Source organism: Triticum aestivum, chromosome 7D, assembly GCF_018294505.1.
Source record: "Triticum aestivum cultivar Chinese Spring chromosome 7D, IWGSC CS RefSeq v2.1, whole genome shotgun sequence".
In the NCBI taxonomy this organism is placed as follows: Eukaryota; Viridiplantae; Streptophyta; class Magnoliopsida; order Poales; family Poaceae; genus Triticum; species Triticum aestivum.
Window position 1 is genome coordinate 59,975,325 of NC_057814.1, and position 71,820 is coordinate 60,047,144.

Consider the following 71,820-nt stretch of genomic DNA (forward strand, 5'->3'; position numbering starts at 1 on the left):
AAGGACTAATTTTAACGCACTGGTTGGATCCTTAGGGTAACAGTGAAATGCTTGAGTAAATACTACCTTTTTTTGCCCTGCTGTGATTCAAGGAGAAGAGAAAAGAGGGACTGGCGGAATGGCAGCTAACCCAGGCGAGGAAGGTTCTCCATCCGCAAGGACGGCTCGTGGTTGGTGCTCTGCTCCGCCGCCTCATCGTCCAAGTGGTGGGCTGCGGGGAGGAAGCAACGGCGGGTTAAGGGGGGAAAAGGGATCCGCAATCGATCGATCTATTCAGGAATGTCTGCACCGCTGCTTACTTGCCTCGCCAGAGTGTGAGGGGGAGGCGGGAGGAGGAGGAGCGGCTGCTTCGTCGTCATCTTCTCCTGCTCCGGCCATTGCTTGCCGCTGGAAGATCGCCGGAGCTCCGGCGATGGCCCCTGGAGGCTGGAGCGATTTCTCCGTCATAGGAAAAAACAGAGGAGAAGAGATGCGACGGGAGAGAGACGGCTGTTCTTAGATGGGCTGGGCTCATTCTCCAGCCCAGCTTCATGGGCCGAGACCCACGAGCTCTTTCTGGTGCCTCTGGCCGAGGCAGGCGCTGCAGCGTTGCTTGCGATACATTAGTCCCACCTCGGAAGTTTACGGCGCGCGGAACCGGTTTATAAGGCGGGACGCGGCAGCTCGTACCGCTGCCTCCTTTACCAATAAGGAGGCAAGCATTGATGAAGTCTGACCACTGGGCCAGAGCGTGATTTAACGGCTCAGATTACCTGATCGGTAAATCTGACGGCTATAGAGGATCGTTCCTGCCTGGCTCACACCTGTAGCTTTTGTTTTTACATTTTCCTACAGAATTTCGTTGTATGTCACATACCTCAAAAATTGCTTTTCCGTTCTCTAATGCAAACCCTTTTCTTCTTACCTACAAAGTCACCTTCAACAAGAATCTGCAGTTCCATTTTCAAACTTTTTAACCACGTAGTCTAATTACAGAAACTCGTTCTGAAGCACCTACAAAACAATATACCACGTCTAGTTTACCCATCACATTGACAGCATTATCTCTTTGCACGACAGGCTCTCAAGAACCCACCCACTGGCTCACAGCACCCACCATCATCAGTATGACTTGTGCATGATACCCGCGTCAGCGCCGATCGACGCCAAACTTTGTTTGAGCATTCACCAACCAAGTTCTTTCCGCAGTTAGCAGTAGCTTCAGCGGCACCTGACGGGGACAAACAACAACCTTTTGTTTGAGCATTCACTTCAGTCTGGTTGATGAAGTCTGACCACTGGGCCAGAGCGTGAATTTAACGGCTCAGATTACCTGATCGGTAATCTGACGGCTGTAGAGGATCGTTCCTGCCTGGCTCACAACCTGTGCAGGGCGGCCCAGTGGTTGTCTGACAGACAACAAGAAGCTTTTGTTTTTACATTTTCCCTACAGAATTTCGTTGTATGTCACATACCTCAAAAATTGCTTTTCCCGTTCTCTAATGCAAACCCTTTTCTTCTTACCTACAAAGTCACTTCAACAAGAATCTGCAGTTCCATTTTCAAACTTTTTTTAACCACGTAGTCTAATTACAGAAACTCGTTCTGAAGCACCTACAAACAATATACCACGTCTAGTTTACCCATCACATTGACAGCATTATCTCTTTGCACGGACAGGGCTCTCAAGAACCCACCAACTGGCTCACAGCACCCAACCATCAATCAGTATGACTTGTGCATGATACCCGCGTCAGCGCCCGATCGACGCCAAACTTGTTTGAGCATTCCACCAACCAAGTTCTTTCCGCAGTTAGCAGTAGCTTCAGCGGCACCTGACGGGGACAAACAACAACCTCTTGTTTGAGCATTCACTTCAGTCTGGTTGATGAAGTCTGACCACTGGGCCAGAGCGTGATTTAACGGCTCAGATTACCTGCATCGGTAAATCTGACGGCTGTAGAGGGATCGTTCCTGCCTGGCTCACACCTGTGGCAGGGCGGCCCAGTGGTTGTCTGACAGACACAAGAAGCTTTTGTTTTTACATTTTCCTACAGAATTTCGTTGATGTCAATACCTCAAAAATTGCTTTTCCGTTCTCTAATGCAAACCCTTTTCTTCTTACCTACAAAGTCACCTTCAACAAGAATCTGCAGTTCCATTTTCAAACTTTTTTAACCACGTAGTCTAATTACCGAAACTCGTTCTGAAGCACCTACAAACAATATACCACGTCTAGTTTACCCATCACATTGACAGCATTATCTCTTTGCACGACAGGCTCTCAAGAACCCACCCAACTGGCTCACAGCACCACCATCATCAGTATGACTTGTGCATGATACCGAGCGTCAAGCGCCCCGATCGACGCCAAACTTTGTTTGAGCATTCACCAACCAAGTTCTTTCCGCAGTTAGCAGTAGCTTCAGCGGCACCTGACGGGGAACAAACAAACAACCTCTTGTTTGAGCATATCACTTCAGTCTGGTTGATGAAGTCTGACCACTGGGCCAGAGCGTGATTTAAAACGGCTCAGATTACCTGATCGGTAAATCTGACGGCTTGTAGAGGATCGTTCCTGCCTGGCTCACACCTGTGCAGGGCGGCCCAGTGGTTGTCTGACAGACACAAGAAGCTTTTGTTTTTACATTTTCCTACAGAATTTCGTTGTATGTCACATACCTCAAAAATTGCTTTTCCGTTCTCTAATGCAAACCCTTTTCTTCTTACCTACAAAGTCACCTTCAACAAGAATCTGCAGTTCCATTTTCAAACTTTTTTAACCACGTAGTCTAATTACAGAAACTCGTTCTGAAGCACCTACAAACAATATACCACGTCTAGTTTACCCATCACATTGACAGCATTATCTCTTTGCACGACAGGCTCTCAAGAACCCACCCAACTGGCTCACAGCACCCACCATCATCAGTATGACTTGTGCATGATACCGCGTCAGCGCCCGATCGACGCCAAACTTTGTTTGAGCATTCACCAACCAAGTCTTTCCGCAGTTAGCAGTAGCTTCAGCGGCACCTGACGGGGACAAACAACAACTCTTGTTTGAGCATTCACTTCAGTCTGGTTGATGAAGTCTGACCACTGGGCCAGAGCGTGATTTAACGGCTCAGATACCTGATCGGTAAATCTGACGGCTGTAGAGGATCGTTCCTGCCTGGCTCACACCTGTGCAGGGCGGCCCAGTGGTTGTCTTGACAGGACACAAGAAGCTTTTGTTTTTACATTTTCCTACAGAATTTCGTTGTATGTCACATACCTCAAAAATTGCTTTTCCGTTCTCTAATGCAAACCCTTTTCTTCTTACCTACAAAGTCACCTTCAACAAGAATCTGCAGTTCCATTTTCAAACTTTTTAACCACGTAGTCTAATTACAGAAACTCGTTCTGAAGCACCTACAAACAATATACCACGTCTAGTTTACCATCACATTGACAGCATTATCTCTTTGCACGACAGGCTCTCAAGAACCCACCCAACTGGCTCACAGCACCCACCATCATCAGTATGACTTGTGCATGATACCGCGTCAGCGCGCCGATCGACGCCAAACTTTGTTTGAGCATTCACCAACCAAGTTCTTTCCGCAGTTAGCAGTAGCTTCAGCGGCACCTGACGGGGACAAACAACAACCTCTTGTTTGAGCATTCACTTCAGTCTGGTTGATGAAGTCTGACCACTGGGCCAGAGCGTGATTTAACGGCTCAGATTACCTGATCGGTAAATCTGACGGCTGTAGAGGATCGTTCCTGCCTGGCTCACACCTGTGCAGGGCGGCCCAGTGGTTGTCTGACAGACACAAGAAGCTTTTGTTTTTACATTTTCCTACAGAATTTCGTTGTATGTCACATACCTCAAAAATTGCTTTTCCGTTCTCTAATGCAAACCCTTTTCTTCTTACTACAAAGTCACCTTCAACAAGAATCTGCAGTTCCATTTTCAAACTTTTTTAACCACGTAGTCTAATTACAGAAACTCGTTCTGAAGCACCTACAAACAATATACCACGTCTAGTTTACCCATCACATTGACAGCATTATCTCTTTGCACGACAGGCTCTCAAGAACCCACCCAACTGGCTCACAGCACCCACCATCATCAGTATGACTTGTGCATGATACCGCGTCAGCGCCCGATCGACGCCAAACTTTGTTTGAGCATTCACCAACCAAGTTCTTTCCGCAGTTAGCAGTAGCTTCAGCGGCACCTGACGGGGACAAACAACAACCTCTTGTTTGAGGCATTCACTTCAGTCTGGTTGATGAAGTCTGACCACTGGGCCAGAGCGTGATTTAACGGCTCAGATTACCTGATCGGTAAATCTGACGGCTGTAGAGGATCGTTCCTGCCTGGCTCACACCTGTGCAGGGCGGCCCAGTGGTTGTCTGACAGACACAAGAAGCTTTTGTTTTTACATTTTCCTACAGAATTTCGTTGTATGTCACATACCTCAAAAATTGCTTTTCCGTTCTCTAATGCAAACCCTTTTCTTCTTACCTACAAAGTCACCTTCAACAAGAATCTGCAGTTCCATTTTCAAACTTTTTTAACCACGTAGTCTAATTACAGAAACTCGTTCTGAAGCACCTACAAACAATATACCACGTCTAGTTTACCCATCACATTGACAGCATTATCTCTTTGCACGACAGGCTCTCAAGAACCCACCCAACTGGCTCACAGCACCCACCATCATCAGTATGACTTGTGCATGATACCGCGTCAGCGCCCGATCGACGCCAAACTTTGTTTGAGCATTCACCAACCAAGTTCTTTCCGCAGTTAGCAGTAGCTTCAGCGGCACCTGACGGGGACAAACAACAACCTCTTGTTTGAGCATTCACTTCAGTCTGGTTGATGAAGTCTGACCACTGGGCCAGAGCGTGATTTAACGGCTCAGATTACCTGATCGGTAAATCTGACGGCTGTAGAGGATCGTTCCTGCCTGGCTCACACCTGTGCAGGGCGGCCCAGTGGTTGTCTGACAGACACAAGAAGCTTTTGTTTTTACATTTTCCTACAGAATTTCGTTGTATGTCACATACCTCAAAAATTGCTTTTCCGTTCTCTAATGCAAACCCTTTTCTTCTTACCTACAAAGTCACCTTCAACAAGAATCTGCAGTTCCATTTTCAAACTTTTTTAACCACGTAGTCTAATTACAGAAACTCGTTCTGAAGCACCTACAAACAATATACCACGTCTAGTTTACCCATCACATTGACAGCATTATCTCTTTGCACGACAGGCTCTCAAGAACCCACCCAACTGGCTCACAGCACCCACCATCATCAGTATGACTTGTGCATGATACCGCGTCAGCGCCCGATCGACGCCAAACTTTGTTTGAGCATTCACCAACCAAGTTCTTTCCGCAGTTAGCAGTAGCTTCAGCGGCACCTGACGGGGACAAACAACAACCTCTTGTTTGAGCATTCACTTCAGTCTGGTTGATGAAGTCTGACCACTGGGCCAGAGCGTGATTTAACGGCTCAGATTACCTGATCGGTAAATCTGACGGCTGTAGAGGATCGTTCCTGCCTGGCTCACACCTGTGCAGGGCGGCCCAGTGGTTGTCTGACAGACACAAGAAGCTTTTGTTTTTACATTTCCTACAGAATTTCGTTGTATGTCACATACCTCAAAAATTGCTTTTCCGTTCTCTAATGCAAACCCTTTTCTTCTTACCTACAAAGTCACCTTCAACAAGAATCTGCAGTTCCATTTTCAAACTTTTTTAACCACGTAGTCTAATTACAGAAACTCGTTCTGAAGCACCTACAAACAATATACCACGTCTAGTTTACCCATCACATTGACAGCATTATCTCTTTGCACGACAGGCTCTCAAGAACCCACCCAACTGGCTCACAGCACCCACCATCATCAGTATGACTTGTGCATGATACCGCGTCAGCGCCCGATCGACGCCAAACTTTGTTTGAGCATTCACCAACCAAGTTCTTTCCGCAGTTAGCAGTAGCTTCAGCGGCACCTGACGGGGACAAACAACAACCTCTTGTTTGAGCATTCACTTCAGTCTGGTTGATGAAGTCTGACCACTGGGCCAGAGCGTGATTTAACGGCTCAGATTACCTGATCGGTAAATCTGACGGCTGTAGAGGATCGTTCCTGCCTGGCTCACACCTGTGCAGGGCGGCCCAGTGGTTGTCTGACAGACACAAGAAGCTTTTGTTTTTACATTTTCCTACAGAATTTCGTTGTATGTCACATACCTCAAAAATTGCTTTTCCGTTCTCTAATGCAAACCCTTTTCTTCTTACCTACAAAGTCACCTTCAACAAGAATCTGCAGTTCCATTTTCAAACTTTTTTAACCACGTAGTCTAATTACAGAAACTCGTTCTGAAGCACCTACAAACAATATACCACGTCTAGTTTACCCATCACATTGACAGCATTATCTCTTTGCACGACAGGCTCTCAAGAACCCACCCAACTGGCTCACAGCACCCACCATCATCAGTATGACTTGTGCATGATACCGCGTCAGCGCCCGATCGACGCCAAACTTTGTTTGAGCATTCACCAACCAAGTTCTTTCCGCAGTTAGCAGTAGCTTCAGCGGCACCTGACGGGGACAAACAACAACCTCTTGTTTGAGCATTCACTTCAGTCTGGTTGATGAAGTCTGACCACTGGGCCAGAGCGTGATTTAACGGCTCAGATTACCTGATCGGTAAATCTGACGGCTGTAGAGGATCGTTCCTGCCTGGCTCACACCTGTGCAGGGCGGCCCAGTGGTTGTCTGACAGACACAAGAAGCTTTTGTTTTTACATTTTCCTACAGAATTTCGTTGTATGTCACATACCTCAAAAATTGCTTTTCCGTTCTCTAATGCAAACCCTTTTCTTCTTACCTACAAAGTCACCTTCAACAAGAATCTGCAGTTCCATTTTCAAACTTTTTAACCACGTAGTCTAATTACAGAAACTCGTTCTGAAGCACCTACAAACAATATACCACGTCTAGTTTACCCATCACATTGACAGCATTATCTCTTTGCACGACAGGCTCTCAAGAACCCACCCAACTGGCTCACAGCACCCACCATCATCAGTATGACTTGTGCATGATACCGCGTCAGCGCCCGATCGACGCCAAACTTTGTTTGAGCATTCACCAACCAAGTTCTTTCCGCAGTTAGCAGTAGCTTCAGCGGCACCTGACGGGGACAAACAACAACCTCTTGTTTGAGCATTCACTTCAGTCTGGTTGATGAAGTCTGACCACTGGGCCAGAGCGTGATTTAACGGCTCAGATTACCTGATCGGTAAATCTGACGGCTGTAGAGGATCGTTCCTGCCTGGCTCACACCTGTGCAGGGCGGCCCAGTGGTTGTCTGACAGACACAAGAAGCTTTTGTTTTTACATTTTCCTACAGAATTTCGTTGTATGTCACATACCTCAAAAATTGCTTTTCCGTTCTCTAATGCAAACCCTTTTCTTCTTACCTACAAAGTCACCTTCAACAAGAATCTGCAGTTCCATTTTCAAACTTTTTAACCACGTAGTCTAATTACAGAAACTCGTTCTGAAGCACCTACAAACAATATACCACGTCTAGTTTACCCATCACATTGACAGCATTATCTCTTTGCACGACAGGCTCTCAAGAACCCACCCAACTGGCTCACAGCACCCACCATCATCAGTATGACTTGTGCATGATACCGCGTCAGCGCCCGATCGACGCCAAACTTTGTTTGAGCATTCACCAACCAAGTTCTTTCCGCAGTTAGCAGTAGCTTCAGCGGCACCTGACGGGGACAAACAACAACCTCTTGTTTGAGCATTCACTTCAGTCTGGTTGATGAAGTCTGACCACTGGGCCAGAGCGTGATTTAACGGCTCAGATTACCTGATCGGTAAATCTGACGGCTGTAGAGGATCGTTCCTGCCTGGCTCACACCTGTGCAGGGCGGCCCAGTGGTTGTCTGACAGACACAAGAAGCTTTTGTTTTTACATTTTCCTACAGAATTTCGTTGTATGTCACATACCTCAAAAATTGCTTTTCCGTTCTCTAATGCAAACCCTTTTCTTCTTACCTACAAAGTCACCTTCAACAAGAATCTGCAGTTCCATTTTCAAACTTTTTTAACCACGTAGTCTAATTACAGAAACTCGTTCTGAAGCACCTACAAACAATATACCACGTCTAGTTTACCCATCACATTGACAGCATTATCTCTTTGCACGACAGGCTCTCAAGAACCCACCCAACTGGCTCACAGCACCCACCATCATCAGTATGACTTGTGCATGATACCGCGTCAGCGCCCGATCGACGCCAAACTTTGTTTGAGCATTCACCAACCAAGTTCTTTCCGCAGTTAGCAGTAGCTTCAGCGGCACCTAACGGGGACAAACAACAACCTCTTGTTTGAGCATTCACTTCAGTCTGGTTGATGAAGTCTGACCACTGGGCCAGAGCGTGATTTAACGGCTCAGATTACCTGATCGGTAAATCTGACGGCTGTAGAGGATCGTTCCTGCCTGGCTCACACCTGTGCAGGGCGGCCCAGTGGTTGTCTGACAGACACAAGAAGCTTTTGTTTTTACATTTTCCTACAGAATTTCGTTGTATGTCACATACCTCAAAAATTGCTTTTCCGTTCTCTAATGCAAACCCTTTTCTTCTTACCTACAAAGTCACCTTCAACAAGAATCTGCAGTTCCATTTTCAAACTTTTTTAACCACGTAGTCTAATTACAGAAACTCGTTCTGAAGCACCTACAAACAATATACCACGTCTAGTTTACCCATCACATTGACAGCATTATCTCTTTGCACGACAGGCTCTCAAGAACCCACCCAACTGGCTCACAGCACCCACCATCATCAGTATGACTTGTGCATGATACCGCGTCAGCGCCCGATCGACGCCAAACTTTGTTTGAGCATTCACCAACCAAGTTCTTTCCGCAGTTAGCAGTAGCTTCAGCGGCACCTGACGGGGACAAACAACAACCTCTTGTTTGAGCATTCACTTCAGTCTGGTTGATGAAGTCTGACCACTGGGCCAGAGCGTGATTTAACGGCTCAGATTACCTGATCGGTAAATCTGACGGCTGTAGAGGATCGTTCCTGCCTGGCTCACACCTGTGCAGGGCGGCCCAGTGGTTGTCTGACAGACACAAGAAGCTTTTGTTTTTACATTTTCCTACAGAATTTCGTTGTATGTCACATACCTCAAAAATTGCTTTTCCGTTCTCTAATGCAAACCCTTTTCTTCTTACCTACAAAGTCACCTTCAACAAGAATCTGCAGTTCCATTTTCAAACTTTTTTAACCACGTAGTCTAATTACAGAAACTCGTTCTGAAGCACCTACAAACAATATACCACGTCTAGTTTACCCATCACATTGACAGCATTATCTCTTTGCACGACAGGCTCTCAAGAACCCACCCAACTGGCTCACAGCACCCACCATCATCAGTATGACTTGTGCATGATACCGCCGTCAGCGCCCGATCGACGCCAAACTTTGTTTGAGCATTCACCAACCAAGTTCTTTCCGCAGTTAGCAGTAGCTTCAGCGGCACCTGACGGGGACAAACAACAACCTCTTGTTTGAGCATTCACTTCAGTCTGGTTGATGAAGTCTGACCACTGGGCCAGAGCGTGATTTAACGGCTCAGATTACCTGATCGGTAAATCTGACGGCTGTAGAGGATCGTTCCTGCCTGGCTCACACCTGTGCAGGGCGGCCCAGTGGTTGTCTGACAGACACAAGAAGCTTTTGTTTTTACATTTTCCTACAGAATTTCGTTGTATGTCACATACCTCAAAAATTGCTTTTCCGTTCTCTAATGCAAACCCTTTTCTTCTTACCTACAAAGTCACCTTCAACAAGAATCTGCAGTTCCATTTTCAAACTTTTTTAACCACGTAGTCTAATTACAGAAACTCGTTCTGAAGCACCTACAAACAATATACCACGTCTAGTTTACCCATCACATTGACAGCATTATCTCTTTGCACGACAGGCTCTCAAGAACCCACCCAACTGGCTCACAGCACCCACCATCATCAGTATGACTTGTGCATGATACCGCGTCAGCGCCCGATCGACGCCAAACTTTGTTTGAGCATTCACCAACCAAGTTCTTTCCGCAGTTAGCAGTAGCTTCAGCGGCACCTGACGGGGACAAACAACAACCTCTTGTTTGAGCATTCACTTCAGTCTGGTTGATGAAGTCTGACCACTGGGCCAGAGCGTGATTTAACGGCTCAGATTACCTGATCGGTAAATCTGACGGCTGTAGAGGATCGTTCCTGCCTGGCTCACACCTGTGCAGGGCGGCCCAGTGGTTGTCTGACAGACACAAGAAGCTTTTGTTTTTACATTTTCCTACAGAATTTCGTTGTATGTCACATACCTCAAAAATTGCTTTTCCGTTCTCTAATGCAAACCCTTTTCTTCTTACCTACAAAGTCACCTTCAACAAGAATCTGCAGTTCCATTTTCAAACTTTTTTAACCACGTAGTCTAATTACAGAAACTCGTTCTGAAGCACCTACAAACAATATACCACGTCTAGTTTACCCATCACATTGACAGCATTATCTCTTTGCACGACAGGCTCTCAAGAACCCACCCAACTGGCTCACAGCACCCACCATCATCAGTATGACTTGTGCATGATACCGCGTCAGCGCCCGATCGACGCCAAACTTTGTTTGAGCATTCACCAACCAAGTTCTTTCCGCAGTTAGCAGTAGCTTCAGCGGCACCTGACGGGGACAAACAACAACCTCTTGTTTGAGCATTCACTTCAGTCTGGTTGATGAAGTCTGACCACTGGGCCAGAGCGTGATTTAACGGCTCAGATTACCTGATCGGTAAATCTGACGGCTGTAGAGGATCGTTCCTGCCTGGCTCACACCTGTGCAGGGCGGCCCAGTGGTTGTCTGACAGACACAAGAAGCTTTTGTTTTTACATTTTCCTACAGAATTTCGTTGTATGTCACATACCTCAAAAATTGCTTTTCCGTTCTCTAATGCAAACCCTTTTCTTCTTACCTACAAAGTCACCTTCAACAAGAATCTGCAGTTCCATTTTCAAACTTTTTTAACCACGTAGTCTAATTACAGAAACTCGTTCTGAAGCACCTACAAACAATATACCACGTCTAGTTTACCCATCACATTGACAGCATTATCTCTTTGCACGACAGGCTCTCAAGAACCCACCCAACTGGCTCACAGCACCCACCATCATCAGTATGACTTGTGCATGATACCGCGTCAGCGCCCGATCGACGCCAAACTTTGTTTGAGCATTCACCAACCAAGTTCTTTCCGCAGTTAGCAGTAGCTTCAGCGGCACCTGACGGGGACAAACAACAACCTCTTGTTTGAGCATTCACTTCAGTCTGGTTGATGAAGTCTGACCACTGGGCCAGAGCGTGATTTAACGGCTCAGATTACCTGATCGGTAAATCTGACGGCTGTAGAGGATCGTTCCTGCCTGGCTCACACCTGTGCAGGGCGGCCCAGTGGTTGTCTGACAGACACAAGAAGCTTTTGTTTTTACATTTTCCTACAGAATTTCGTTGTATGTCACATACCTCAAAAATTGCTTTTCCGTTCTCTAATGCAAACCCTTTTCTTCTTACCTACAAAGTCACCTTCAACAAGAATCTGCAGTTCCATTTTCAAACTTTTTTAACCACGTAGTCTAATTACAGAAACTCGTTCTGAAGCACCTACAAACAATATACCACGTCTAGTTTACCCATCACATTGACAGCATTATCTCTTTGCACGACAGGCTCTCAAGAACCCACCCAACTGGCTCACAGCACCCACCATCATCAGTATGACTTGTGCATGATACCGCGTCAGCGCCCGATCGACGCCAAACTTTGTTTGAGCATTCACCAACCAAGTTCTTTCCGCAGTTAGCAGTAGCTTCAGCGGCACCTGACGGGGACAAACAACAACCTCTTGTTTGAGCATTCACTTCAGTCTGGTTGATGAAGTCTGACCACTGGGCCAGAGCGTGATTTAACGGCTCAGATTACCTGATCGGTAAATCTGACGGCTGTAGAGGATCGTTCCTGCCTGGCTCACACCTGTGCAGGGCGGCCCAGTGGTTGTCTGACAGACACAAGAAGCTTTTGTTTTTACATTTTCCTACAGAATTTCGTTGTATGTCACATACCTCAAAAATTGCTTTTCCGTTCTCTAATGCAAACCCTTTTCTTCTTACCTACAAAGTCACCTTCAACAAGAATCTGCAGTTCCATTTTCAAACTTTTTTAACCACGTAGTCTAATTACAGAAACTCGTTCTGAAGCACCTACAAACAATATACCACGTCTAGTTTACCCATCACATTGACAGCATTATCTCTTTGCACGACAGGCTCTCAAGAACCCACCCAACTGGCTCACAGCACCCACCATCATCAGTATGACTTGTGCATGATACCGCGTCAGCGCCCGATCGACGCCAAACTTTGTTTGAGCATTCACCAACCAAGTTCTTTCCGCAGTTAGCAGTAGCTTCAGCGGCACCTGACGGGGACAAACAACAACCTCTTGTAACTTGAAAGATACCAAAAAGAAAAAAGAGCCTGCCCAGGCTGCAGTGAGGGTTCCCATGATGTGTGTTTACATCTGTGCTACTTCCAAACCCAGCAGCAAGAGGTTGAATTAACCGACAAGTTGAGCCTGAACCGTTCAAGTTCCAGTTTCAGTTGGCAAATAATCCTACAGTTCGTGGAACAATAAGTTCCTAATATAGGTAGATCATTGCAGGCTCGTAAACGAGAACACATTGGCACAATCAGACGACACACAAACAAATCATAGAAAAACTAATAGGCTCGAGCTAGAGCAAACCATGGGTATCATCTCGGAGGCTGTTTTCGTCTTCCGTATACTCACTACTTCATGTGCAGAACCAACTGCTATGCCGCAGGCCCACACGACGCCATGGAGAGGTACCGTCCATTCCACGACGCCCTCGAGGTGAACGGCGAGGCGCGCTTTGCCGACTCTGTGGTCGCCACCGCTGACGCCGGCTGGCCGGACGCGGGTGGGCTAACTGCACTCCTTGCAGGCCTAGCTAATGGGGTGAGACCCAGTTCTAAAGAACATGATGGTCACTGACGAGTGCCTAAAGGTGTCCACCTCCTACCACCTTGCAGGTCCTGCGCCTCAGTGTCCCGTGAGGGCTTGGGCGCCACGGGGCCTGCCGCCGACGACGACCGCCGTTGTTTTGCTGGTTGAACGACCTCATCATGGCACGAGCAGATCTCCCTGGCACTTGTCGAGGAGAGGCGGTCGACATGGTGAGGTCGTTCAACCGGCAAAAACGCCGGCTCCTCGTCGGGAAGCTCATCGTCATGTTCTTCTTCATCCTCGCCCACGATGTACGGGAAGATATGTCTCTGATCATGGCCTGGGACCTAAAACATGCCAACAATTAGATTAGAGACTAGTAGCATTTTCTCGATCTTACCACTCGTAACTAGAACATCTGCAACAAAGGAACGAAAGAACGATCATTATTGCACAAAGACCAGAGAAACACACTTAGGGACTTACTTGTGCGAGGTTCTCGGAGCCGATCGAGCTCTGCTTCACGAGGAAGGCCCTTGTGTGTGTGTGTGTGTGTGTGTGTGTGTGTGTGTGTGTGTGTGTTGGGGCGGAGAAGAAGTTGTGAGGGACGCGATATAAAGAGGAGGCGAGTGGGAGGGGAATGCGATTCCGACGGCATGGACGGTGTATGCGCCCGTGATCTCCAGCCACTCCTTTCTCCGGTTCCATTCGACGTACGGCGGCAATCAGTGAGCACCGGGAATACTTTCTCATTCTCATCTCCTCCACTCCTTTCACCAGCCACATATGCGTGCGCTCAGGGATCAAAAGCTGAAAGCTAGTCACCACTAAATTTGGTTCTGGTTTCAGATCCTGGGGAAAAAGCAAGCGAGATAAACTGAAAAGAGGAGCAAGAAAGAGTCGCATTGGGTGGTGGGTGGTGGGTGGGGATTTTTTTAGTTGCTACCAAATTCATTGATCAGGGGAAGAATGTTGGTCCAGTTTACGAGGGAAACTTGACCCAAAAACCATACAAACAGCGTCGTTCGGCATACAACACACACATCTTCACGAGCCACGGGTCCTTCTGGCCGGATCCACCTCCAAGACGATGCCCCCAAGAGGAAACACGACGCCAGATAGCGCCGCCATCGTCCGATCTACACTTGATCAAGGGTTTCCCCCTGGAGCACGACAGGAAAGGCAAGGTGGAAGCAGCTACATCGATGCCTCCAACGAGGGAGCGACGCCAGAAAGCGCCGCCATCGACGACTCCGGCCACAACCGGATTTCGCCGGCCGTCTCACCTACACAGCTCGAGCCCAGGATCCAATCAGCCTACACACCAAACCACTACCCCTGCCTCCACGACCAACCGCACCTCCCTGGCAAGCATGACGTGCTTCCAACCTTGCATCTACGTCCCCACTGGACGGAGGATGCAACTCCCACAACGGCGCCATTCTTCTCCCATCAGAAGGATGCAACCAAGCAGGACGCCATTCGTCTCCTCGAGGATGCAACGTCTATGGGCCATTCATCTCCCGACGAAGGATGCAACAACCACAACGACGCCATTCCTCTCCCTCCAGCCACCACCATCTCGTTCTCCCACCCGCAGCAGCATCGAGCTTTCCAAACCACCATCAGGATTCAGGAGGATGCAACACCGAGCAAGGGTGCCATTCATCTCCCACGCTTCTCCCGCACGGTTTATGGTTAGCAGCAACGCCGACCTTGTTGCCGGCCGAGCCGCCTCCTGACCCCCAGCCACCAGGGCGCCAGATCCGGCCAGCTCGCCAGATCCGACCGCACCAAGCCAGGGGCCGTTCTCCAGGTGGGTGGGGATGGATGTAGCTTCAACACCATGTGAAAATCGAGTCTAGTTCAGAGGCCCCCACGGAGAAGCACTGACATTTTGCGTTTCAGTCGCGCAATTTAACGAATCCAGAAGGACCGAAGCAAATTTAAAGGGAGATTAGACAACAGAAACTTGTGAAAATAGTACACTAATATGAGAATTTTCATGGGATGATGGCAGCAATGTAATGGATGCAAGCACAAGCAAGATACTAGCATGGTCCGTAACCGTGCGGCACTGGCACCACACTTTTATCGCTGGATAAATAAATCTCTCAGAGCAGTACAATAGACATTCAGATATACACAACAGGCGGTAAAAGATGATTTTTGAAATCACGTACTGTCAGGATTAGGTGTGCTGCTAATACAAGTAACCAACCGATTCGGATATTTTGCCCTGTTGTGAAATTAACTGCACGAGTAGATGTACGGGTGGGGATTGCAACTGAAAATCAAAGGGAGATGAATGAGGGGAGGGAGTTAGATGGTGGCAAAAACACTCATATAGAGGTCAGATGGATGTGGAGTTTAATTAGTGACATTTAACTCACAGACTTTGCATTGCCTGCCCAGGCTGCAGTGAGGGTTCTCAGGATGTGATCTACATCTCTTCTACTGCCAAACCTAACACCAAAAGGTTGAATGAACCGACAAGTTGAGCCTGAACCGTTCAAGTTCCCATTTCAATTGGCAAAAATTCCTACAGTTCTTGGAACAATAAGTTCCTACCGTAGATAAATCATAAATCAAGCTAAAAAAACACGCATTGGTGCAATCAGAGAATACAAAAACAAATCCTAGAGAAACTATCGGGAGAAGGAGGCTGACTACTGGATCAACTATATGGAAAATCTACAACAGCCACAAGAAAGTATCAAAAGGATGCTGCCTATCAAGAGTGATTACTGGAATATGATCATACCTGCAGATTCGCAAACAGACACAAGTGGACGACAACAGGTGCCTCTCAAGAATGTCAGTGGCATGCCAAGGTCCAATGCTGCCACTTTTTACACTAACCACATAGTAAGTCGTAGAGCAGCAGCAGCTCCACATTCCCCGGTGATGGCAGAGAAGCCTTGGTGGGTTGATGTCGTGTTGTGATGTTGATCTGTTGGATGTGAGAGATCGGTGGATATTGGCGAGGTATTAATGGAGGCAGATGACTGTGATGTGCTTCTGAATCAAACACCTGTGCATAAGAGCTGTCCAGAAATGAATGTCGAGTATTTTTGTGACATGGCTGGATGAGAGGTTTGCAGAAGTAGTTAGGGGGAGACAACCTTTTAATAACAGATGATCAGAAACGGAACATGCTGTCCAACTAAAATGGCAGTCTACAACAGAATATGATGCAAAAACAATCAGGCTCTTGCTCTTCACATAAACTTCTCGATCGTTCTCAGTCAGCTTAAAGTGGGGTAATTATCCTCATCAGTGAGTCATCTCTCTAAGAATTCTTGATGTCCAGCCTCGCTTGTCATTTAGGCCAGCAAAATGGACCATGAAATCTCCATCTGAATAAGCCCCTGCACAGTCAACATGCACTGAGCAACTATGTGCAGATGATAATGGCAATGTATGAAGTAACAACGTGAATTTAGTGAGGATTTGAAAAACAATCCTGATTCAAGCACCAAATAAGCATGCAGCATGGATAGTTTTATAAAAAGAATCCAGGAGAAGTATTTAATTCATCAAACAGAGCTTTCAATTTTCAATTTAAAATTTATTTGTGTTATGATAAATAAAAAGGAGAAAGCTGTTGTCAGTGGCAACTTTTGTCTTTTTTATGTGTTTCTATAACTTATAATATTTCAAGGGCTTCTCCTTTCTCCTAACACGAGTCAAGTTTGAAGTTGACACTTCGAACAGATGTTTGATCAACTAATGTCCACCTTCTAAATTCATCCAGGCCTAATTTTTCATATTTTCACGAAATTGCTTGCACCTGATATGTGCCATACATAACAGGCAAGACTTCTTCTAAAGAAAGGAACTAAAATTTGATTATAAATTAGTGAAACAGTGGCCAACAAGAATAAGGTGACCAAGAACAACCCAGTGTCTGGTTGGTCATATAAACTGACATGTTACATATGATATTTTTCTTGTGAGGACTTTACATGAATTGGCAGAGAACAGTACATGTCATCTTTCTTGTTCATGAGTAACAGCCTCCCTGTTTCTGGGAACAATCATGTATTCAGAAACATTACACTTAAACCACATATATCATGTGCTCAATTCTAAATACCAGTGCACCGTTGAGCTTAGTATGGACTGATATTCAATCACAAAAGGCACATGTAGCACTTCAATTTGCACCTGCTATGTTAACTTTTGGCAAACCCAAGAAGTAATATGAGCATAGTAGATAATGAGATAAATCTGAAGAACTCTTAGGAGATCCAGTCTTCATTATCAATCGAGTACCTCTTTCACATTCGACTGTAAATAATTGTAGCATCTATGGAATGAGTAGTGAATAAGCATATCAGGAAACCTTTCCATGTAGTGGACGGGTGGAAGATCAGGCGGTGAACTGATTTCCACGTAGCAACCCAGGGATATGAGTTGAAAAGGCACTGCATCTTTGCTATACGGACGTGTGCTTGTGTTTCTTCAGGTGACAAGTGATCCACAATATGCTTCAGTGCTGCATTATCCCCACTTTTTGTGGAACCAAATTGTACAAATGATGTATGGTTCCACCATGTATCCAAAAATCTCTCACTCCATTTCGACCTCCTTATGAAGAACAGTCCTACACAAGGAGCATGGTTAATATTTGACGGATGAGATGTCCATATCTTATTTTGTGCTGAACCTCCTGTCTATAAGAACGGTAATGTAAAGATTGTGAACTATACCAACGAAATAATAAGAAAATTGAAATGAATTATCATGGATGTATCTTTGCTAGTCAAATGATTTTGATAAACATAAAGTAAAAATGAACAATGTGCAAGTTTCGCCTACCAGCATTCACCCCGTTGATATCCTCTGTCAGAATGAGATCAGGCGATGCATCGAAATCACTATGCCCAATCACCGAGAACAAAATCTCCTCCTTCAGCACCAGCAATCAGGAGAAACAAAATTACATTAACTCAAAACGAAACATCAAGAGGTAAGAACAAGATTCCATATATGCATCAGGCTTACCAACGCGATGTCGGGGTTGGTAACCAGCGTGTCCTGAAATCAATAGTCGATTAAGATCAATACACCACCACGATGTAATAAGAAACTAATAACCATCAGATACTATTTTCTTAGTGTAGGAGAGCATAAACCAACAGGGGAGTGGTGGCGCGGCCGCGGCGACCCACCGCGTCGTTCCAGAAGAGCCAGTGGTGGCGGCGCAGGCGGGCGCGGAGGGCGAGGACCTTGCTCCAGGCGGGCGGGCGGCGGGGGTCGACCGCGCCGTGGGGCAGCGCGGCGAGGCCGTACCCGTGCGCGGCCGCGTAGGCGCGCTTGTTCCGCGCGGTGGCCGCCAGCACGCCGCGGAAAGACCGCCCCCGCACCCCTCGGCCCGACAGGCCCTCGTCAGAGAGCGTGACGATGGAGAAGCTGAGCCGCTGCCCGGCGAGGGGGCGGCGCCCGGCGGCGGGGGGCAGGCACCGGCGGCCCAGGGAGTTGGCGCGGCGGAGGAGGAGCGCCGAGAGGGGCGGGAGGAGGAGGAGGAGCAGCAGCGGGAGGAGGAGGAGAAGGTGGCGGTGGCGGAGGCGGAGGTGAGCGCGGTGATGGGTGGCGCGGCGCGCCCGGGTGCCCATCTGAGGTCGCCGCCGGTGGCTGAGATGGGTGGTAGTGGTAGAGCAAATGAAGCAACGAATTGCTCATGAAGTGAAGACTCGTGTCTTCGCATGTTCTTCTGTGCTCTGTTCCGAACAGTCATGCAGCACTCACTGAGTTTGATACTCCTTCGTCCTAAAATAACCTAAAATAAGTAAGCGTTGTTGGTTTAGTACAATTTTATACCAACTTTACATTAAATTAGCGACACTTATTTCGAAATGGAGGGAGTATGTGTTTGCATACCAACTCAGTTTAACTCAAATTTCAAACCACAATAATTCAAAAAAAATCGTTTCTACCTCACACAGTTCACAACATTTCAAAAGTATACCTTTTCAGCTTCGTTATTCAAATATAACGTAGACCCTTGTCGAATGACGTCGCGATGGAGAAGCTGGGTCAGTGTCCGGCAACGAGGCGGTGCCCGGCAGCGGGTGGCGGGCACCGGCAACTCGAGGGAGTTGGTGTGGCAGAGGAGGACGGAGAGGGGTGGGAGGAGGAGAAGGTGGTGGTGGCGGCGGAGGCCAACACTATGATGGTTGATGGGTGGTGCAGGGCGTCCGTGCGCCACCTGAGGGCGCCACCGATGGCTACGACTAGTGCTAGTAAATCAAGCAACAAATCTTAGCTCAGGGCAACTCAAATTCGGATCACCTAAGCGACCCCAAATGTTCGGACCGAACGGTACAGACACTTTTAGCCATCCAACATGGCTAATCTAAAATTTTGTCTGGACGTGCGAATCCCACAAACCAACACCAAAATCGGGGCAGTCTGGATGTCCACCACATCGAACTCTAACACCTCGGACCCACCCCAAACTGAGCTGGAGCTCGCGCATTCTCATGATCCCACCACTACTCCCACGCAAAAGCCCACTCCTCTGGTTGCCTCTGCCCTAATCACAACCGCCAAACCCTCGCCATCCGCCGTTGCATGAGCCGATCATGATGTTTGATAACCCACAAATGTAGGGGATCAGTTGTAGCCTCTTTCGATAAGTAAGATGTCGAACCCAACAAGGGCTAAAGGTAGAACAAATATTCCCTCAAGTTGTATCGACCATCGATACATCTACGCACGCTTAACGTTCACTTTACCTAGAACAAGTATGAAATTAGAAGTACTTCGTAGGTGTTGTAAGGTTTGTAAGATAATAAAAAGCACGTAAATAAAAACTAGGGGCTGTTTGGATAAATAAACAATTAAGTTAGTATAGCGAGTGTGAAAATATGGTGGTAGGAGTTGCAGAATTGTCCCTAAGCAAATGACAACGTTACTAGACCGATAGCAAGTTTTATGTGGGGGAGGCCACTTCTAACATGTCATCTATTACTTGGAATTCTATGCACTTATGATTGGAACTATTAGCAAGCATCCGCAACTACTAACGTTCATTAAGGTAAAACCCAACCATAGCATTAAGATATATTGGTCCCCCTTCAATCCCGTGTGCGTCAATTTCTATGCTAGGCTAAAGCTGCTGTCACCCTTGCCCTCCAATACATAGTCCTATCAACATACAACTAACCCTATGGTGTGATCCACACGCGCGCTCATATGATGGGCACCAAAGGACAGCAACATAACCACAAGAAAATTAAGCCAATCATAGCAATTCCACCAATCACCGTTAGGACAACAAAAATCTACTCAGACATCATAGGATGGCAACACAACATTGAATAATAATATGAAGCATAAAGCACCATGTTCAAGTAGAGCGTACAGCGGGTTGCGGGAGAGTGGACCGCGGAATATAGATGAAGATGTTGGGGAAGGTGACGGAGGTGTTGGTGTAGATCGCCGTCACATGATGATTGCTCCGGCGGTGTTTCGGCGTCCCGGGAGAGAGGGGGAGAGAGCCCCCCCCTCCTCCTTCTTCTTCTTCCTTGACCTCCCCCTAGATGGGAGAAGGCTTTCCCCTCTGGTCCTTAGCCTCCATGGCGGCGGAGGGGCGGGAGCCCCTCCAAGATTGGATCTCTCTCTGTGTGTTTCCTTCTGTTTCTGCGTTCCTGTTTTCTGTCCTTTCACCGTTTCTTGATCCCGGAGATCCGTAACTCCGATTGGACTGAATTCTAACACGATTATTATCCGGATATTATCTTTCTTGCGGCGAAAGAAGGGCACCAACTGCCTTACGGGGTGGCCACAAGCCTCCCAGGCATGCCCAGGGTAGGGGCGCACCTCTAGGGCTTATGGGCCCCTCGGGCATCGTCTCGCGTTGATTCCAATTCCCAAAAATCACATATATTCCAAAAAAAACCTCTATAAGTTTTTATTGTGTTTGGACTTCGTTTGGTATGGATATTCTGCGAAACTAAAAACATGCAACAAATAGGAACTGGCACTGGGCACTGGATCAATATGTTAGTCCCAAAAATAGTATAAAAAATTGCCAAAAGTATATGAAAGTTGTAAAATATTGGCATGAAACAATCAAAAATTATAGATACGACGGAGACGTATCAGCACCCCAAGCTTAATTCCTTCTCGTCCTTGAGTAGGTAAATGATAAAAAAAAGATAATTTTGATGTGGATGCTACCTAGCATAATCTTGATCACATAATCTAATCATGGCATGAATATTAAGACACGAGTGATTCAAAGCAATAGTCTATAATTTGACATAAAGACAATAATACTTCAAGCATACTAATAAAGCAATCGTGTCTTCTCAAAATATCATGGCTAAAAGAAAGTTATCCCTACAAAATCATATAGTCTGGCTATGCTCCATCTTCATCACACAAAGTATTTCATCATGCACAATCCCAATGACTAGCCAGACAATTGTTTCATACTTTTAATGTTCTCAAGCCTTTTCAACTTTCACGCAATACATGAGTGTGAGCCACACTATAGGTGGAATAGAATATGGTGGTTGAGGTTGTGTGGAGAAGACAAAAAGGAAGAAAGTCTCACATCGACGCGGCTAATCAACGAGCTATGGATATGCCCATCAATTGATGTCAATGCGAGGAGTAGGGATTGCCATGCAACGGATGCACTAAGAGCTATAAGTGTATGAAAACTCCAACTGAAAACTAAGTGGGTGTGCATCCAACTTGCATGCTCATGAAGACCTCGGGCATTTGAGGAAGCCCATCATCAGAATATACAAGCCAAGTTCTATAATGAAATTCCCACTAGTATATGAAAGTGATAACTCAAGAGACCCTCTATATGAAGAACGTGGTGCTACTCTGAAGCACAAGTGTGGTAAAAGGATAGTAGCATTGCCCCTTCTCTCGTTTTCTCTCATTCATTTTTTTGGGCTCTCTCTTTTTTGGCCTCTTTTTTTCGTCCGGAGTCTCATCTCGACTTGTGGGGGAATCATAGTCTCCATCATCCTTTGCTCACTGGGAAAATGCTCTAATAATGATGATCATCACACTTTTATTTACTTACAACTCAATATTACAACTCGATATCTAGAACAAAGTATGACTCTATATGAATCACTACTGGAATCAGCTTCTTTGCCGTCCGCCATGGCGGACGGCAAAGGCATAGATCCCGGACGGCAAACGTCTTTGCCGTCAGCCAGCGGACGGCAAACCGTCCGTCTGAACGTGTGCCAGCAAAGGCCTTCTTTGCCGTCCGCTTCCTAGAAACGGACGGCAAAGGGTTTGTAACGCCCACGATGCGGCTATATCTCTCACGTGTCGAGGCACGACTTAGAGGCATAACCGCATGGTGGTTTTGTCGCAAGAAGGGTCATCTTCACACAATCCCATGTAATGAACAAGAATGGGATAAAGAGTTGGCTTACAATCGCCACTTCACACAATACATAAATATCATCATACATCATCCAAAATACAATCATATAGACCGACTACGGTCAAAATCCAGATGAAAATAAGACAACCCCAAATGCTAGATCCCCGATCGTCCCAACTGGGCTCCACTACTGATCATCAGGAAAAGACACATAGTAACGACCACGTTCCTCGTCGAACTCCCACTTGAGATCGACGCCGTCATCTGCACTGGCATCGTCGGCACCTGCAACTGTTTTGGTAGAATCTATGAGTCACGGGGACTCAGCAATCTCACACCCGCGAGATCAAGACTATTTAAGCTTGTAGGAAAGGATGGTGCAAAGAGGTGGAGCTGCAGCGGCAAAAGCATATATGGTGGCTAACTTGCGCAAATGAGAGCGAGAAGAGAAGTAACGGAACGGACGTCATCTAGCAATGACCAAGAAGTGATCCTGAACACCTACTTACGTCATACATAACTCAGGCCGTGTTCACTTCCCGGACTCCGCCGAGAAGAGACCATCACGGCTACACACGCAGTTGATGTATTTTAATTGGGTCAAGTGACAAGTTATCTACGACCGGACATTAACAAATTCCCATCTGCCTCATAACCGCGGGCACGGCTTTCGAAAGATAATACCCTGCAGGGGTGTCCCAACTTAGCCCATCATAAGCTCTCACGGTCAACGAAGGATAAACCTTCTCCCGGAAAGACCCGATCAGTCTCGGAATCCCGGTCTACAAGACATCTCGACAATGGTAAAACAAGACCAGCAAAGCCGCCCGAATGTGCCGACAAATCCCGATAGGAGCTGCACATATCTTGTTCTCTGGGCACACCGGATAAGTCAAGCTATGAGTAAAACCAGACCTCGAGTTTCCCCGAGATGGCCCCGCAGGCTGCTCGGTTCGGACCAACACTCGAAGGAGCACTGGCCCGGGGGGTTAAAATAAGATGACCCTCGGGCTCGCGAAAACCCGGGGGAAAAGGCTTAGGTAGCAAATGGTAAAACCAAAGTTGGGCCTTGCTGGAGGAGTTTTATTCAAGGCGAACTATCAAGGGGGTCCCATAAATCACCCGACCGTGTAAGGAACGCAAACTCAAGGAACATAATCCCGGTATAACAGTAACTAGGGCGGCAAGAGTGGAACAAAGCACCAGGCATAAGGCCGAGCCTTCCACCCTTTACCAAATATATATAGATGCATTAATTAAATAAGAGATATTGTGATATCCCAACATATCCATGTTCCGACATGAAACAAACTTCAACTTCACCTGCAACTAGCAACGTTATAAGAAGGGCTGAGCAAAAGCGGTAACTTAGCCAAACAACGGTTTGCTAGGAAGGGATGGTTAGAGGCTGACATGGCTAAAATGGGAGACATGATATAGCAAGTGATAGGTAGCGGAGCATGGCAATAGAGCGAACAACTAGCATAGCAAAGATAGAAGTGATTTCGAGGGGTGGTCATCTTGCCTGCAAGGTTCTCAGAGTTGTCAAAAGCTTGATCCTCGTAAGCGTACTCGACAGGTTCCTCGTTCACGAACTCATTTCCCGGCTCTACCCAAGACAAGAACACAAACAAACGGAACCACAATCAACAACGAGAAATGCACAAGCAACATGATGCAAAACATGTATGATATGCAAGATATGATATGCGATGCCTATGCGTGCTCCGGAAGGAAAATGATGAACATGGCAGTAACTTGGCAAACCAATCATGCCACTGGAAAGGTGAGATGATTTCGGTCGGAATCGATATAAAGATCACCGGAATCGGATGCACGGTTTGCAAATGGCAAGCAAAACAAGAATGACACGAATCTGCGATTAACAGCAAGATAGCACTTAAAATGCAACAAGCAACAATGCTACAGCACCCCAACATAGCAACAAAGCACATGGCAGTAATTTACAGGAGATTCTTGACAAAAGATGAACATTGAGCTATGGCTAGATCACAACATATCAAGCTCAAACAAGCATGGCAAAAGTGCAAAAGATTACAGGTTCACAGACTTGGTGAAAAACTGGACATGGCAGTAAACAGCATCAGGTAGCAATGTTCAGAGCACGAAATCAACATGCTACAGGAACTCAACATAGCAAAACAAGGCATGGTAGTGTTCTATTAAAAGCACATGACAAAAGTCCCTTACTGACCATAAGCCAAAAAGGACCAGAAGATATGATGGAAAGCATGTAAACATAGCAAGTTTCGTTATCAGGTTCCAGACTTAGCAGAAAACAGAGCATGGCAGAAATAATAATATGTAGGCCTCTTTGTGAGCTTGATGCACTCACTACATAGCAATGCATGACAAACCAAGCATACCTACAGCAAGATGGCATATTTATGAAGCTAAGAATGGTAAGAACAATTGCATAGCATGTATGGATCAACTACAATAAGCTTGGCACAATTGCATATCATGTTAAGAATCTGCCAGAAATATTTTATAGCAAAAATAGAGCAAGATTGAGTCATTCTATGGCACTCCATAATTGCAAAAAATTGCAGTAATGGATCAATTACAACTATAGCTACAAAACATCCTTACTGAACATCTCCAAAATATGCATGGATCTCTCTGTAGCATCATGTTTACATGGCAACAAAATTACAGCAGACAAGGACTTGGAGAAATCACTAAGTCTCTGAAATCAGAAATATTACGGGGCCTACTTTGCATGCTTGTGCTAGTCACCACAGAGATCACAAAAATACATGGACTACACCACTGGAAAGATGGCATGGCATAATTTAAAACACATGTAGAGCTCATGCTCAAAAGATGCACAGATTAAATGATACAAAAATGACAAATCTCCAAGTTCTGCTAAGAACCAGAGAATAACAGCAACTAGCCCTCTTCCAACAGAGATTTGGGCATCAAGATGACCTCTAATGAACATGGTGCAATTGAACAAAATGAAGATCATCACAAGACGAACAATTTGACATATTACACGCGCGAATCAGAGCTTCATGCACAGAGTTATAGCTATACGAACAGAGGCACTTGCTGTTGAACTACAATGACTTGGAGGAAAAAAAGGTCAGGGAAAAGGTCAACGCCACTGTTACCGATCGGATCTGGCCGTGAGGGCTCGGGCTCCTGCTCCGGTCGATGGCGCTCGCCGGTGGGAGGAAGGAGGCTGCGGCGAGGGGGCCGGAGGGAGGAGAAGGAGGCTGGAGGTGGCGCCTCGGGTGGCCGGAGGAGGGGCGCCGGCGGCGGAGCTCCGGCGGCGCGACGGTGGCGACGGGGTGGCGATGGCGGCGGTGGCGGCCGGCGCGGGAGGCGGCGGCGGCCGGCGCGGGAGGCGCGCGCGGTGGCGGTGCGGGCCGGCGGGCCCGCGGCCCGGCGCGGTGGCGGCGGCGGGGCTGATGACGTGGCGGCGCGCGATTCGTCGCGGCCGTCGGTGGAGATATGTCCGGCCCCGGGCGGACGTGTCCGGCGGCGCGGAGGAGCGGGTTAGGGTTTGATCTGCGAGCGTTTTTCGGATGCCCACATATAAATAGGTAGAGGGAGCTAGGAGGCTCCAAATGAGGTGCGGTTTTCGGCCACACGATCGTGATCGAACGACCTAGAGCATGGAAGAGAGTTTGGTGGGATTTGGGCTGGTTTTAGAGGGGGGTTTTGCTGGACACTCAAATGGACATTGCGGATGCCCGGTTAACCGTTGGAGTACCAAACGACCTCCGAATGGAACGAAACTTGACCGGTAGTCTCCGGGTGGTATATTAAGACCACTTGAAAAGCCTCGGTCCATTCCGAGAAAGTTTGACACACGCACACGAAAGAAAACAAGAGGGGTGCACCGGAGGAGATAGGAGCGCCGGATTGGAAAACGGACAACGGGGAAAATGCTCGGATGCATGAGACGAACACGTATGCGAATGCAATGCGCATGATGACATGATATGAAAATGCATGACATGACAAAATACAAAACGAAAGACAAAACCCGACAACGGAGGGAAAATCATAGCACATAGCCGGAAATGGCAAGAGTCGGAGTTACAAATATGGCAAGTTACATGCGGGGTGTTACAGGGTTGTGCCATCCGCCGTCCGAGGCCAGCAGACGGCAAAGATAACGGACGGCAGTGGGGGTGGGGTGAGAGCCGTTAGGGGGTTAACGGCGCTCGTTGCCGTCCGCTGACATACGACAAAGAGCTTAGCTAGGCCAGCACCGGGAAGCTGCCACGTGGCCAGCTATGCCGTCTGCCAGCGGACAGCATAGATGGCCCTCTTTGCCGTCTGCTAGCAGACGACAAAATGACCAAATAGGCAGCCAGTGTTCCCAGGTTGCACAGGTAGCTGCCACGTGTCCTCTTTGCCGTCCGCTAGAAGACGGCAAAGCTCTTTGCCATCTGCTAGCGAACGGCAAAGAGGCTATATATCCCCTGTTTTTATTTAAATTCATTTAATTAGACATGGTTTCAAACACAGATATACATGCATACATATCCAACATATCCAACAGCATATAACAGCATGTCCAACAACATATTTCATCAAATCCAACATATATATCCAACAACATAGTTCAAAAAAGTCCAACATATCCATATATACATAACCAGAAACAAGTTTCCAATAACATATCCATATAGACATACATATCCAAACAAGTTTTCATAAACAACAAGGAAGCACCAGAAGAATAGTACACTCCATGAATCCAAGCTTCCTCATGTAAAGCAAATCTGCAAATTGGGAAAGATGAAAGTTAGAAGAAGAAGAAGAAGAAGAAGAAGACTAGTTAGAAGAAGAAGAAGAAGAAGAAGAAGATTTTTTTCTTCTCTTTCTTTTTCTCCTCTCCTCTTATTTATCTTCTTCTTCTTCTAACTAAGGTAGGTAAAAATGCCATTTTATTGCTAAGCTAGGTAAAAATGCTAAGTGTAGGTCATTTTAGAGCTAAGCTAGGTAAGTAGGTCATTTTGGAGTTTAGTAAGGTTATTATGTCATTTTCGAGGAAAATAAGCTAAGTCTATAGCATTTTGGAGGTAACAAAGATTATCATGCCATTTTTGACCTAAGTATGCTAAGTATGTCATAAATGAACAGAATAAGCTAAGTATAGCTCATTTTTTGTCTAACTTAGGTAATTATGCCATTTAGGAGGAAAATAAGCTAAGTATCCATTTGTAAAGCAAAACACTAGAGAAAAATTACCCTCATCACAACAAATGTGATGAAGATCGCAACTAAGGTAACAATTGATCCAACGGCATAATGATACGAAGCCTCATTATCAATGGCAAATTTTGCTAATCTTCTTAAGCTTCAGGCGCATTGCATCCATCTTCAAGCGCATTGCATTCATCTTCATCTTGTGATCATCGATGACATCGGCAACATACAACTCCAATGTCATCTTCTTTTCTTCAATTCTTTTAATTTTTTCTTTCAAATACTCATTGTCTTTTTCAACTAAATTTAACATCTCGACAAGAGGGTCAGTTTCAAATTCCGGTTCACATACCTCCTAGATTAAAATATCTCTATGTCAACTTGATGGCCATAATTGTCATAAATGCGAAATGCAACAAATAGTTATGAAAGAGAATTTACCACATCCGAATCATAAAGCGGGCGAGGGCCGACGGGGACGGACATCAAGACCATGGCACTATGTATAAGAAACAATCATACAAAGTAAGAAAATTATACATACCAACTATATAAAACATACAATCATACAAATAACTATATAAATCAAGTACAACATAAAAATTTGAATACCTAATAATCACTATCGGTAATGACGTGCTCATCATCATCATTAATAAAAGCATCATCATCATCACTATCGGTAATGACGTGCTCATCATCATCATTAATAAATGCATCATCATGTGGAAGGCCACCTTTACGTAATCGTTCAAGCATCAACAGGTCATCTGCAGCAGTAACTTCTTCTTCTTCCGGCTCTTTTTCTGGCTCAGGGGTGAAGTCGGATTCACTATCATTGTCTACTTCAATGTTCTGGGGTGGAGTAGAGCGGTTCTTGAAACGTTTTTTGGAAAGACGTGTTTCTTGGAAGAATTATCCTTCGTCATATGTGTCTTGGTTAATGTGAGGTTCATAATCCTTTTCATTGGGGGGGAGGTGGTCTAACACGTTGCGGCACTTCATAAACGACATCCCAACCACTGAGATTTGGATCACTTTGCAGGCCCACGGTAGATAGAAAACTGTTGGGGAACGTAGTAATTTCAAAAAAATTCCTACGCACACGCAAGATCATGGTGATGCATAGCAACGAGAGGGGAGAGTGTTGTCCACATACCCTCGTAGACTGAAAGTGCGTTATATCGACTAGAGGGGGGGGGGGTGAATAGGCGATTTTTATGAATTCTTCACTGAGGAATTAGCGGGTGAGGAAATTCCTTAACGAAGAAATACTTGCAGTGGAATAAGTACTCAGAAGTAAACATAACAGGATACAAGCATGATCATCATGATGAAATGAAGACAGGCACAGAGTACAGAAAGCGTAAACACAGGATAACACAGGATGAAGACAAACAGACTGAAGAAATTGAACTGAGGAAATTGAGAAAGTCTTCAGTCAAAGTCTTCAAACACAGATATGACAAGCACACAACACAGTAATGAGGAAATGAAAGAGTTGAGGAAATAGAACCAGTTGGCTTGGTGAAGACAATGATTTGGTAGACCAGTTCCAACTGCTGTCTCAGTTGTACATCTGGTTGGAGCGGCTAGGTATTTAAACCTGAGGACACACACTCCCGGACACACAGTCCTCACCGTATTCTCCTTGAACTAAGGTCACACAGACCTCGTCCAATCACTCGTGGTAAGTCTTCAGGTGACTTCCGAACCTTCACAAACTCGGTCACTCGGTGATCCACAATTCCTCTTGGATGCTCTAGACCATGACGCCTAACCGTCTGGAAGAAGCACAGTCTTCAAAGGTAACAAGCGTCGGATCCACGCAAGATCAATCTCTTCAGTGATGCTCAATCACTTTGGGTTTGTAAGTGTTTGGGTTTGGGTTTTCCTCACTTGATGATTTTCGCTCAAAGTCCTCGGAGGATGGGATGCTCTCAAATGACAAATGTCAGTTTCTCTCGGAGCAGCCAACCAGCTAGTGGTTGTAGCGGGCGGCTATTTATAGCCTAGGGAGCAACCCGACATGATAAGACATAAATGCCCTTCAATGATATGACGGTTAGGTGGGTAGATATTTTGGGACAGCTGGCTTATAACACAGCAACGGTCGGAAATTTGAGTATCAAATTCCTCAGGGCTATCATGTTCCTCACTGTGTAGGCAATCCGCACTGGCGAATTCCTAACTCCTCAGTCAGAACAAATTCCTCAGAGACTAGAAGAACTTCGTCGCTGTCACTGAAGAATATGACTGAACTGTATGAGATTTCCAATGGCTTCACTCGAAGGGATTGGTAGGTGTAGGATTTTGAGTTGAGCATCACATGGAAATTTTTCCTTAGTATTTCCTCGACCCCCTTTAACAGTACGGTGTTTTCTATGACTCAAGAAAGAGAAAATGAAACTACGAAAACAAAAGTCTTCACGCTTCATGTTCCTCAAATGAATACCAAGTCTTCAAGGTCACACCAATATCTTCACTTTCAAAGTCTTCAGAAAGTCTTCAGAAATCCAAAGTCTTCAGTCGAAGAACTTCATTTTTAGGGGTCGACTTTCTCTGTAAATATAAAACTCCTCATAGACTTATAGACCTGTGTACACTCATAAACACTTTAGTCCCTTAACCTATAAGTCTTCAATACACCAAAATCACTAAGGGGCACTAGATGCACTTACATAGACCGAAAGCGGAAGCGTTAGAACAACACGGTTGATGTAGTCGTACGTCTTCACGATCATCTTCAAGGGGAGGACTGAGAGGCAAAGCACGAAGAAATTCAGTAGCTGGTGCCTTGTAGTGAGTATTTTCAGACATCCAGTGCAGTACCCATGAATTCACATCTTCAGACTCTCCGGTGATGTGCAGAGTTGCATAAAATTGAAGAATGAGCTCTTCATTCCAATCACATATATCAGTGCCAAAATTTAACAACCCAGCGTCGTGAAGAACACTGAGGACTGGCATGAAGCACGGCAGAGATTCCATATCCACGTGAGGAATGTGCTCATGATCGAAGACTTTGTCTTTGTTGAACAGCACTGAGGAATAAAAATTTGCCTGGCTGGCAGTCCAGAAACGCCTCTTCCTAATGCGAGCAGAGTCATAGGGGTTGTAATCAGTGAAGGATACGTGCTCGCCGAAGAAATCATTAGCCTTGAATTTTTGCTTCCTTGAGAATGGATCCTTTGGTTTGGGTAGAGGAGTGTCAGTCAGTTGCATTACAACCCCAGGAATCGCAATCTCAGGTTCTTCAGGCTGAGGAATTTCTGGTTCCTCTTCAGTGGCAGCCTGGGTCTTCAATTCTTCATGTGCATTTTCTTCAGCACTACTGGCTGGAATTTCTTCATGGACAGATGGGGTTGCATGAGCTTCATCAGATCCCATTTGTACTTCAGTAGCAACAGGGGACTGAGGAATTTGCTGTAAAGGTGTGAAGAGTGGAGAATTGGGGTGCTGACTTTCCCAAAAGTCATCATTCATCACTGGTGTGGTACAACCAATGTCGATGTCTTCATCTTCTATTTCTTCAACGCCGGCCTCTTCAGCAGTAAACTGAGGCATAGGCGAGGAAACAGCTGGAGTTGAAGGGATTTCATCCACTTCAATTTCTTCATCCATCTGCTCTGACGAAGCAGCAGAAGGATTTTCTTCATCTGATCCGCTAGGGATCACATATTCTTCATCAAAAGGAACAAGGTCCTTTGATGGCATGGTTGAGATCGAAACAACATCAATGGGGTTTGCAACTGAGCTGGTCAATTTCTTCATCTTCTTCGGAGCTGAAGAATCTGATGAAGCTGATGCTTTCCTTTTCTTCACTACTGCACGCTCTGCAGCCTTGGTCTTCTTCACATCTGAAGCAGATGGAAGAATTGGAGTTGGGGTAGGCGCAGGAGGAGCAGAGGAATGTGGTTGATTTTCTTCAGGCACAACTGATGCAGTTGCCCTCCTCTTCATTTTCTTCAGGCGCACCACTAGTGGATGCCCTGGCTATTTCATCAGGGGCTGGAATGCAGTCATCAGCCCTGGAACTCACATTTTGTTCAGTAGCCTGAATGTCATCAGTGGTGCTGGCATGTTCTTCAGTTGGCTGAGCAGATGCTTCACTTTGAGGAATTTCTTGTTGCGATGGGGCTGCAACATTGGAGGTGAACTTCTCAGTCAGTTTAACAAACCTGACCTTGGCTCCTTGCCAATCAGCATAGTAAGCATTGAAATCATCGCTGAGGACTTTGATTTCAGACTGGATCTTCACTAGATCATCAGTTGTCATAGAGACAACGTTGTTCTTCAGGAATTTCTCCTTCCTGTACTGCGCTTTCTTGATCTGCCTGGCCTTCTCAAATTTCCATTTCTCTTCTTGGATGAAGGCAGTCAGCATATGATTTTGGCCAGGAGTCAGCTCGAAGTCAGGCATAGGAGTGTTTGGATCCTTGTGCCAGAGATCAATGTAGTCGAGGATCAACTTTGGATCCAAAAGCAGAGGCACATTTGTGCCCTTGGCTCTAGCGGCCCTGACTTGCCTATCTCTGATGATTTCAGCAAGTTCTTCATCATCAGCTTCGTCTTCTTCAGACGGTACTTGGAAGGCGACCTGCTTCTTGTGAGGACTTGGGCGAGAACCTCGTCCAGCAGTGGTCTTTGTCTTCAACAGAGAGGGTCCTGTTGAAGAATTTGGAGCAGCTGAGGAACTAGCTGAAGCTCCTGAGGCAATAGAGATGCCTGTAGTCCTTTGGCACGTGGCAAGATGCACAGGTGCTGAGGATTTGGTCGGAGCAGCTGAGGACTTATGCGAAGGAGCTGAGGATTTTGGAGGAGCAGGAGCAGCGTGAGGAATTGGCCGTGAGGGCTTTGAGGATTCTGGCTGTGAGGGCATTGAAGGTGAAGCACTTGGCTTACGCGCAGGCTTCTTTGCAATGGATTTCTTCGGCTTGATAGAGGCCTCAACGGCAACTGCAGCAGCAGAGTCTTCATTGAATTTCCTCACTACTTCTCTGGCTTGTCTAGCCAGCTTGGCCTGGCGCTTGGCCCATTCATCAGGATAATCCTCACCACGCTTGAGGCTGGTGAGATCAGCTTCTTGGCCAGGTGCCAACGGAGGTCTTGGGCATGGAGGATTGAGTGCGAATTTCTTCATGTACTTGGGAGTCACATACCTGTACTCCCACCACTCTCTTTCCCATCTCCTCTCTATCTTCTGAATGCGCACCTTGCGCTGATTTTTATCTTCCTCAGGGGGTGTGCAGTACCCAGCATAGATGTCCTCAGGGATTTCAAATGTAGTGTTGACCTCAGGCCTCTTTCCTCCTTTCTGTGACTTCTTTCCATCAGCCATTTTCTTCAGATGAGGAATTGAACAATTGAATTCTCTGAAGAAGTATGCAACTTTTCTTCGAGGAACGCTGCAAATGAGTTAAGTTGATGAGAACCTAGAGATTTAGCAGCAGACATGAGTACCTGTGAACAGAGTATAGTTGCGAGGAATTTGGAGAGGTCATATGCGTTCTCAGAAGTTTTTCAAAAAGAACAAGTTTGAGGAATTTGACCAGATGAGTCTTGAAGAATTTCACTAAGCGTTCTTTGTCTTAGGTTCCAGAGTTGTATAGATCGAAGATCCACACAATTGAGGAATCTTGAAGAAAATTTATTGCTTAGAGAAATGAATCAAGAACAGATGACATGTGAGGTGTTTAGTGTGTGAAGAATTTGAAGAATAAAGACATTTGAAGACTTTGTAGAAATCATTTAAATTAAAGAGGGCAGTAAAAGTAACTTTTAATTACCCTGAACGAAGAACACGACGAACTGGGATGTGGAGATGTGAAGTTCGTCAATGCAGATCTTCCACGCCCTAACTTGGCGGAGGAAGACAACTACGGCGGCGGCGGAGTGAAGAAATCCGCGGCCGGCGCGAGTACGGCGGCGACGAGGTTGAGGCAATGAAGCTCTTCCTCACCGGTGACGATAGTAGCGGCGGTGCTAGGGTTTGAGAAGCTCGAGCTGGAGAGAGGTCGAGCGGAGTAAAGGAAGTGAGGAAGGGGAGAGGGGGTATTTATAGCCACGGTGAAAAACTGTTCGCCCGAAGATTTTGGACGAACGTGCCCCTGACCCTTCTCATTCGCTTGACATGTGTCACTCACGTACTGAGAAGTGGAGATCGTGTTAGATCGTGGGTGAATAGATAAGTATTTCGTGGGATGCGGAACGGTTTGAGCGGCAAAGCCGAAAATTTGGATAAGATAAGTTAAAAGTTCCGTTCGCAAATTCTTCAGCTGACAAGGACACAGTGAAGATTTTGAACGAGTTTCTAATAGAACGCACATGAAGAATTTGTGAATAGATTGGGTTGAGTTTAGCATAGAGGGGGAAGGGTCCGATCACATTCACTTAGCAGAAATCACAACTTGAAGAATTAGCCATAAGTGAATGCTGTAGAGGACATAAACTCATATATATATATAGCCAATGAGGAAAATCGACGGAAACAATGAAGATTTTGCAAAGTTGAAGAAAATGAACAACTGAGGAATTTCAAAACTGAGGAAAAACTCAAATTGAAGATTTTCAACTTTGGTAGTGGCATGACCCACCGTATAAGAATGATGATTTCAGACACCGCGTACAATTGTCGTAGGGTTCTGAGAATCAAATTCTTCGTTAATTTCTTCACACTTAGAGTGTTATTCTTCATTGATTGAAGAAAAACGTTTCTTCATGTGTTGCACATCTAAGTCATCAATTTTGCATAAGTGTTAGGATCAGTGTCCTTTTCAAAGAACATTCGAAGATTCTAAGATATTTAGCTCACAGCGCAACTTGCTAAATCTCTTCTCATCCAAGGGCTTTGTGAAGATATCGGCTAGCTGTTCTTCAGTCTTCACATGCTCAATAGAAATGTCGCCCTTCAACACATGATCGCGAAGAAAATAATGATGAATCTGAATGTGCTTTGTCTTCGAGTGCTGAACTGGGTTGTGAGCAATCTTGATGGCACTCTCATTCTCACAGAAGAGAGGCACATTCTTCACGTTGATGCCGTAGTCCTTGAGAGTTTGCTTCATCCACAGCAATTGAGCACAGCAAGAACCAGCAGCAATGTACTCAGCTTCAGGAGTAGACAGTGATACGCAGTTCTGTTTCTTCGAGGACCAACAGACCAAAGATCGTCCGAGGAAATGACATGTACCAGATGTTGACTTGCGGTCCACACGATCACCAACATAGTCAGAGTCAGAATATCCAATGAGATCAAAAGCCGAGCCCTTGGGGTACCATAATCCAAGTGTTGGTGTGTGAGCTAGATATCGAAGAATATGCTTCACAGCCTTATGGTGTGATTCCTTCGGTGTAGCTTGAAATCGGGCACACATGCAAACACTAAGCATTATATCTGGCCTAGATGCACATAAATACAATAAAGAACCAATCATGGAGCGGTATACCTTTTGATCGAAGTCAATATCATTTTCATCAGTGCACAGATGGCCATTTGTGGGCATCGGAATTTTGACGCCTTTGCAATCTTGCATGCCAAATTTCCTCAGTACATCCTTGAGGTATTTCTCCTGAGATATGAATATGCCATTGCGCTGTTGACGAATTTGAAGACCTAAGAAGAATTTCAATTCTCCCATCATAGACATTTGATATTCATCATAAGATTTAGTGAAAAGAGTAGGGTCGAGTGAACCGGGTTTGAAGACTTTCTTCATGAGGAATTCCTTCAAAGTATCATACCATGCCCGAGGGGCCTGCTTGAGGCCATAGAGGGCCTTACTGAGTCTGAAGACTTTGTCAGGATGCTTTGGATCTTCAAAACCTGGGGGTTGAGCAACATATACTTCTTCCTCAAGCTTACCATTGAGGAATGCACTTTTCACATCCATTTGATATAAAGTGATATCATGATGGTTAGCATAAGCAAGTAATATGCGAATAGCTTCAAGTCTAGCAATAGGTGCAAAAGTTTCATCGAAATCAATTCCTTCAACCTGTGTGTAGCCTTGAGCTACAAGCCGTGCCTTATTCCTCACCACAAGGCCATTTTCATCTTGCTTGCTGCGGTAGATCCACTTTGTGCCAATGATATTGTGCTTGCGAGGATCTGGATGTTTAACCAGTTCCCAGACGTTGTTGAGCTCGAATTGATGTAATTCTTCTTGCATGGCCTGAATCCACTCAGGCTCTAGAAATGCTTCATCTACCTTAGTGGGCTATGTGATAGAGACAAAAGCATAGTGCCCACAAAAGTTAGATAAATGTGAAGCTTTTGAGCGTGTGAGAGGACCTGGTGCTTCAATGTCATCGATGATCTTTTCAACTTGCACTTCTTTTGCAACGCGAGGATGAGCTGGTTGTCGTCGAGGAATTTATCAGCATTTTCTTCAGCACCATTTTCTTCAGCATTTTCTTCAGGTGCATTAGCTCGACATTCTTCACGTTCTGGAATGAATTCTTCAGCAGATTCTTCGGTAGGAATGACATCCTCAGTAGCCTTGAACTTGATAGATTCCTCAGGTGCTGGTTCATCTATCACAGAAGGTAGGTGCTCTCTTTGTGAGCCATTAGTTTCATCGAACCACACGTCTACAGTTTTGACAACCTTGTGAAGAACGTTGTTGAAGACTCTGTAGGTGTGCGAGTCCTTTCCGTAACCAAGCATGAAACCTTCATGTGCTTTTGGTGCAAATTTAGAGTTGTGATGAGGATCTCTAATCCATCATTTAGCACCGAAGACTTTGAAATAGCTCACATTGGGTTTCTTGTTAGTGAGTAGTTCATAGGCAGTCTTCTTGAAGAATTTGTGAAGATATACCCTATTGATGATGTGGCACGCAGTATAAATTGCCTCAATATAGAAGTGACGAGGCGTCTTGTACTCATCAAGGGTAGTGCGAGCCATCTCAACAAGAGTTCTGTTCTTGTGCTCCACGACGCCATTCTGCTGAGGAGTGTAAGGAGCAGATAACTCATGAGTAATACCAAGTTCATCAAGATATTCATCAAGACCAGAATTCTTGAACTCAGTTCCATTGTCACTTCTGATGTGCTTGATCTTCACACCAAAGTTGGTTGAAGCCCTCGAGGAAAATCGTTTGAAGACTTCTTGCACTTCATGTTTGTAAGTAACAATGTGTACCCATGTGTAACGAGAGTAATCATCAACAATAACAAAGCCATAGAGAGATGCATCATTTGTGACTGCTGAGTAATGATTTGGACCAAAGAGGTCCATGTGAAGCAATTCGAATGGTCTAGTAGTGGTCATGATAGTCGTCGCTGGATGCTTAGCCTTGGTCATCTTTCCAGCTTCACAGGCTCCGCATAAGTGATCCTTGAGGAATTTGACATTCTCAATGCCAATGACGTGCTTCTTCTTTGCAAGCGTGTGCAAATTCCTCATGCCTGCATGACCAAGTCGTCGATGCCATAGCCAGCCTTCTGAAGCTTTTGCAAGTAGGCACACGGCTGGTTGCGGTCCTGTAGAGAAATCAACAATATACAAGTCTCCTCTCCTAAAGCCATCAAAGACTTTGGAATTGTCAGCTTCCATAACCACAGCACAACGATACTTGCCAAAGACAACAACCATATCGAGATCGCAAAGCATTGAGACAGACATGAGGTTGTATCCTAAGGACTCGACAAGCATGACTTTGTCCATGTGTCGATCCTTTATGATCGCAACCTTACCTAGACCCAATACCTGACTTTTTCCTTTGTCAGCGAAGATGATATGCTTCAGATGCGATGGTGATAAGGGAGCATCCATCAATAGATTCTTGTCACCAGTCATGTGATTTGTACATCCACTATCGAGGACCCACTCAGTGGCTTTGGGTTGATCATCCTGCAGATGAATTAGTGCAGCTTACGAACTTCATATACTTCATCAGTGAAGAATATGACATCACAATTCATCAGATCAATTTCATCAAGCAATGCAACAGATAAAGCAGTATGAGGACGTGAGAAATGAAAGTTCATTTCTTCATGATTAGCCTGCGTCCTTTCAGGCATTTTTCAGGTCTCCAGCAAATTCTTCAGACGTTTGAGCACGTCTGGAGACCTGACCCTGCATAAGAGATTAGTCCTTTTTCTTCACCACCCACATCTGAAGGGGTGGCAAAGAGTTCATCACTCTGCGAGCTCCATACGAGAAAGGTGGCATAGAAGCCAATCCATTTCGTTTCACATAAGAGGGGTTAGGATAAGCATATGAATAAGCAGAGAAATTCTTCGAGGACTTATGAACATAATGGTTAGAAGAATAATGCTCATATTCATAGCCCTTAGCTCTTCCCTGCGAGACAGAGTTGTTTGCACGATGATATTCATATGAGGACTTTGATCCTTTTGAGGAATATGATCCACGTGAGGAATTCGATCCGTATGAGGACTTGGATCCATATGAAGAATTTGGTCCATGTGAAGAATTTGATCTGGGGTTCCTATTCTTCGCAGGTGGTGTCATGAGGACATTCACCTGAAGACTTTCAAGGCACCTTTTGGGAACCCAGATTTTGTTCATAGGAGAACCGTTTCTGCAGTTAGTGCCAACATATCTAGCAAATACTTCACCCTTCTGATTTTTAAACAGTTTATAGTTGGAATCAAATGACTCATCAGAAGAATGAGAAGATTCACATGCAAAGCCAGATACATTAGATGGATCAACTGGAGGTCCCTTTGCAGCAACCCACGAGGTTTTGGGGTACTGCTCATGCTTCCAATATATACCATCAGCATTGAGTTTCCTCTCAAAGGCAATACCCTCTTTCCTAGGGTCCCTCTTGAGGATCTTCTTTTTAAGCACATCACAAAGAGTCTGATGCCCTTTGAGGCTTTTGTACATGCCTGTCATGTACAATTCCTTCAGCCCTGCATCGTTAGTGATACTAGCAATGTCCTCAGATGAGGAATTAGTGATAGCAGAGACAGTTGAAGAATTTGTAGCATTAGAAGCATTTGAACATTCAGGTGAAGAATTAGCAGATTCACGTTCAATGCATTTCAAACACGGAGGAACAAATTCTTCCTGAGCAGCGCTGATTTGTTGAGCAAGTAATGAATCGCGCTCCTTCTGAAGATCTTCATAACTCACTCTTAGCTTCTCAAGATCTTGCTTTCTTTGAAGAAATTCATAAGGAAGCTTCTCATGATCAGATAAGAGAGTGTTATGATGACCTTGAAGGTTGTCAAACCTAGTCTGAAGTCTCTGAAGATTTTCAGTCAAGGTTTTAGTGCGATCCATTTCTTCACCCAACATATCATCACTTTTGTCTAGCATGTTTTGAACCTTTTCCAAGGCCTTTTGTTGTTTAGTGGCAATACAAACAAGCTTGGTATAGCTAGGTCCAAAATCATCATCAGATTCATCATCACTAGACTCGGATGAGGAACATTCGGTTACCTTGGCACCATTTGCCATGAGGCATGGTGCAGAAGATGATGGTCCAGGTTTGAAAGTCATCGTTTTGAGTGATTCCTTGAAATCCTCAAACCAGGGATCATGACAAGTTCGATGACCTTCATAGACGTCAGAGATTCGGTCCCAGATAAGCTTCACATTGCAAAGATGCATAATGCGCCTGAATTCATCTCTGGATAGGGAGGAACAGATGATATCCTTTGCCATAATGTCAACTCGAGTGTACTTGCGAATATCATTAGTGTCTGCCATCTTGCATAGATCGGTAAGACCAATCTCAGTGATGGTCCACAGCTCGCTGTTCAGTGCCATGAGGCGCTTCCTCATCATGGCCTTCCACTTGGGATAATCATGACCGTCAAAGATGGGGCATGTCACTTTCTTCATACCTGCAGTCGACATAACTAAAACTCCAGGCGATTAAACCAAAATCACACAGAACAAGGGAGTACCTTGCTCTGATACCAATTGAAAGCGCATTATATCGACTAGAGGGGGGTGAATAGGCGATTTTTATGAATTCTTCACTGAGGAATTAGCGGGTGAGGAAATTCCTTAACGAAGAACTACTTGCAGCGGAATAAGTACTCAGAAGTAAACATAACAGGATACAAGCATGGTCATCATGATGAAATGAAGACAGGCACAGAGTACAGAAAGCGTAAACACATGATAACACAGGATGAAGACAAACAGACTGAAGAAATTGAACTGAGGAAATTGAGAAAGTCTTCAGTCAAAGTCTTCAAACACAGATATGACAAGCGCACAACACAGTAATGAGGAAATGGAAGAGTTGAGGAAATAGAACCAGTTGGCTTGGTGAAGACAATGATTTGGTAGACCAGTTCCAACTGTTGTCTCAGTTGTACATCTGGTTGGAGCGGCTAGGTATTTAAACCTGAGGACACACAGTCCCGGACACATAGTCCTCACCATATTCTCCTTGAACTAAGGTCACACAGACCTCGTCCAATCACTCGTGGTAAGTCTTCAGGTGACTTCCGAACCTTCACAAACTCGGTCACTCGGTGATCCACAATTCCTCTTGGATGCTCTAGACCATGACGCCTAACCGTCTGGAAGAAGCACAGTCTTCAAAGGTAACAAGCGTCGGATCCACGCAGGATCAATCTCTTCAGTGATGCTCAATCACTTTGGGTTTGTAAGTGTTTGGGTTTGGGTTTTCCTCACTTGATGATTTTAGCTCAAAGTCCTCGGAGGATGGGATGCTCTCAAATGACAAATGTCAGTTTCTCTCGGAGCAGCCAACCAGCTAGTGGTTGTAGGGGGCGGCTATTTATAGCCTAGGGAGCAGCCCGGCATGATAAGACATAAATGCCCTTCAATGATATGACCGTTAGGTGGGTAGATATTTTGGGACAGCTGGCGCATAGCACAACAACGGTCGGAAATTTGAGTATCAAATTCCTCAGGGCTATCATGTTCCTCACTGTGTAGGCAATCCGCGCAGGCGAATTCCTAACTCCTCAGTCAGAACAAATTCCTCAGAGACCAGAAGAACTTCGCCTCTGTCACTGAAGAATATGACTGAACTGTATGAGATTTCCAATGGCTTCACTCGAAGGGATTGGTAGGTGTAGGATTTTGAGTTGAGCATCACATGGAAATTTTTCCTTAGTATTTCCTCGACCCCCTTTAACAGTACTGTGTTTCCTATGACTCAAGAAAGAGAAAATGAAACTACGAAAACAGAAGTCTTCACGCTTCATGTTCCTCAAATGAATACCAAGTCTTCAAGGTCACACCCATTTCTTCACTTTCAAAGTCTTCAGAAAGTCTTCAGTCGAAGAACTTCATTTTTAGGGGTCGACTTTCTCTGTAAATATAAAACTCCTCATAGACTTATAGACCTGTGTACACTCATAAACACATTAGTCCCTTAACCTATAAGTCTTCAATACACCAAAATCACTAAGGGGCACTAGATGCACTTACATAGACCGAAAGTGGAAGCGTTAGCACAACGCGGTTGATGTAGTTGTACGTCTTCACGATCCGACCGATCCAAGTACCGAACGTACGGCACCTCCGAGTTCAGCACACGTTCAGCTCGATGACGTCCCGCGAACTTCGATCAAGCAGAGCTTCACGGGAGAGTTCTGTCAGCACGACGGCGTGATGACGGTGATGATGTTGCTACCGACGTAGGGCTTCGCCTAAGCACCGCTACAATATGACCGAGGTGGAATATGGTGGAGGGGGGCACCGCACACGGCTAAGAGAGATCAACAGATCAACTTGTGTATCTAGAGGTGCCCCCTGCCTCCGTATATAAAGGAGCAAGGGGGGAGAGGCGGCCGGCCAAGGAGGGTGCGCCAAGGGGAGAGTCCTACTCCCATCGGGAGTAGGACTCCTCCTTTTCTTGTTGGAGTAGGAGAAGGGAAGGAAGGGAGAGAGGAGGAGAAGGAAAAAGGGGGGCGCCGCCCCCTCCTTGTCCAATTCGGACTAGAGGGGGAGGGGGCACGCGGCTGCCCTGGCCGCCCCTCCTCTTCTCCCACTATGGCCCATTAGGCCCAATATACTCCCCGGGGGGTTCCGGTAACCCCCCGGTACTCCGGTAAATGTCCGAAACCTCCCGAAACACTTACGGTGTCCGAACATAGTCATCCAATATATCGATCTTTACGTCTCGACCATTTCGAGACTCCTCGTCGTGTCCATGATCATATCCGGGACTCCGAACTACCTTCGGTACATCAAAACACATAAACTCATAATACCGATCGTCATCGAACTTTAAGCGTGCGGACCCTACGGGTTCGAGAACTATGTAGACATGACCGAGACACATCTCCGGTCAATAACCAATAGCGGAACCTGGATGCTCATATTGGCTCCCACATATTCTACGAAGATATTTATCGGTCAAACCGCATAACAACATACGTTGTTCCCTTTGTCATCGGTATGTTACTTGCCCGAGATTCGATCGTCGGTATCTCAATACCTAGTTCAATCTCGTTACCAGCAAGTCTCTTTACTCATTCCGTAATGCATCATCCCGCAACTAACTCATTAGTTACATTGCTTGCAAGGCTTATAGTGACGTGCATTACCGAGAGGGCCTAGAGTTACCTCTCCGACAATCGGAGTGACAAATCCTAATCTCGATCTATGCCAACCCAACAAAACACCATCGGAGACACCTGTAGAGCACCTTTATAATCACCCAGTTACGTTGTGACGTTTGGTAGCACACAAAGTGTTCCACCGGTATTCGGGAGTTGCATAATCTCATAGTCATAGGAACATGTATAAGTCATGAAGAAAGCAATAGCAACATACTAAACGATCAAGTGCTAAGCTAACGGAATGGGTCAAGTCAATCACATCATTCTCTAATGATGTGATCCCGTTAATCAAATGACAACTCATGTCTATGGCTAGGAAACTTAACCATCTTTGATTCAATGAGCTAGTCAAGTAGAAGCATACTAGTGACACTATGTTTTGTCTATGTATTCACACATGTATCAAGTTTCCGGTTAATACAATTCTAGCATGAATAATAAACATTTATCATGAAATAAGGAAATAAATAATAAATTTATTATTGCCTCTAGGGCATATTTCCTTCAGTCTCCCACTTGCACTAGAGTCAATAATCTAGTTCACATCGCCATGTGATTTAACACCAATAGTTCACATCACCATGTGATTAACACCCATATTTCACATCGTCATGTGACCAATACCCAAAGGGTTTACTAGAGTCAATAATCTAGTTCACATCGCTATGTGATTAACACCCATAGAGTACTAAGGTGTGATCATGTTTTGCTTGTGAGAGAAGTTTAGTCAACGGGTCTGCCACATTCAGAGCCGTATGTATTTTGCAAATATTCTATGGCTAAAATGCTCTGCGCGGAGCTATTCTAGCTAAATGCTCCCACTTTCAATATGTATCCAGATTGAGACTCAGAGTCATCTAGATCGGTGTCAAAGTTTGCATCGACGTAACTTTTTACAACGAACTCTTTATCACCTCCATAACTGAGAAATATTTCCTTAGTCCTCTAAGGATAATTTTGACCAATGTCCAGTGATCTACTCCAAGATCACTATTGTACTCCCTTGCCAAACTCAGGGCAGGGTATACAATAGATCTGGTACATATCATAGCATACTTTATAGAACCTATGACTGAGGCATAGGGAATGACTTTTCATTCTCTTTCTATTTTCTGCCGTGGTCGGGTTTTGAGTCTTACTCAACTTCTCACCTAGCAACACAGGCAAGAACTCCTTCTTTGACTGTTCCATTTTGAACTACTTCAAAATCTTGTCAAGGTATGTACTCATTGAAAAAACTTATCAAGCGTCCTGATCTATCTCTATAGATCTTGATGCTCAATATGTAAGCAGCTTCACCGAGGTCTTTCTTTGAAAAACTCCTTTCAAACACTCCTTTATGCTTTCCAGAAAATTCTACATCATTTCCGATCGACAATATGTCATTCACATATACTTATCAGAAAGGTTGTAGTGCTCCCACTCACTTTCTTGTAAATACAGGCTTCACTGCAAGTCTGTATAAAACAATATGCTTTGATCAACTTATCAAAGCGTATATTCCAACTCCGAGATGCTTGCACCAGTCCATAGATGGATTGCTAGAGCTTTGCACACTTTGTTAGCACCTTTAGGATCGACAAATCCTTCTGGTTGCATCATATACAACTCTTTTTTAAGAAATCCATTAAGGAATGCAGGTTTCACATCCATTTGCCAAATTTCATAAAATCCGGCAATTGCTAACATGATTCGGACAAACTTTTAAGCATCGATACAAGTGAGAAAATCTCATTGTATTCAACATCTTGAACTTGTCGAAAACATTTTTTGCGACAATTCGAGCTTTGTAGATAGTAACACTACTATCAATGTCTGTCTTCCTCTTGAAGATCCATTTATTCTCAATGGTTTGCCGATCATCGGGCAATTCCACCAAAGTCCATACTTTGTTTTCATACATGGATCCTATCTCAGATTTCAGGGCATCAAGCCATTTTGTGGAATCTGGGCTCATCATCGCTTCCTCATAGTTCGCAGGTTCGTCATGGTCTAGTAACATGACTTCCAGAATAGGATTACCGTACCACTCTGGTGCGGATCTTACTCTGGTTGACCTACGAGGCTCGGTAGTAACTTGATCTGAAGTTTCATGATCATCATCATTAACTTCCTCACTAATTCGTGTAGGCATCACTGGAACTGATTTCAGTGATGAGCTACTTTCCAATTCAAGAGAAGGTACAATTACCTCATCAAGTTCTACTTTCCTCCCACTCACTTCTTTCGAGAGAAACTCCTTCTCTAGAAAGGATCCATTCTCAGCAACGAATATATTGCCTTCGGATATGTGATTGAAGGTGTACCCAGCAATTTCTTTTGGGTATCCTATGAAGATTTACTTCTCCGATTTGGGTTCGAGCTTATCATGTTGAAACTTTTTCACATAAGCATCGCAGTCCCAAACTTTAAGAAACGACAGCTTAGGTTTATCGCCAAACCACAGTTCATACGGGTCATCTCCATGGATTTAGATGGTGCCCTATTTAACGTGAATGTAGCTGTCTCTAATGCATAACCCCAAAACGATAGTGGTAGACCGGTAAGAGACATCATAGATCGCACCATCTCTAATAAAGTACGGTTACGACGTTCGGACACACCATTACGCTATGGTGTTCCAGGTGGCGTGAGTAGTGAAACTATTTCACATTGTTTTCACTGAAGGCCAAACTCGTTAACTCAAATATTTTTACTTCTGCGATCATATCGTAGAAACTTTTATTTTCTTGTTACGATGATTCTCCACTTCACTCTGAAATTCTTTGAACTTTTCAAATGTTTCAGACTTGTGTTTCATCAAGTAGATATACCCATATCTGCTCAAATCATCTGTGAAGGTCAGAAAATAATGATACCTGCCGCAAGCCTCAACACTCATCGGACTGCATACATCAGTATGTATTATTTCCAACAAGTTTGTTGCTCGCTCCATTGTTCCGGAGAACGGAGTCTTAGTCATCTTGCCCATGAGGCATGGTTCGCAAGCATCAAGTGATTCATAATCAAGTGATTCCAAAGCCTATCAGGATGGAGTTTCTTCATGCGCTTTACACCAATATGACCTAAACGGCAGTGCCACAAATAAATTGCACTATCATTATTAACTTTGCATCTTTTGGCTTCAATATTATGAATATGTGTATCACTACGATCGAGATCCAACGAACCATTTTCATTGGGTGTATGACCATAGATGGTTTTATTCATGTAAACAGAACAACAATTATTCTCTAACTTAAATGAATAACCGTATTGCAATAAACATGATCAAATCATATTCATGCTCTACGCAAACACCAAATAACATTTTTATTTAGGTTTAACACTAATCCCGAAAGTATAGGGAGTGCGCGATGATGATCATATCAATCTTGGAACCACTTCCAACACACATCGTCACTTCACCCTTTACTAGTCTCTGTTCATTCTACAACTCCCGTTTCGAGTTACTACTCATAGCAACTGAACCAGTATCAAATACCGAGGGGTTGCTATGAACACTAGTAAAGTATACATCAATAACATGTATATAAAATATAGCTTTGTTCACTTTGCCATCCTTCTTATCCGCCAAATACATGGGGTAGTTCCGCTTTCAGTGACCAGTCCCTTTGCAGTAGAAGCACTTAGTCTCAGGTTTAGGTCCAGACTTGGGCTTCTTCACTTGAGCAGCAAATTGCTTGCCGTTCTTCTTGAAGTTCTCCTTCTTCCCTTTGCCCTTTTTCTTGAAACTAGTGTTCTTGTCAACCATCAACACTTGATGTTTTTCTTTGATTTCTACCTTCGCCGATTTTAGCATCGCGAAGAGCTTGGGAATTTATTTCGTCATCCCTTGCGTATTATAGTTCATCATGAAGTTCTAGTAACTTGGTGATAGTGACTAGAGAACTTTGTCAATTACTATCTTATCTCGAAGATTAACTCCCACTTGATTCAAGCAATTTGTAGTACCCAGACAATCTGAGCACATGCTCACTGGTTGAGCTATTCTCCTCCATCTTGTAGGCAAAGTACTGTTAGAGGTCTCATACCTCTCGACACGGGCATGAGTATGAAATACCAATTTCAACTCTTGGAACATCTTATATGCTCCATGGCGTTCAAAATGTTTTTGAAGTCCCGGTTCTAAGCTGTAAAGCATGGTGCACTAAACTATCAAGTAGTCATCATACCGAGCTTTTGTCAAAACGTTCATAACGTCTGCATCTGCTCCTGCAATAGTTCTGTCACCTAGCAGTGCATGAAGGACATAATTCTTCTGTGCAGCAATGAGGATAATCCTCAGATCACGGAGCTAGTCCGCATCTTTGCTACTAACATCTTTCAACTTATTTTTCTCTAGGAACATATCAAAAATAAACGGGGAACAACATCGCGAGCTATTGATCTACAACATAGATATGCAAATACTATCAGGACTAAGTTCATGATAAATTGAAGTTCAATTAATCATATTACTTAAGAACTCCCACTTAGATAGACATCCCTCTAATCATCTAAGTGATCACGTGATCCTAATCAACTAAACCATGTCCGATCATCACGTGAGATGGAGTAGTTTTCAATGGTGAACATCACTATGTTGATCATATCTACTATATGATTCGCGCTCGACCTTTCGGTCTCAGTGTTCCGAGGCCATATCTGCATATGCTAGGATCGTCAAGTTTAACCCGAGTATTCTGCGTGTGCAAAACTGGCTTGCACCCGTTGTAGATGAACGTAGAGCTTATCACACCCGATCATCACGTGGTGTCTCGGCACGACGAACTTTGGCAACGGTGCATACTCAGGGAGAACACTTTTATCTTGAAATTTAGTGAGAGATCATCTTATAATGCTACCATCAATCAAAGCAAAATAAGATGCATAAAAGATAAACATCACATGCAATCAATATACGTGATATGATATGGCCATCATCATCTTGTGCTTGTGATCTCCATCTCCGAAGCACCGTCATGATCACCATCGTCACCGGCGCGACACCTTGATCTCCATCGTAGCATCATTGTTGTCTCGCCAACTATTGCTTCCACGACTATCGCTACCGCTTAGTGATAAAGAAAAGCAATTACACGGCGATTGCATTGCATACAATAAAGCGACAACCATATGGCTCCTGCTAGTTGCCGATAACTCGGTTACAAAACATGATCATCTCATACAATATAGCATCATGCCTTGACCATATCCCATCACAACATGCCCTGCAAAAACAAGTTAGACGTCCTCTACTTTGTTGTTGCAAGTTTTACGTGGCTGCTACGGGCTAAGCAAGAACCGTTCTTACCTACGCATCAAAACCACAACGATAGTTTGTAAAGTTAGTGTTGTTTTAACCTTCACAAGGACCGGGCGTAGTCACACTCGGTTCAACTAAAGTTGGAGAAACAGACACCCGCCAGCCACCTATGTGCAAAGCACGTCGGTAGAACTAGTCTCGCGTAAGCGTACGCGTAATGTCGGTCCGGGCCGCTTCATCCAACAATACTGCCGAACCAAAGTATGACATGCTGGTAAGCAGTATGACTTGTATCGCCCACAACTCACTTGTGTTCTACTCGTGCATATAACATCTCCACATAAACCTGGCTCGGATGCCACTGTTGGGGAACGTAGTAATTTCAAAAAAGTTCCTACATACACGCAAGATCATGGTGATGCATAGCAACGAGAGGGGAAAGTGTTGTCCACGTACCCTCGTAGACCGAAAGCGGAAGCGTTAGCACAACGTGGTTGATGTAGTCATACGTCTTCTCGATCCGACCGATCCAAGTACCGAACGTACGGCACCTCCGAGTTCAGCACACGTTCAACTCGATGACGTCCCGCGAACTCCGATCCAGCAGAGCTTCACGGGAGAGTTCTGTCAGCACGACAGTGTGATGACGGTGATGATGTTTCTACCGACGCAGGGCTTCGCCTAACCACCGCTACGATATGACCGAGGTGGAATATGGTGGAGGGGGGCACTGCACACGGCTAAGAGAGATCAACAGATCAACTTGTGTATCCAGAGGTGCCCCCCCGCCCACGTATATAAAGGACCAAGGGGGGAGAGGCGGCCGACCAAGGAGGGCGCGCCAAGGGGGGAGTCCTACTCCCACCGGGAGTAGGACTCCTCCTTTCCTTGTTGGAGTAGGAGAAGGGAAGGAAGGGAGAGTGGAGGAGAAGGAAAAAGGGGGCCGCCGCCCCCTCCTTGTCCAATTCGGACTAGAGGGGGAGGTGCGCGCGGCTGCCCTGGCCGCCCCCTCCTCTTCTCCCACTATGGCCCATTAGGCCCAACATACTCCCCGGGGGGTTCCGGTAACCCCCCGGTACTCCGGTAAATGTCCGAAACCTCCCGAAACACTTCCGGTATCCGAACATAGTCATCCAATATATCGATCTTTACGTCTCGATCATTTCGAGACTCCTCGCCATGTCCATGATCATATCCGGGACTCCGAACAACCTTCGGTACATCAAAACACATAAAAGTCATAATACCGATCATCACCGAACTTTAAGCGTGCAGACCCTACGGGTTCGAGAACTATGTGGACATGACCGAGACACGTCTCCGGTCAATAACCAATAGTGGAACCTGGATGCTCATATTGGCTCCCACATATTCTACGAAGATCTTTATCGGTCAAACCGCATAACAACATACGTTGTTCCCTTTGTCATCGGTATGTTACTTGCCCAAGATTCGATCGTCGGTATCTCAATACCTAGTTCAATCTCGTTACCGGCAAGTCTCTTTACTCGTTCCGTAATGCATCATCCCGCAACTAACTCATTAGTTACATTGCTTGCAAGGCTTATAGTGATGTGCATTACCGAGAGGGCCCAGAGATACCTCTCCGACAATCAGAGTGACAAATCCTAATCTCGATCTATGCCAACCCAACAAAACACCATCGGAGACACCTGTAGAGAACCTTTATAATCACCCAGTTACATTGTGACATTTGGTAGCACACAAAGTGTTCCTCCGGTATTCGGGAGTTGCATAATCTCATAGTCATAGGAACATGTATAAGTCATGAAGAAAGCAATAGCAACATACTAAACGATCAAGTGCTAAGCTAACGGAATGGGTCAAGTCAATCACATCATTCTCTAATGATGTGATCCCATTAATCAAATGACAACTCATGTCTATGGCTAGGAAACTTAACGATCTTTGATTCAACGAGCTAGTGAAGTAGAGGCATACTAGTGACACTATGTTTTGTCTATGTATTCACACATGTATCAAGTTTCCGGCTAATACAATTCTAGCATGAATAATAAACATTTATCATGAAATAAGGAAATAAATAATAACTTTATTATTGCCTCTAGGGCATATTTCCTTCAAAAACTTGCGTTGCCTGTTGAGCCGTAATATAGACATCGGGAACATCCAAATGGGTGCTTTGTTTGATTTCGACTAGCCCTATATGTTCATGAGTCCTTCTAGTCTCCCTCGGCTGGAACCAATAACATCTGAAGACTACGATGTTTGGTGGGTTTTCACCATAGAATTGAAATTCATAAATTGCTTCAACTCTTCCATAATACTCAATACCTCCTTCGCCGATAGCAGAGACACAAAAATTTGTAGACTTTCGGTCGGCCATAGATATCTCTTTTCCAGAGGTACGAAAGCGATACCCGTTGATGTCGTATTTGTCAAATGAACAGACCTTATAGTCAAAACCATTAGCTACTTGTCTCAATTCGGCATCCATAATCTCTGAATTAGCCTACAAGTTTAATACGAAAGGATTGTTGCATTAGTCGCAAATTAGCCAAAGAAATGGAAGGGTCTAATGGAAATTACCATTTTTTTGAACCAAGAGATGAAACCGGGATATTCGGCTCCTTGGTTTGCCAGAAGCTCATACTCTTCGACGAAATCCTTTTCGATCACCGCTCCATACGAGAATATGGCGCCGTATCGACTGCATCAAATATCCAGGAATAAGAGCAGTTCAAAGGAATTAGAAGTTGCAAAACAATGTACCGAGATCTTTCTTTGCATAACCAACGTCAGGAAAATGTTCTTTCTTTGCATAATCTGCCCGGGGGGAGATTGAGTGGAATGACAAACACGGGCCAACAGCTGTATGGGGTTGGACCAAACACACTGAACCCATCTGTGCTGACGGCGACTCGAGGATGCCTTGGATATGCCGTTTTTTCCTTATGTAATGCATCGAAGCGCTTCCACGCTTCACCATCCGATGTCTGCACCATCATCACATTCCCATCTGCATCTAGTTCAGTTCTTTTGCCCGTTTTGTGCCATGTCATCTGTCTAGCCATCTCTTCGACCATGAAAATACATTGAAGTCTTGGTATGATTGGCATATACCGAAGAACATTAACGGGTATTTTGGTCTGCGTCTTCTCACCCATACCGTTGTCTACCACAACATACCTGGAAGAATTGCAAATGGGACAATAGTTCAAGTCCTCATACTGAAGCCTAAATAAGACACATCCTTTCTCACAGGCATGTATCTTCTCATAGGGCATCTTAAGAGCACGGAGGATTTTGTCTAACTAGTACAGGTTTGGAGGTGGCACATGGCCTTTGGGTAGAAATCGTCTGAATACTGTCATCATCGCGTCGTAGCATTCTCTGCCCAAGTTGAATTGAGCCTTCAAAGCCATTACTTGTGAGATGGCATCCAGCTGACAAAGCTCAGTGTGCTCGTGGAGAGGACGTTTTGAGGACTCCAACATTTCAGTGAAGGCCTTTGCAGATTCCTCCATCTCCTCGTCTGAGTCCCGAGCATCGTCAAAGTCTTGCACCATGTCTGCGGTCCCGGTACCATGCTTGTCGGTGCGACGACGAACCACCTCGGCTCTGGCACGTTGGGCAGACTCACCATGTAATGTCCAGACCGTGTAACCAGGCGTAAAACCAAACTTCTGCAGGTCTTTACTCATTTCAAGCTCGTCCCTCTTTTTATAGTTGTCGCAACGGGCACAGGGGCACCAGCTTAATTCCAGGCCATTTGCAAATGCGGCTCTAACAAACCCCTTGGTTTTTGTTAACCATTCCTCGGTCCAAACTTTCTGACTACTGTAACTGGTGTACATCCATGCACGATCACTCATATTGACTTCCTACTGGACACACAAGAAATATATACACAATTAAGCAAACCATATGCATCAGTTAATGGAGTTTGTCAGTTTTATTATGTCCATGCAACCTTGTAACATCCCAAATTTTCAATTTGTAATGTTATACATAGGTCATTCATGCATATCATATTTTATTGCATTTTTGTTTCCTCGAAAATCCTAAGCAACTCAAGGACCCTCGGAGAGAGTTGGGGATTTCACGTTTTTCATATTCGAATTTTATCAAATATTAAAACAAGGATCATTTTGGTTTTAATTAATTTTTCTCTTCGAAAATATTTCATATCAGAATATATGAGGGGAGATAATATGTCTTCTCCAAAATAAATGAAATATTGGAGGAAAAATATTAAAATCAAATAAATTATTTTATTTGGACTTTATTGCAATTTTATTTGAATGAGGAAAAATACGCGTTTTTCAAAATTGCATTAGAGTCCTAAATAAATGGTCACTTTGTCCGGCATATTTTTAGAGGACGGTAAAAATTTATTTCGGGATTTTTGGAGTCCGTTTAGTATTTCTTTCGTCTGTTTTTCTGCGTCAGGACTTATTTAAAAAAAGGTCAAACCGACTCCGGCTCGTAACCGGCCAGGACTCCCCAGGCCGGCCCTCTTATAAGCCCGCCCCGCGACCCCGCCGCCCCAGCCCACCCGCGCCTCACGAACCCTAGCGCCACCGCCTGCTGCCGCCACCAGTGCCGCGCGCCGCCGCCCGTCGTCCCGCCGCGCCGCCGCTGACCCCGCTCGCTGCCGCCTAATCGCGCCGCCGCGCTGCCTTGCCGCCCCGCGCCCAACCCGCCGGAGCCGCACCGCCGCCGCGCCGTCGTCCCGCCGCCGCCTCGCCGTTCGTCGCCGGAGGTAGCTGCCGTCGCCGCCGGTTTTCGCGAGAAAACCGTTCATTTTTTTCTGTTAGTTCGTTTTTTTAGAAACCCTAGATCTGTTTTTTAATAGATCGGTTCGGTTTTTCCGTCAGTTTATTTATTTAGCGGACGTTCGTCCGTACGTTCGTTTTAACGAACGCCGTTCATCCGTTAGCCGCAGACAGTGAACGTTCGTTCGTTAGCCTGTTCGTCAGTTTTTCTTTTTCCACGGTTTTCCGCAATTATTTTCGATTGCGATTTCTGCCCTGATTTTCGTTTTAGTATAACTTCTCGCTCGTTTATCGGAATCAGGCGATTCAAGCGCCTAGGTCTTCGTCTCGAAGCCCTCTTTCTGTTTAACCAACTTGAACAAGATTTTGGTACTATAAAATTTGACTTCAGTCCAGAATAGTAATCGGATCTTGTTTCTTTCGCAGTTTGGGTTTCGTTGCTCCGTTTGATTTGATTCTTTTTGCAAACAAGAATTCTTCAGTTGAACTTTCTGGGTAGATCTTCTTATTTGAGTTTTTCCCGTGCATATTTTCTTGATTTCTTATGTATGCTATTGTTTGTTTGCGATAGAATTCCTGGAGTGCGAAGCGTGCTACTACGAGTCACTAGGTTTTGCGGATCGTCAGCAAGGCAAGTAACACATTGATCATACTGTTTTCATACCCAGCTTTTATGCATTAGTTACAATCCTCAAGCACTGCATGATTAGGATTTGATTAACTTGTGGGTATTGGGAAGTAGATGATGAGGTAGAATCTATTACCTGTTTTATTATCAAACCCTTGGGAGTTACTTCTACATATGCTTATATTGCTATGCTATGCTCGTAGACGTGGATTGGGTTTGAGTGTATCCATGACAGATGTGAGAATTGTTTATTTAATGGTTCAACTTAAGGTGGCAACTTTAATACACATCTGGGTGGATTGTTGGTTTGGGCACCCCAGTGTTGTCCTAGGAGATCCCGGGGTTATACCGTGTGATCCTCCTACGGTCCACCACCCAGGCTCAAAGGGATCATAAGATTATTCATGCTAGAAACTTCCGTGTGCAGCCACAAGCCATTATGGGCTCTGGCATAGTTGAGTAAGTTGCATGACCTCTTCCAGTGGTAGGCTAGCAGATGTAGGGGATGTAGGTTTGTACTGTCTACCCGGGGTTAGAGTTAATATTTCTGAAAGACTATGTCTCGGTCATCCGTTTCTCAAACACCATGTAGTGCGAGAAATCGAACGGAGGAGATCGAGTCTTGTGGGGAAAAGTGCGCAAACCTCTGCAGAGTGTATAAACTAATCATGGTTAGCCGTGTCCCCGGTTATGGACATCTTGAGTATCTGGTTCTTGAATTATTGATTTGATCTCATCACTCTAAATTAATTCTGTTGGTTATTAATTACCTTTTAATTGGGATTGAGATGGGGATTTACCATTCTCAATGTTTTCAACCAACCTTGTAGTTAAATAAAATATATTCCTTCGCAGTAGGGAAAAATTGACTTTATGCAAAAATAAAATTAGAGCTTTCCACCAGCCAAATATGCATGTAGTGATAGCTATTATTCATCATTATTCTATGGTGTGAATTTGCCAGTACATTCAATGTACTGACCCTTTGTGGCTGCAACGTCTCATGTTGCAGGATTCTTACGATGAGTAAGTGATACGTTAGGGTTACAATTTCTACACTCGACTTTGCCGTTGGTGTTGATGGGAAATCCACAACCTTGTTGTTACTTCCGCTATTTGGATTGTGGTAATAGTATTTACGTTACTTTATACATGTGATTTACCTCTGTTATAAATCCTCGAGTACTGTGTGTGTTAGCATACCGATCCAGGGATGACACTTAAGCACAGAGACTTGTCCGTCTGAGGTCGGGTCGCTACAAACCTACACGCTAATAGGTAAAGATAGGTCCTAATCCCACCCGAGTATGTGTAGATTGGGTTCGTTTTCCCATGGTCTGCTCCGGATCTGGCGCAAAATTTTGGCAGCACCTCCCCGCTGTTCTCCTGATACACGTCTTGGCAATAAGTAGAGAGGATGTGTACCCGGAGAACAACAGGGAGGCACTGACGAAATTCTGCATCGGATCCAGAGCAGAGCATATGGGAAAACGAACCCAATCTACACATACTCGGGCTGTCCATGGATAACGTTGGACAATTCGAAAGAATCACGATTATAAATATGCAAATGCATGCATATTTATAGATGTAACCCTTTCGAATGGGAGACACATAGTGGTTACGCATACTGATGATTGACACCTATAGCTAGCAAGTTTCATAGGCACGAAGATCGGAACAGAGCAAATGAAGGGGGGAGGAGGAGATGTCATTTGTGCTCACCATCGAACGCAAGGGCGGAGCTCGTCGGACACTAGACCCTCGCAGCGACGAAATAACTGCACATTTAAATCCAAAGATGAGTAACATAGCAATTTTGTTTCTTCCGTCGACCTAAATAAATATTGACAACAGGACGAGCGGGTTAGGGGGTCCTTGGCGTCGATGGAACCCTAAATAGCAAGTATCATCGGTGCGAGATACATGTGGTGCTCGGCGTTGAACACTAGATCCACATTCCACAAGTGAAGCCGGCGCCCGGCGTCCTGCAACAATAGTTCTGGTAGCTGATGATGGTCGAACACCATCGCGAATTTGTCTGGCCGCCTCTGCGATGAGGATTAAAGCCAAGTTTTGAAATTTCAAACAACCAAATCGACTTGAGTCAGTTTGGGTGTTTCAAGTTTCGACACTTGCCTTTTAATCGTCATCGCAGAGCTGCCAGGCAAATTCGCGACGGTGTTCGACCGCCATCGACGCCGAGAACAGTTGCTTTGGGACGCCGGGCGTCGGCGTCACTTGTGGTACATGGATGTAGTGTTCGACATCGACGGCCACATGTATCTCGCACCGACGATACTTGCTATTTAGGGTTCCATCGACACCGAGGAACCCCTAACCCGCTCGTCCCCGGGCGCCCTCTTTTTTTCCTTTTCTTCTTCTCTTCTCCTCCTCCTCCTCTCCTCTTTCTTCTTCTTTTCTTCTTCTTCTTCTTCTTCTTCTTCTTCTTCTTCTTCTTCTTCTTCTTCTTCTTCTTCTTCTTCTTCTTCTTCTTCTTCTTCTTCTTCTTCTTCTTCTTCTTCTTCTTCTTCTTCTTCTTCTTCTTCCTCTTCTTCCTCTTCTTCCTCTTCTTCGTCTTCTTCCTCTCCTTCGTCTTCTTCCTCTCCTTCTTCTTCTTCCTCTTCTTCTTCTTCTTCCTCTTCTTCTTCTTCTTCTTCTTCCTCTTCCTCTTCTTCTTCTTCTTCTTCTTCTTCTTCCTCTTCTTCTTCTTCTTCTTCTTCTCTTCTTCTTCTTCTTCTTCTTCCTCTTCTTCTTCTTCTTCCCCTTCTTCTTCTTCTTCTTCTTATTCTCCTTCTTCTTCTTCTTCTTCTTCTTCTTCTTCTTCTTCTTCTTCTTCTTCTTCTTCTTCTTCTTCTTCTTCTTCTTCTTCTTCTTCTTCTTCTTCTTCTTCTTCTTCTTCTTCTTCTTCTTCTTCTTCTTCTTCTTCTTCTTCTTCTTCTTCTTCTTCTTCTTCTTCTTCTTCTTCTTCTTCCTCCTCCTCCTCCTCCTCCCTCCTCCTCCTCCTCCTTCTACTCCTCTTCTTCTTCTAAACTAAAACTAAAACTAATCTAAAATAAACTAAACAAAAATAAACTAAAATAAACTAAAATAAACTGAATATAAAACTAAACAAAAACAAAAACTAAAACTAAAACTAAAACTAAAACAGAAACTAAACTAAAAAAGGGGGGAGAACAAACCTGTAGGGGATCACCGGTGGAGGGCGAGGTCAGCCGGTGGGGCGGGGCGGCGCAAGGGCCGCGGGGAGGAGGGCGGCAGCAGGGCGGGGTGGCGCAGGGCCGCGGGGAGGGGTCCGGCGCCGGGGCGGCCGGGCGCAGGCCTCTCCGGCGACGGGGTGCGGCGGGGCGATGGGGCGCGGCGGGGTTCCTGTTTGCGGGGGGGGGGGGGGAGGGCTGGACGGCGGCGGTGGCTGGGTCTGGGGGGCGGGGCTGGCCGGCGGTGGCGGAGAGGGAGGAGAGAGGCGGGCGCGCGGGAGGGAGACATAGAAAGAGAGAGAGGGGAGACGGCTCGGCCCGTTAAGTGGGCCTTCTTTGCCGTCTGCTAGCAGACGACAAAGAGGGCGGCCGTTTAGGGCTGGCCCACGTCTCCTCTTTGCCGTCTGCTGGCAGACGGCAAAGAACCTGACCTAGCCACGCCGTGCCCTGTGGGGCCCACCTAGCCCTTTGCCGTCTGCCTTCTAGCTCTTTGCCGTCAGCTGGCTGACGGCAAAGAAACAACAGATGGCAAATAGAATTTTTGGCATCTGCACTTTATTTGCCGTCCGCTTTGTGGAAGCGGACGACAAAGAGGCTCTTTGCCGTCAGCTGGTAGACGACAAATTGCCAGATTCCAGTAGTGAATGCCTCTGGCAGTGTACCAGGATGTATAATGATCTAGCATACACTACAAAAAAATACACTTCCGTGATGATACGTGTTTGTCACAGTAGGTCGTGTTTTTTGTCATGCATGTACATCCATGACGATTTTATGACAGAATCAAGATAGTCATACCTGTGCTGTTGTAGAAGTGTTCCATGACATTACCAAAATTATCATCACGGAAGTGTCCACTTCCATGACGATAAATCGCGCGTCACAGAAGTGCTTTCGTCAAGGGTGACCGACACATGGCATCCACCGTAACGGAACGCCGTTAAGCTATCGGGTCAGGTTTTGGATCCGATAACCCGTTAACAGCCCCGACCAATGGGAAATTTCCACGTGTAAAATTCTTATTGGCCGGACGAAACACGTGTGAGCTCGTCAGTGGGTCAGATAGGCGCCTATGATATGTCGACACGTGCCACGGCCCACCACTGGCCCATTTAGCTTACAAAGCCGGCCCGTTTGACTTGGTCAAAAGTTAACGGGCTGGCCCATGAAAAGCCTGTTAACGGTCTCTTCGCAAATAGCCCATTTTACGGCCCGTTAACTCACGGCCTGTTAGGCCCTAAAGGAAATCGGCCCAACAACGTCATGTGGGCCGTCGAATATAACACCAGCCCATTTCACTTTCGGCCCATGTATGGCCCACGACGTCTTTTGGCCCATATGAGGCCTTCGTATCTTTCGGCCCTTTACAGGCCCACGGTGACTCTAGCCCATAATGAACAGTAATTTTCTTTATACCCGTTAACGGCCCGTGATTTACATGGGCCGTTTCCAGCCCGTGTTAGCTTTCGGCCTATTGACGGCCCATACGTTCTTGGGCTCCTTTTCGGCCCTCGATTACTTCCGGCCCGTTACTGGCATGTTCCCCTAATGGGCCAAATTCGGCCCATGGCAAGAGTCGGCCCGTTACTAGCCTGTTCCCCTAATGGGTCAAATTCGGCCCATGGCAAGAGTCGGCCCGTTACTGGCCTGTTACCGTAATGGGCCAAATTCGGCCCATGGCAAGAGTCGGCCCGTTTCTGGCCTGTTAACCCGTTGCGCCGTTTCCAGCCTGTCCTATATTCTGGCCCATTAACGGCCCGTTATGCCTGTGACAGAATTAAGCCTTTGCTGTCCTACAGCCTGTTAACGGCCTGTTACTGTGCTGGGCCGATACCAATTACGCCCGATTACGGCCCATGTAGACCCATTTATCCGACGGCCTGAGGCCCACCGATTACAGGCCCATTTATCGACGGCCCGTAGGAGACCCATGGATCCTACGGCCCGTATATGGCCCATGGTAGTTGCGGCCACTAGCAAACCAGGGAAAAAGAAGACTAGGAAATAAATAAGGCCGAAACTAACGCTAGGCTATTAAGGCGATTGCACAGATTACATCCACTCGGCATCAAAGATCGCCACCAGTGAAAATATAGGGAACACCCTACACTATACAAAAATGGCTTGCTGTTTTCTTTAGCTGGTGGCTGCACGTTAAGAATAAATTTTGTATCGCACCAAAACAAATTACAACTATATAACAAAAGGAAGGTTGTCATAAAACTTAACAGTCTAGCAGATAAATGCACCACCAGAAGTTCAGAAGCTCAGTTCATTTGACCTGACTGTTACGTTTTCATGCTGTATTGTCCGATGGAACACCATAACCCTCGCCTTCATTTCCCCTAGGCTCCTGAACAACATAGCAAATGTCTGATAGTCTGGTTTCAAAACCATGCATATCTTGACGACATTGAGCAATGTTTCTCCTTGTTTCACAAAGGGTCTCTGTTAGGGAATGGACTTGTGTCTGGAGCGTAGATACAACATTGCTTTGAGCTTGCATATCTTGATCATGAGGCAGTTTGGACGATATTGCCTTAACAACCAACCCAGTATTATGCAGGAACGTGCTTTTGGCACTGTTAGTGGACAGGTACTGACCCACTGCAGCAAGAGCTGACATTGCGGTTATAGTTGCCTCGCCACCTTCAGAAGGTGGCGGTTCCACCATTTTTCCATAGCTCGCTGAAAAGTTGAGATTTTACATTAGTAGTACCAGAACAGAAGATATTAAGGAGGCAGCAAAACCAAACAAAATAGCTTTGGTCTATATACAGAACTTATTCTGGTGAACCCATGTAAAATATTAGTTGTATTTTATTGCAAAGTACATAATAAAACTAGGTTCCAAACATATGACCATGTACCATCGCTAATGTATTGTCTAATTCTTTACATTGTATTGAGGGCTAAGGATAAAGAGACGAAGTTTATAATACGGTAAGCATAGTATGACATCATTCATATCACAAAACAACTGAGAACAGATAAACAGGCAATTGTAACGTTGTGTGGGAAAGTCCAGCACGGAACTAGATTACGGGTCAAGATCAAAGGAACATCACTCCTCTCTTTTAAACCTTGTAAGGTGCAATGATACGCTAAGACAATTGTGTATAAAATTGAAAAGAGTAATAGACATTGGCTGCAAACCATGCAGTTCAAGGCACAAGTCAGAGTAAGTAGTAGTTAAAAGGCATGAGGATTAAGGACTTACAACAGCGGCTTTGACTGGTGTAGTCATGCCCTTTTTCTTGCTGGTGTGACAGTCCTTGAAGATTTCCACAACATTTGGTTCAGGTACTTTTTGGTCCTTGCGGGCTTTCCTCTGCATTTCGAACAAGTCAATGTAGATCTGATAATATGGTACAGCGAAAAGAGTGAAACATCAGCTAATTACAAGAGCCTCGCAGTGTGCAATATAGCTACGAGATCCTGTCATTTGTTGGAATTTCACTTTCGTACGGTTGGCCTTGTTCTTTGAACAGTTCACCTACAAGAAGATAGATTTGTGTGGCACATGCATAAATAGGACTTCAACATGTGATCTGATCACATATATATAATGTACCTGATACTTCGGATCAGACCAGTGTTTAACAAGGCCCCTCCAGTCTTCATCCGATATATTTTCCACTGGAGATGTTTGGGAAAGTTCACTGTTAGCCTTGCCTTCAAAGTGAGTTTTCCTCAAGTTATACCGATACTGTCGCAGAGCAGACTTGAAAACATGGGTGCAAGCTTGTCTGGTTGCATCATCTTGGCTATCCAACTTGAACCTCATCTGTTGAAAATTATGGGAGTCTCATTATCAGCAACCTAGAAAGTATGGGACAGAGCAAGACGATATTACTAGTTCCCATACATAACCATACTTACAGATAAATGGTCGAGGAAGGTGTTGAACTGGGTTTCGTCTTTGTCATTCCTGTACTGAATCCATGTTGGGAGGACGCGTACATGACACCTAACGGCAACCGCTGCCTCTGATACTAACTTGGCTGACTCTGTAGCATCACATGGCCTTTTTAAACCTGCCTCAAAACGGATCTCCATTCTTCCTCCTCTAGGTTTAGTTAACCTATCGAGCATTATCCCTGATGTTTGTTTCCTCTTGCGCCTAGGTTCTAGTCCAACAACGAACGTAGGAAGTGTTAGTGTACATCAAACTGTGAGACTACATATAAAGAAGCATGCAACTGTAACTTGACTCCAGCAACTACCTTCTTGCTGTTGAAGCTCACAAGGTTCATCTGATATTGCCAAATCATCTTGTGTCAAGAGTGCTTGGGAAGTAGTGTCAGGTGGCAAGGGAGCTTGGGAACGTGCTGCTAGCTCAGTTGACGCACGAGTAAGTCGTGCAGCTGGTAGTACTGTGGTAGGTGTTGCAAGAACTAGGGCTATCTCTGCTTGTTTGGTGGCAGCTATTTGTTTCTGTTTGGCTTTTTTGCAACTCGTGTAGCATGGGATGCCGTGTTTGTAGAATTTTTCGCTGGACTTTGACCTTCTATTGCACCATCAGTACCAGCAGAATCTGCAGGATTCATCCACTTCTCATTCCCTGCCATTCTGTGTTTCTTCCTCTTTCTCTGTGCCATGTTAAGTCAAGCCGACAAGAAAAATGAATAGCAATTTAGTTCTTCAGAACAAATTGATGCGTGATGCAGACGAACTGAACTTTGATGTTAGAGAACCACATGATAGGAGGATGTAATATGTATGAAAAACAGGACGGAAGAGATAACCAGTACTATGATGTGTAAACTAAGAAGAAGACATTTCACCAAATTAGAAGCAATGCAATGGAAGGTAGACACCATATGAAAGATGCTACAAATATCGCTCTGCCAAGTTAACAGTGTCTCATCATAAATGGCGTTTAAACAAATGTGAAGCAGTACAAGAAATAAATCATATGTAAGATGCAAACAACATCACACTACCATGTTAGAGGTCTCTCGTCATTAGTGCCATTGCATATTCACAGCATTGCATATTCACAGCTTATGATGTGTAAACTAAGGAGAAGGCATTTCAAAAAATTAGAAGCAATGAAAGCTAGACACCATATGAAAGATGCAACGAATATCACTCTACCAAGTTAAAATTGTCTCGTCATAAGTGCCATTTCAACAAATTAGTAGTACAAGCTAGAAAAGAATGTGAGATGTAACCTACATCACACTCCAAAGTCAAACGTGTCTTATGATAAGTGATTGTTGAAGGTTACACAACAGTAGTAATTTGATGTAAGAACATGGTGTGATAGAAAAATATTGTATGTTCTAGAAACAGGAACACGTGTCTTATTCAAGTATAATGTGTAAAGTAAGCAGATGGAATTCAACAAAATTAGAAGCAATACAAGCTAGACATCACACATAACATGCAACCACATATAACAGTGCCAAGATAGAGGGAGCACCGGTGATGCTGCACTAGGGGAGACGTGCTCATCATAAACACAGCTTTGTTGAGTGTCTATGCATGTGTTGTCTTGGAAATCAAATTGGGGGTGTGGAGGAGTAGAAACTGTAGAGGCCCTCCGTTCGGAAGGAGCACCTTTATCCACTGCCTAGCTAACTTCCTTCCGCTTTATTGATTTTGAATTGTCAAGTAAAACCGACAAGAAAAAGCAATAAAATTCTCTCTTCAGGACTCATTCATGCATGATACTGACAATCACTACTTTGATGTAAGGCAAACACATGATACCAGGATGGAATATGTACGAAAAACAGGACGGCATGGCATGTTCACAACTGTTTGTGTAAACTAAGCAGAAACCATTCCAGCAAATAAGAAGCAATGCAAGCTAGGCACCACATGAAAGATGCAACCAATATGACTCTGCCAAGTTAAAAGCGTCCCATCATAAATGGAATTTCAACAAATTAGAAGCAGCGCATGCTATAAATCATATGAAAGATGCAACTAATATCGCACTGCATATACTAAAGGTGTCTCGTCATGTTGATTGATGCAGGATACAAAAAAAACAATAGTTTTATGTAAGGACATGCTTAATAGACATATGTACTATGTACTAAATACAGGAAGGCATGTCACATTAACAGGTATAAAAGCTAAGCAGACTAGCACATGCAGTTTAACTAGATTGGAAGAATTACAATCTAGACACCATATGCAACATGCAACCACATATCACACTGCCAAGTTAGAGCAAGCACCTGTGATGCTAGTGTAGGGGAAATGCTATAATCGACTACAGAGCTACGTTCACTATGTTCATCTTGCATTTCTGTTTCTTGAGAATCATGTCGGGAGGCTGACGCTGCATTCTTTAAATGAGGAGTAGTCCCCTTGCCTGCCTGCCTCGTCATAAGTGATTGATGAGGGATACACAAGAACATTAGTTTGATGTAAGAACATGGTTAATACACAGATGTACTAGTATGTACCAAAAACAGAAAGATATGTCATATTCAAAGGTATAATGTGTAAGCTAAGCAGATGCAATTTAACCAAATTGGAAGCAATACAAGCTAGACATCCGGCTGGAGTGGTGAGCATGATCATCTAGGACCTGAGAGCCTGGTGGGAGGCGGGCTGCTTCGCCACCATCGCATCTTTTTAGTTGGCTTCCAGGTGATGCCTATCTTTGCTGCGCTTGTCACTGGCTCGGCAAGTGCCCTGACTAGCTATTTGTCTTCTGGTGCTCACGGGATGGTGGTTCATGTAAAAAATATATTTCCTTATCTTACCGACTTCGGCCTTTCGAATACATGCTAGACACCATATGGAACATGCAACCACATATGACACCGCGAAGTTAAAGCAAGCGCCTGGGTTGGTGGTTCATTGCGAGCGAGGTCATCAACTCCAGAGCTACATTTACCGTCTCCATCTGCTGACACTGCACCCTTTATAGCGCTGTAACGTGTCTTGCCTACCCGCATATGAAGCTGGAGTGACTTCTCTCTTTTCTTTTTGGCTTCTCTCATGGCAGCAGAGTCTAAAATACCCTTGCATAAAAACACAATAGTGAGAGTAAGGGTCAAGTGTGTGCAGAACTAGTGCACTGTAAAAGTAGCAGATAGCAGGTGGCTGAAAAATAAATGACAGGAGACATATGATAGCTCTACAACATTGCATGGCAAACAAAATTAGATTCTACTCCGGATGATTTTGTAATATATGAGCACAGGAAATGCAGGTACTCCTCCAGCACACCACCACATGTGGTCATATCTAAGATAACAGTCGACTGAAACTAAATAGGCCAGTCAATTTTTTTAATGAACCGTCCGATCTATAAGGAATGGGCAGATGGCCTTCGTCTACCTCCCGCCAGTCACTGTTGATGATCTTTCTCGAACCGCCAGCGACCACCGGCCCAGACCCCTGCCTCCGCTGCCCCGCCCTCCCATCGACCTCACACCACCGCCGTGCTTGGCAGCGCCCCCAGGCCATTCCTTTAATCCCGGCCGACCTCCAGACCGGGCGCCAGTAGCTCTAGGCCGCACATGCCCCTAAGATAAAGACCAAGGCGCCGCTTCCCCGGCGTAATAGGCGTACTAGCGCCTGTTACGCCGGGGAATGCTTCCATTAATTAGGAATCAATTGGCCAGAAATTGAAATTCAAGGGGGCGACGGACCTCTAGCTAAGGTGAAATAGTATATGAGGAGAAACCTTGTGCATCGCGAGTTACTAGGAACATCTAGTATCAAGAAGAAGCGGTCAACTAGTGTCTTCTGTGGGATGAATACCGTGCAAGCAGAGACGTAAGATTTGCACGAATAAGGGAAGATCTTCTTCTTTTTACCGGGGAAACCGATGTGGTCACCTCCACATGTCGTGCCGATCTTCTTCTTTTTACCGGGGAAACCGATGTTCTGGAGGGTGCAGGATTGGATGAACCCATGGCCAAATTGTTGACTGTGTTGCCGTGGCCGTATGTCGGCGGAGGGGAAGCAGATCCGAGGCGGCGAAGGACGGCGTAGCAGGAACAGCTCCGGTGCGGTGGAGGTGGCGAAGTTGGAGCGGCAGCGGTGAGGCGCAGGACGGCGTGGTTGAACTGGCTCGGGTATGGATGGCTCGGCCTCGGCTTCAACTACTAGCCGTGGAGGGCATTGCGGTTGAGGTTGCGGTGGACGATGACGTCGGGGTATCGGCTCCAGCGTGATGGAGGAGGGCGGCGGTTGATGGGTGGGATGGGGTGGCGGACGGAGGACGCCGGGGTTTCGCGGCTGGTGGAGAGGTAGTTTTGGTGCCCACGGAGTACGAATGGGGAATCGGACGGGTGGGGGGGGAACCATGTTTCAGTCTGGGACGCGCTTGTTTTTGGCTTTTTTGAACAAAAGATGGGACGCGCTTGTTTGAAATTTGGGGAAAGTACAAACTTTGCCCCCTCTTAAATTTCGGACCTACTGCAGGTCGGGGGTAGGATGGTAATCCCAGGTGTCCCAAATAGTGAGCGGGAGCGATTTCGGCTGCGCGCATGTGTGCTTAGGCGGCCATTGTGTATGAATGTTTTTCGGATGCGGTTGCGTGGCGTCTAGATGAAGCTACAAACCTACCCCGGTTTAGACCTTTGGACGTCGGGCCGGTAGGTTTCACGGGTCGGAGTTATTAGAAAAGTAATTTCCTTGTACTACCAAACATTGGTCTTACGCGGTTTTGGGCGAGTAGAGGCTCTTTTGGCGCTTCGTTCGAAATTTTGAAACACAAGCATTCACGTTTAGAGTACTCTTGAACTATGAGGATTGACCTAAATAGACAACGTTATATTTGACCTTGTATGTTTGAAACCTCATTAAATTATCCGCATCTTTTTGAAATTTTGACACTTGAAAATCCTATAACTACGATTATTTTGGAATGGAGGAGCTAAATTTGAATCTATTTTGTACACGACTACATATGCTATTATGTACAAAATCAGAGCAAAGATTGGTGCCCCCATAATTTAGGTATGGTTTACAAATGCCATGATATCAAATTCAAATAATTGAATGGACTTCATGTTGAATTCGATTTTTTAAAACCACCTTAAGTTGAATTCAAATGTATGCTAGTTCATAGGTAGCTATTTATAATGTCCATTGTGTAACTTTCGTATGTATAATGTGCTTTACACACACAACATGAACTATACTCACGTTTATATTCGATTGCTAAAGCGATGCATTGTCTGGAGTTCAAAATACTAACTATGTGGATCAATTGTGTCGAATAATAACATAGACATGCTCAAATTCGATAGAATCTAGATGTCTGATGGATCAATGACCGCTCCTTACGCGAATTGCAAATATCATGATCCCATCCTAATATTTGGATACAATTTATATCTTTAATCAATGTGTAGAGCAGTCTTTTACGTGTAGTTTCACTCTCCATCGGTGGTCTCTCACACATGCTCACACACTCTCTCCCGAGGTGTCTTTCTCGCACACATGCTCTAGATATAACCCTCCCTCCCTCTCGTAACCATTTACAACTGTTTTCACTAACCTTTATCACAAGCACTCTTCCTCTCGCAAACATACACACGCACAATCCTCATCGACCCTTTCTATATACATGGACCTGCCTACGTGTCTCATGTACGCACATTATCTTTACGCCTGTCTCTCACGCATTGTCTCACACCTCTCTTCCTAATCGACGAGTACGATTCTAGCAGAGCATTCTGTAGGATGCCCCTTAAAGTTAGGTTGGATGAATAGTAATATCAGAGATAAAGGGGTTACCTTAGTCCGAGAACCTAGGGTTACAAATCCTAGCCGGCTTTGTCAGTGGACACAGAGTCCTTCACAATTCTGCTATCTTTGTCTTGTACGACTAGTCATCCATGGGTCTTCCTAAATGCGTCACGGGCCGACCAATGTGGCGCAGGACGGAACCGAACGAAGGGCCTCACCTCGACCCACCGGACCTCACGCGGTGACACACCCTCTGCCCCCACGTCTCATTATCTTCTCACACCCACACATACCAACACAAACACCACACACACAGAAAATTTCTCCTGGTGCCTCTATTCCCTCCCCCCTTGCATATACACACTCAAGGGAATGGAATCTCTTGTCGTGACGTCATATTCGTCTCTCTCTCTAGACCACTCTCATTTCTCGTGCTATCTCTCCCACGCCCCCCCCCCGTCGGCCCCTCTATCCATGCCTCTCTCGAATACGTAATACACACACATACCTCTCTAGGCCCCGCCAAATGCATCAACTACACATTCACACATGTTACATCACGTACCCCATTGATCTAAAAAGCCCTCTCTTCACGTTTATTTCGCATACAACATTCCTTTTGAATAAAGTGTGGCCAAAAAATTATTTTAGAGTTTCTACATATATACAACATTACAAAGTTATATGGAGGAGTACGAACGCTAATTTGCATTGCATGGTGCCCACAATGATATTTATTCCGCACTGTGAATTTGTATATTTTTATACTATATACAAAGTTAGTCATAATAAAGAGAAACGAAGAGCATCTCTCTCTCCATCGCATACCCCCCTGTACGCCCCTTTCACGTATGCACACAAAACTATCTCCAGGTCCTCTAAAAGTAAGCCCCCAGAAAATTCACGCATGTTTCATCTTTCTCTCGCGATATATGCAATGACGATCATTGTATTTGAAGCGAAAGCACGATACGTACATTGGACTTCAGAATCCACTCATTACGGTCACCATTTACGTTTAGTGGTTATTATACAGTCACGGGCTCACCGTACAACTCTGTATTTGCTCATGACATGACTAGTTGACCAGTTAAACGCTCCACGTGGCACCTCTAGTGTTGCATCACATTATCTCACTACCATCGTGCCCACCTGTCGACTTGTATCTACTCTACATCTACACTCTTATAAAATACATAAAATACACTCTTATAAAAAACAGAGTTGGTGATGATGGTGTGCCTGCCATCCTGCAATATAGGCCGTCCGATTTATATCTGACGGATAGGAAAGAAACTATGGCAATTTTGCAAAAAGGTACCCACACACCTCTCCACATTTGCAAATAAGGCCTTCCCTCGTTCATCCTTTTCTCTCACAAGATAAACAAGTCATACAAATGCATCTTGATGTTACGTGCAACGCACGGGCATCTTGCTAGTAAGAATGAAAACAAACGACAAAAAAATATTTGGACGGTGGTTCGAAGTCATGACCGCGGGCACAGCGGACAAGGTGGCCTTGTATTGGTATGCTGAGCCGTCTGTTTTAACACACAGGAGCTGGTGTGGTGATTATACACACACGCACGCATGCACACGAACTGCATCCACGCAACACTCACACAAACACATGCACCCACGCACGCACGCAACACTCACACGTACACACGCAGCCACGCACGCACGCAACACTCACACGCACGCACGCAACACTCACACGCACACACGCACGCATGCATGCACACACCAGTACACCACACGACCAACACACACTCTCACGCTCAAGTGCTCAACCTACACGTGCATGCGCACACATCAGGCCCTGACAGACACATACACAACCAGGTGATTCCCGCGCACGGGTTGGAGCCTTGTCGCGCCTGCGTAAATTTGTGTTTATCTGACCTTTTGCCTATGCGAACTGACAGGTGGGACCCACAAGGAACGTGGTCAATTTAACTAGTCAACATGGCGCCACGCAGACTATTTGGCCGGTCAACAGAGTGCAATCCGATGCTGAACTGTGAGCAAGTGACCGTATAATCACCGCAAAACGTATATAGTGACCGTAATCAGCTTATTCTGAAGTTCGGTGACCGTATTACGCTTTTCTCTCTGTAGGCCCTCCAAAACTACATCTCTACACGTTCTCGCATGTTACATCTAACAACTATGCAATACAGCACTACTACTACACTCTAACACAATAAATCATATGTGTTTTTAGTTTTACTAGATATCATATTGTTACTTATAATTATTCAGTTTGCATACATTAAAATTGCCTTTGAAATGTATGGCCAGTATCATCTACCGCGCGGGAAAAATCCCGCCCTTTCCTGTTTAATCGGGTTTGTATCGATGGATCGTGCGAAACAGCAAAACTATAGTACTATACAGTACAAGTGACAGTTCACTGGGCCGTCGTGTCGTCTACTCCTCCGTCGTAAGAGTGGAGCGCTCGCTTTCATAAATCTTCTAGTCCCTTTCGCCGACATGTGGGACATCAAGCTACCGGGTCCACGTGCCATACCGGAATACAGTGCAGAGCAGCCGGGGTGAAGCACCCCAGTCATGGCGCCGGCGTAGTAATGAGCAATGAGGCGTCAAATCACAAAGCTGCACCTTTCCCGCAGTTAAGTTGGAGGGACGAAGCAACCATCCATCATTTCACTCGTTGCTGAATCCGCTTCTCCCTCATCTTCTTCAACTTAACCACGTGTTGCTTCTGCCGTTGTTCTGCCTCATGTGGGACGCGGATCGGCTTGGTAAAGCACTGACACGTGGGACCGCATGTTAGCAAACCGCCAGGACAACGTCCTCCGAAAATAAGAAGCCTAATCCTAGACTTACAAAGGGCTACGTAGCTGCTACGTATACTTTCCATCTAATCTATATATGCCCCCCTGATTTTCAGGTGGGGTGGGCCTAATCCTCTCCTTTAATCCAATCAAATAGTCCCACATCACATCAGTTCGTAACTTTACGTAAACCATTACGTGGATGTAGCATTGCTCAAATAAGAAACCTCCCCCGCCATCCGCGCGGCAAAATCACCTCCTTTTTACTAATCTTGATTCTATAATTTTTTAGATCAATATAATTGAGATTTGTATAGATAGCACACAGGAGCAAAACCAAGTGGTACGGTTAAGGGCATCCACAATGTGTAGCCAAATGTGAAAATAGCTTTTGGCATCGTGGGAACCATTGTGGACGGTGTTGCCAAAGCCAAAAAGATGGAACCGAAGCTCCCTGATTGATTGATTGAAGGAATAGAAAAATGCAACGTCTCTCCTCTTTCTCCCATGCTTGGACGCATGTAGTACAGTATAGAGCACAGAGTCTACTCCCCTGTCCCTTCTATCACAAATCACAAAGCAGTGAGGCGTCAAATCACAAAAGCACGGACGAAGCAACCATCATTTCACTCTTCGCTGACTCCGCTTCTCCATCGTCTTCTTCGAGAAACCATCTCACCGCACTAGTACTCCTAGTAGTACTAGTAAAGGACTTCCTGGATGCAAATAAGGCGGTTGTCTCGGCTTGCAGGCGGCACTTGCGAACGACTTACCGTGGTCTCCCTCAATGGTGTTCTCCGTCGAACGCACTTCGCCAAACCACCAAAAAAAGATATCGTCGACGTCACCGCAATGGGGAAGGAAGTCAAATATAGTTACTACCTCCATTTTTTTGTACACAAGGCCAGTATATCAAAATTACAATTTGCAAAGGGCCACTAACACTAATCGAGGCAAAATTGATGGGGTTAGCAACCAAGGACATTAATATCCCCTGCATGCATGCGGAAGTGAGAAGGTTGGTTTGCATGGCGCTGCATTAATCAAGCGATGAGGAGTGAGATGGTTAGCTCTTTGGTCTTTGGAGAAAAAAATACGCATTAATTGACACGTGAAACGAGGATTTGTATCGATTAAATCCCGCGAAGGAAAACCCCGCCTTTCTTTTTTAACACTAGTACTCCTAGTACGTACGTACTTATCCTGTTTGGGTCTAGGCCTTGCATTGCCAAACTTCGCCACACATTTTTGCCAAGCTTGCCTAAAGTTTTCAAAATGAGAAGGAGGTACACTTGCGCACGGCTGTCGCGGTCGCACCGCACCCTCACACGGTCGCTCCTGCACGCCGCGGTCGCACCGCACCCTCACACAGTCGCTCCTGCACGCCGCAAACCCAACCAAGGGAACGCACCCTCACTGACACGTGCTGTCGCATGTGAACAAACCAAACTCAGCCATCCTATCGCTGACACATAATTTTCGTTCATAGAGTATGTTTATCCAACCGCATGTTGGGGAGTATCCGTACGGCCCGTGCGGTGGTCTGTTGGGGAAGAAGAAGAGGTGAGGAAGAAGGAAAGAAGGGTTAGGAGACGTAGGATATTCATCCAACCGCCTGAAATGGTAGACTGACCCAAGTCAGGCGACTTGCATAACAAATATATGTTTTTACACAGCAAAAGATCCATAAAAACAACAACATAAAGAAAAACTATCACTGCTCGCGGAAAGAGACGGCCTCGTCGTCTTTGGCTGCCGGCGCGAACCAGCCGTCGCTGCCGACGTGTGTCTCCGCACCGTGGTTGTCCTCGGCCTCCAGCTACTCGTTCAAGCGGAGCGTGCGGGCGCTCTGCACGGACGAGAGCACAGCCCGGTTCAAGTCGAGGACGTCCGGTTCCGCCTGCAGGAGGGCCTCGATGGCAGCGGCATCCGCGCGCTCCGCGTCGAGTCGAGCCTCCGCCGCCCGGTTCAAGTCCAGGACGTCCGGTTCCGCCTGCAGGAGGGCGTCGATGAGAGCGGCATCCGCGCGCTCTGCGTCGAGTCGAGCCTCTGCCGCCCGGTTCAAGTCCAGGACGTCCGGTTCCGCCTGCAGGAGGGCCTCGATGGCAGCGGCATCCGCGCGCTCCGCCTCAAGTTGAGCCTCCGCCGCCCGGTTCACATCCACGACATCCGGTTCCGCCTGCAGGAGAGCCTCGATGGCAGCGGCATGCGCGCGCTCCGCGTCGAGTTGAGCCTCTGCCTCCCGGTCCTCCTTTAGTATCGCCATGTTGAACCGCTGGTCCGCCTGCACCATGGGGGACTCGGACGCCGGCACGAAGTCGACGTCCATCGTCTCATACCCATCGGGGGCCTTCTGCGCCGCGACCTCCGCCATGAACATTGGATCGGCTTCCTCCTCCTCGTAGCTTGGCTCCAGAGAACTCGGGGATTGGCCCGCCGCAAAGCGAGCTTGGGAACGGAGGTCTGTGGCGCCGACCGCCGCCGCGATTTCTGCGCGGCGCTCCGGCGTCAGCATCTTGTAGTAAGTGATCTTGCGGCGCACCATGGCTTTCCGGCGAACTAGGGGACGCTTGATGCGGGCTAGGGGATCGAAAGGTGGGGGAATGGGCTGGAGATTTGGTGTGGTTTTAGGGCAGTGGCTGGCGTAGGCCGAGCAGCGAAGGTTCTGGTGTGAATAGTGGTTCCGGTGACGACCGGTCAATCGGTTTTGACTGTACATCGCTCTTGTCGCGTTCGCGTTGCAGCCCGGCACGCTGGACCCTCCACGTCGCTCACCGAATGGAACGCGCTTCGTCTTGCGTTTTCGCTCGCTTGTGGGACCGCAGTTGAGAGCAAACCGACGTCCCTCCCCCTCCCCCGCCCGCGTCATTTATTATACCACCACTCCCTCCGTTTTATGCGGAGTAAATAAAAACAGAGGGAGTATACTACGGATGAGGATCCCCTGACGTGGCCGAACCCATTGAGTAACTGACATGCGGGGCCTAGCAAGCATGGGGTCCGCCAGTAAGTGACCGAAAGGGAGGGTAAGGCAGGGATACCTACGTCAGAGGATCCACTTCCACTATACTACTTTGACCAAATGTTAGAGTAATAATATATGACATGCAACTTACACAAATGTTAGAGTAATAATATATGACATGCAACTTACACAAAGCATACAGGGTCTAATGCGTTTTTCGAGGCTAACTTTGACCAAATGTTAGAGTAATAATATATGACATGCAACTTACACAAAGCATACGGTCAAATTCGTATGTGAAAGGAGTTTCCAATGATATAATTTTCACATTATACATCTCATGTACTATTAATCT

The 71,820-nt window shown here is 45.5% G+C and overlaps 1 protein-coding gene and 16 pseudogenes across 6 annotated transcripts; 16 read left to right on the forward strand and 1 right to left on the reverse strand.

The window, feature by feature from the left end:
• Positions 1–1,209: 1,209 nt before the first annotated feature.
• Positions 1,210–1,398, forward strand: LOC123171802 (uncharacterized; annotated as a pseudogene).
• Positions 1,399–3,609: 2,211 nt separating this feature from the next.
• LOC123171805 (uncharacterized) lies at positions 3,610–3,797 on the forward strand (annotated as a pseudogene).
• Positions 3,798–4,204: 407 nt separating this feature from the next.
• On the forward strand, positions 4,205–4,393 carry LOC123171803 (uncharacterized; annotated as a pseudogene).
• A 408-nt stretch (positions 4,394–4,801) lies between these two features.
• On the forward strand, positions 4,802–4,989 carry LOC123171806 (uncharacterized; annotated as a pseudogene).
• A 408-nt stretch (positions 4,990–5,397) lies between these two features.
• On the forward strand, positions 5,398–5,585 carry LOC123171807 (uncharacterized; annotated as a pseudogene).
• Positions 5,586–5,992: 407 nt separating this feature from the next.
• On the forward strand, positions 5,993–6,180 carry LOC123171809 (uncharacterized; annotated as a pseudogene).
• A 408-nt stretch (positions 6,181–6,588) lies between these two features.
• Positions 6,589–6,776, forward strand: LOC123171810 (uncharacterized; annotated as a pseudogene).
• Positions 6,777–7,183: 407 nt separating this feature from the next.
• Positions 7,184–7,371, forward strand: LOC123171811 (uncharacterized; annotated as a pseudogene).
• Positions 7,372–7,778: 407 nt separating this feature from the next.
• LOC123171812 (uncharacterized) lies at positions 7,779–7,966 on the forward strand (annotated as a pseudogene).
• A 408-nt stretch (positions 7,967–8,374) lies between these two features.
• On the forward strand, positions 8,375–8,562 carry LOC123171804 (uncharacterized; annotated as a pseudogene).
• A 408-nt stretch (positions 8,563–8,970) lies between these two features.
• LOC123171813 (uncharacterized) lies at positions 8,971–9,158 on the forward strand (annotated as a pseudogene).
• Positions 9,159–9,567: 409 nt separating this feature from the next.
• On the forward strand, positions 9,568–9,755 carry LOC123171815 (uncharacterized; annotated as a pseudogene).
• A 408-nt stretch (positions 9,756–10,163) lies between these two features.
• On the forward strand, positions 10,164–10,351 carry LOC123171816 (uncharacterized; annotated as a pseudogene).
• A 408-nt stretch (positions 10,352–10,759) lies between these two features.
• LOC123171817 (uncharacterized) lies at positions 10,760–10,947 on the forward strand (annotated as a pseudogene).
• Positions 10,948–11,355: 408 nt separating this feature from the next.
• On the forward strand, positions 11,356–11,543 carry LOC123171818 (uncharacterized; annotated as a pseudogene).
• Positions 11,544–11,951: 408 nt separating this feature from the next.
• Positions 11,952–12,139, forward strand: LOC123171819 (uncharacterized; annotated as a pseudogene).
• A 115-nt stretch (positions 12,140–12,254) lies between these two features.
• On the reverse strand, positions 12,255–18,832 carry LOC123165909 (alpha-1,2-galactosyltransferase gmh3). Of its 6 annotated transcripts, none has more exons than XM_044583663.1 (8): positions 18,275–18,832; positions 18,108–18,140; positions 17,922–18,012; positions 17,446–17,706; positions 16,223–16,468; positions 15,862–16,131; positions 13,584–15,563; positions 12,706–13,444 (listed from the first exon to the last, which is right to left on the reverse strand). In XM_044583663.1, the coding sequence occupies exons 1-5, from the start codon at positions 18,716–18,718 to the stop codon at positions 16,374–16,376; spliced, it is 924 nt and encodes a 307-aa protein (XP_044439598.1). In that variant the 5' UTR covers positions 18,719–18,832; the 3' UTR covers positions 12,706–13,444; positions 13,584–15,563; positions 15,862–16,131; positions 16,223–16,373. The 6 variants fall into 6 exon arrangements, with proteins under 6 accessions (XP_044439597.1, XP_044439598.1, XP_044439599.1 ...); XM_044583664.1 differs by having other exon boundaries at positions 15,862–16,144; XM_044583661.1 differs by having other exon boundaries at positions 13,584–15,384; positions 15,491–15,563; positions 15,862–16,468.
• Between the last annotated feature and the right edge of the window lie 52,988 nt (positions 18,833–71,820).

Excerpts from the sequence above, each read along its gene's own strand:
- LOC123165909 (XM_044583662.1), bottom strand. The coding sequence starts at position 18,718 with ATGGGCACCCGGGCGCGCCGCGCCACCCATCACCGCGCTCACCTCCGC. Across the intron at positions 18,141-18,274 it reads GGCTCTTCTGGAACGACGCG|GACACGCTGGTTACCAACCC; the intron begins GTGGGTCGCCGC and ends TATTGATTTCAG. Across the intron at positions 17,707-17,921 it reads TATCAACGGGGTGAATGCTG|GACTGTTCTTCATAAGGAGG; the intron begins GTAGGCGAAACT and ends CTCCTTGTGTAG.